The sequence below is a fragment of the Antechinus flavipes genome, chromosome 1, assembly GCF_016432865.1.
Source record: "Antechinus flavipes isolate AdamAnt ecotype Samford, QLD, Australia chromosome 1, AdamAnt_v2, whole genome shotgun sequence".
Lineage (NCBI taxonomy): Eukaryota > Metazoa > Chordata > Mammalia > Dasyuromorphia > Dasyuridae > Antechinus > Antechinus flavipes.
The window spans coordinates 264,333,922-264,406,010 of record NC_067398.1 but is presented as its reverse complement, the minus strand read 5'-3'; positions in this window follow the sequence as shown (position 1 = coordinate 264,406,010).

Below are 72,089 nucleotides of genomic sequence, written 5' to 3'. Positions count from 1 at the left end.
ACATACACCTATATGCATACATAAATACATATACACACATAAATACATGTTCATTTACACATACATAGACATGCATCTAAAACAATATTAATATGGCTGAGATAATAATGTAAATTTCTTTCTTGACTGAATCTTTAAGTGTGACTATCAATGATTACTTGCCCTGCTTTTTTTTTTTCCAAATAGGTTCTACTCCTGACCTTTGTTATTAGTGTTTGTGTGTATTTCTTATTTCCTATCCCTGCTAAGTCTTCTCCTTGGCTTGCCTGCTATTACTTAATCTCACTTCACTCATGGATACCTCCCTTATTTTGGCTCCCAATTTTTTCCCTCTCTCTGTATCTCACTCCTATTAATCTAAATGCCCTTCTATACCCCATGTTATTCTATTCCCTCTCCCTTATTTCTTTATAGATTTTATAGGGTACTACATATATGTAGTATATATGGCATATATGTGTATTGTGTGTGTATGCATATGCATGCATGTATGTATTGTTCCCTATTTAAGCCATTTCAGAACTATAAGCCCTTCTCCCTCATCTAATGCCTCTATCGTTTCTTCCTTTCTCTCTCTCTCTCTTTCTGTGTATGTGTGTGTGTATATATATATGTCATATATATCCTATACCTCATTTGTATAACATAATTACTATTTTTACCTTTTTTAGACAGTTTTGCTTTTATAGCATCAGATCACACTCAGCTCTGCATTGATCTTTCTTTTGAACTACTCAATTACTGATGTTAATCTTAGAAGTAGAGTTTACATTTTTTTAAATTTATAAGACATAAAACAAACTCTTGAAATTAACCTTTGATATGGGCTCTTTTATATTAAATTTTCTCTTGAGTTCAGGTTTGGTTGAGAGAAAACTCTGAAAATTTGTGAGTTTGTTGAATGTCCATTTTTTTCCATTTAATATTATAGTTAGTTTTGCTGGATATGATATTTTTGGCTGTAGATCTAATTTCTTTGATTTATGATATATAGTATTCCATGACCTGTGGTCTTTTATTGTAGCTGCTAATAAATCTTATACAATTCTAATTGTAGCTCCATCATATTTGAATTTTTGTTTGTTTGATTGATTTTGTTTTTTGTAAAATTTTCTCTTTGATCTGGAGGTTGGAACTTTTCTTAAAAAACAAACAGTATTTGTCTGAAATTAAGAACAAATAATGGGGATAACCTAGAAACCTTTCAAATAAGATCAGGGATGACCAAGAATATTCATTCTTGCCATTATTATTTGATGTTGTTGAAAATACTACCTATGACAATAAGACAAGAACAAGAAATTGCTAAAGAAATTTTGCACTATATGCAGTTATCCTAAATCAAATTTCTCTTTCTATCTCTTCCTGTTGGATTTGTTGGCAATATATAGAAAGGCCGATGGTTTGTTTGTTTATTTTATATCTTGCAATTTTGCTAAAGTTTTTAATTATTTTGATTAGTTTGTTTTTAGTATATTCTCTAAAGTTTTCTAAGTATATCATCATATGAGCTAGATTTGAGTTCATATCTGATCTCAGTTGCTTACTACCTGTGTGACCCTGGACAAGTCACTTAATCTTGTTTGACTCTCTTCCTTATCTATAAAATGAGCTGGAGAAGGAAATGGGAAACCATTCTAGCACCTTTACCAAGAAAACCCCAAATCTAGTCACAAAGAGTTGGACATGACTAAAATAACTAAACAACAACAGCAATTCATTATCTACATTTCTTCAATTTCTTGTTCTTGTCTTATTGTTATAGGTAGTATTTCCAACAACATCAAATAATAACAATAAATTTAAATAGAGAACTATGGATTGCTTATGGATAGACTTAGCCAACATAATAAAAATAACAATACTACCTAAATTAATTTATTTAGTGCCACATCAATCAAATCACCAGCAATTTTTCTTTATAGAGCTCAAAAAATAGCAAAAGTCATATGGAAGAAGTATAGGTCAAAAATATCAAGGAAATCAAAGAAAAAAAAAAAGAATTAGACTTTGAGGTACCAAATCTCAAACTATGTTACAAAGATTATTATCAAAACACGTTGATACTGATAAGAAATGGAAAATGGATATCCTTGGTTCATCCCTGATCTTATTTGAAAAGCTTCTAGGTTATCCCCATTATTTGCTTTTGATTTCAGACAAATATGGTTAGGTATACATTATACACAAGCAAATTATCCCAGTAACCTAAAGGTTGATAATTGAAAAGTCATAACTATTGGGGAAAGAATTCACTAATTGGCAAAAAAAATGTTGGGAAAACTGGAAAGTAGTCTGGTAGAAACTTGGTATAGACAAATACTGTATACCATATAAGCTCAAAATGGTTATATGATTCAGACAAAAAAAGATGACATAAGCAAATTAGGGTTATAGGGAAAAACTATCTATGAATAGGAGAAGAGTTCATGGCCAAACAAGAAATAGAAAGGATCATGTGAAGTAAAAATAGATAATTTGATTAAACTAAATTAAAAAGTTTTTGAAATAAGAAAACCTATGTAGTCAAAATTAAAAAGAAAGCAGAAAATTGGGGGAAATATTTTACAGCACTTCTTTGACAAAGGTCTTATTTCTCGTGTGTGTGTGTGTGTGTGTGTGTGTGTGTGTGTGTGTGTGTGTAAAAGAGACAAATTTATTTTAAAAAGTCATTATTCATTTGATGAATGGTCAAAGGATATGAACCAGCAGTTTTCAGAGGAAAAAATCAAAGTTATCAATAGTCATATACAAACATGTTCTAAAAAAACTAATAATTTGAGAAATCCAAATTAAAATAACTTTGAAGTACCACCTCATTCTTATCAGAATGATTAACTTGACAGGCAAGGAAAATGACAAATGCTGGAGGGGGCTGTTGGAAAATAGGTACACTTGTGTTCTGTGGGTAGAGCTGTGTCTCTGGAGAGAAATCTGGAATTATGTCCAAAGCACTATGAAATTGTGTATACCTTTTTACTGCTACTAGATGTATATTCCAAAGAGAGATTTTCCCAAAAAGACCCATATTTGCAAACATATTTATAGAAATTTTTCTTAATAGTAGTAAAAAATTGGAAACTTAGGGATTGTATATCAGAAATGGGAGATGGTTGGACAAATTATATGAATATGATGAAACATTATTGTGGTATATGAAATAATAGAGAGAGTGGTTTCAGAAAAACCTAGGGAGATTTTTATAAACTACTACAAAGTGAAGTAAGCAGACCATGAGAAAAACATACATAGTGATAGCAATATTGTAAGGTTAATAAACTGTGAAAGACTTAGCAACACTGGTCATGGATTATGATTAAAAATGTTACCTATTTCTAAATAGAGAACTGATGAACTTTGAGTACATATGGAAGCATATTTTTCTTTATATTTCTTAATGTGAAATTGTTTTACAATACTTAATAATTAATAGGTTTTGCGTTTTTTGCTTTCTTAATGGGTGAAGGAGGGGTAGAAGGAAGGAAAGAATTTGAAATTAAAAATTAATATTGAAAATAAAATTTAAAATTAAAAAATGAAAATCAGGATTAGGTTTATAATTTTCAAATTGTAAGCTTCCATAGAGCTAATCTGTACCCCTTATAATTAATAGAGGAGCAAGCTATGGCCAAGAGAGAATAAATAGCTTGTCCAAGCTTGTTCAACAACAGAGAGGGAACTGAAAATAAGGACTCCAGTTTCCTATTTTTTCTACTACTTCTAACTGTTCCATGATTTTAATGCATAGTATCTGAGCATTCATCTATATTAGCAAAACTGAGTAATTGCCACATGAAAAGACCTACATGTGAGGGAGAAGTGGAATTAAAAGTTCTCTCAAATTGTTCCAGTCTGAAATGAAGAGTGTTCCAATTCATTACTTTTTCAGTTTCTGCAAATAGTCCTATTGTGGTGCCTCTGGCTGTCTTGTCTATCCAAAGATGAACAGGCTGTTATTTTGCCTTTTGTGGAGCAGCTGAGATGATCTGAGTCTTCCCTTTCTCTGATGGCCCTAGGGAGAACTGGACTAGATAGTGGCCATCAGACATTAAACCTCCTACTGATGACTCTTGAAAAGTATTAAGTATCCTACTCATGGGCTGGCATCTTCACTGTAGCAAATCAAAGAGCAAAGTGGTGGTTCTCATGCCCCACTGCAAAATATTAAAGAAAAGAAAAAAGCTATAGAAAAATCCTCTGTTTAAAGGGAACATTCTAAAAATGAAATAGTGTGCTTAGAAGATTATGTATTTAATACTCAGGTTTCCTTGTCCCTCAAGCTTCGTTTTGTATCTGACTTTCCATGATGACGATTTATGAGAATCCTGGGAGAGGAACTACTTTGAACTTCCCTGTAGCATACACTGTGGCAGGCTATTAATCCAACAGACTGTGGGGCTTTTAGGGTAAAATACTTCTCTAATATTTTTTTCTTCTCTTGCTATAGCTTTTCCCAAAGGGGAACAAATGATGGTGGCTTGCCAAAAAAGCATGGTATATTGTCTTGAATAAGACTGTCTTTCTCCACACTTTACACTTATTGAATAAAGGGAGGTGATATATTTTCAACTCGCCCCTCTCGCCAAAGTCTGACTCCAGAACTCCAGTGACCATTAAGTAACTTCTTTCTTGTGTAATCGATTACCTGCCCCCCCCTACTGATTATCCCAGGGAAAAGAATATCCACTTTATCTTATTTTGTGTGTCACAGAGACTCCATCCTCCTGAATAAATAGCCTACCTAAGTAGTAAAGAGATTTAAGGGGGAATTCCTGGGAAGATATGGTTAGTGAGCTCTACAATTTAACAGGCTAAATAGTGATGAGATAGGCAGGAAATTGTAACCCCAAGCTTATTTCTTCTTAGCTATGTTACCCTGACCAAGTCACTTGACTTCTTTAAATGAAAGAAACTTCAAGTATCACCTAATTCCACACTATAATTTTACACTTGAGGAAACTGAAGCCCAGAGAGTGTCAAGGGACTAACCCTAAGGTCACAGAACTAGTAGACGTCAGAGATAGGAATTAAAATAAGGTCTTTTGTGATGTTTCTAAAATGTATTTCTATGCTTTTAAATCTTCTTAATTTTATTTTCTAAATGGAAAAGATGACATTTTATGAACGTTAGAGAAAAGATATGGAAAAAGGGAAAGAAGAGAGAAGGATATGGAAAGAGAAGGAAGTAGAGAAGGAAAAGAAGAAGAATTGAAGATGAGCAGTGAGGATAAATCAAGGTGAAAATAGAAAGTATAAGAACATAAACTCTTTGAAGGCAGGAACTGTTTTTCATTTTGTTTTTGTAACTCTAGTATTTAGCATAGTTGACTAGTACACAAAAGGTGCGATATGCTTGTTGAATTGTTGGAGACAGGAGAAAAAGAAAGATGAGAAGGAGATAGGAAGAGAGAGAGAGAGAGAGAGAGAGAGAGAGAGAGAGGAGAGAGAGAGAGAGAGAGAGAGAGAGAGAGAGAGAGAAATAGAGACAGAGAGAAATAGAGAGACAGAGTCAGAGAGACAGAAATGAATACACACAGAAAGACAAAGACACACACAACAGAGAAAGAAACAGAGGCAGAGATAGAGACACAGAGAAAGAAAAAAAGACAAACACATTGAGAGAGATAGAGAGGGAGAGGGAGACAGAGACAAACAAACACAAAGAAAGAGAGACAGACACACACAAAGAGAGACAGAGACACAGAGAAATTGAGACGGAGAGAAACTGACAGACAGAAAGAGATAGAAAAACAGAGAGAGAGAGAGAAAGAGAGAGAGAGAGAGAGAGAGAGAGAGAGAGAGAGAGAGAGAGAGAAACAGAGACAGTGAAAAAAACACAGACACACAGAGACACAGAGACACATACACAGACAGACAGAGGAAGGAAAGAGACAGAGACAGAGCCACAGACAGAGAGATACACATAGAGATATAGCAGAGAAACACAGAGACAGACTGAGAAAGAGAGGAGACACAGAGACAGAGAGGGGGAGGGACAGAGGGAGAAAATCTTTATCAATGTTGTTTTAAATTTCAGATATCCTTGACAACATCATTTATAGACCAACCAATAACAAATGATTATAACTGGAATATTTATTATTCATAAGCCACTGTGGTAGGCAGAATGGCATAGTCAATAAAGAGCTGGTTTCAGAGTCAGGCAGAGATAGATTCAAGTCCCCCTTTGATGCACATAGCTCTTGTCCATATGGGCAAGTCACTTAAATTTTTAGTGCTTCAGTCAACTCTTTGAGACTATATATAGGTTACAGAACAGGTGCAAACTTATATTGGTAGTGTTTCTTCCCTTGGGAGTTTCTTATTATACCAATTATACCAATTAAATTACAGGTCTAGTTCCTCCTCTACCTCCCTCCCAAAACCAAACCAAATGAAAGCAAAACACTATATTAGCCTTTGTGGGATCTAGTTTACTATCTAATAAGGTAGGGTGATTAAAGAAATTAATAAATAATAAAAGACAGAAAGTGCTAAGTATCCTAAGTGGATACTTAGGATCAAGTGCTAGAGGACATCAGAGAAAGGAGAAATGTTAAGAGACATTTCACCTGGTGGAGGTGGGGGTGGAAGGGTGAGCAGATGAGAGGGAGGGAGGAAATCTCATATGACCTAAGTCAAGGTAATCTTTATTTTCCACTTTTTTATAGAACAGACTAAATAGTTGATCAAATAGTTTAGCCAAATGAGTTTATCAGCTAAGCTTCATTTACATATTTGGATTTGTTTTCATGGCAACAGAGTGTCATCATAATTGAATGAGGTGAGAAAAATAAATGTGAGAGAAGTTCAGACGCCATCAAAAGGTATTATCTATCTTTACATATGATTGTTGCCAATCTTGTGGTTTTTCTTTTCAAATTATCTTGCATTTACTTATTAGTACATTTACTATTCATGTATCATGTATTGGTGTGTAAGATTTAAATATATCATGCATTGTAGTTAGCAGTATACACATTTCCCCACCTAGAATATAAGCGTCTTGTGGTCAAGAGATATTCCATTTTTGACTTTGTATTCTCTAGTGCTTCACACATATTAGAAACTAAATAAATAATAAATACTAGATAAATTATTTATTGTGTTTAGTTGAATTGCCCACATGCTATGCTGCAAATGTCATGACATTCGAACAGACGTCTCTTCTATTACATTGTGCTCTATAAACATGAATATGAAGACTTGTACTTAAAAAAGCAAAGAAGCATTTGATTCCAAATAAAATCTTTTAAAACTGGTTTTATTGATATCTTTTTATACCACAGCCATTAAACTTCCCACACAAACACACCAGAAAACAATTTCTTAAGGAAAAAAAAATCAGAAAGAAAAACAGGTAGGTAAAACCAATCCGCATAGTAACTAGGTCTGTTGGTATGTGCAACATCTGGCATTGATAGCATCGCCTCCTATCCTATACTAAGAGGAGGGGGAGGTATGTTACATCCTCTGGCAGTATGGTAAGAGAATGAATGTTGAATCTGTCAACAGAAGATCTGGGTTTGGAATTCAGTTCTGACATTGCCTATATGATTTTAGGCAAAACACTTTTTGGGGCTTAAATTTCTTCACATGTAAAGCAAAGGGGTTGGATACAATGATCTTTAAAGTTCTGCCAACTCTAAATCTGTCCTCTCAAAAAAATCCCTAACTGTATTCTTAAAAAAGGTCCCTCTTGGTATAGCATCAATGAACTAACTAGTCTAAGAAATAGCCCAAATCTCTTTTTCACAATTGTTCTACACGGGAAAAACCTATAGCTGAGCTCTCCCAACAGTCATATTTAATCAAACCAGTGATTGATAAGGCAGATAGGAGTGTCAAAATTTTTGCTGGGATTTTTTAGCAAAAAATAAATATTTTGTAGATGATTTTCACTGCAAGCCCCTATGTTAGGGGAAAATAAAATTTTCCATTTGTTTATGAGAAGATAGGGAAAAAGGAGATGGATCAAAACCATGAATGATCCCCAAATGTCACTTTACTCAATAGCTTTCATCTCCCCTTATCCTTCTGTCAAACATTTTCAAGGACTAGCGATAAGAACAGACATTTTCAGGTTGTATCTCTGTTTACACTATGGTAGGGGAACTGAACAAGCAGAAATGGTAAAACTTGTTGCGGGGTGGTGAGAATGCTGGGAGACAGGAACAGATGATGAAGAAGAAAGAAGCAGACTGTCAACTTTATTTGTTGTGGAAAGACACTTTCTTAGATGGAGGCAGAACTCCTTGTACATACAGTTAATGCAAATGTTCTTGTTAAAAAATAAAACTCATCCAATTTAAAAGACAAAGTTCTAAACAGAGGAGAACATATTATTTGTAGGAATTCCGGGGAAGAAATTTGGATTTTAACTAGACTCTTTCTATTATTATAAAGAAGCTATAGCCAATTGTGCAGAGTAATTTAGCTGAATGTCCAGCAAGCCTCTAATAAAGTTCCAAATGACTTGAGCTCAGAATCACAAAGGGGGAATGTAGGAATTAATAAAGGCCTGCTTTTAAACCCCCAGTGAACAGGAAGCCAAAAGGCATATTCTGCCTCTGTTGGAGGACAGTGCTGAATGAGCTCTCAGGGAAAATGTCCAGACTTGGTGAATACTGAACTATATCAAGTGATTGATTGGCTCATTATAGGAAGGGCAAGGAAAGAGTCTTTATATAGGATTAAAGGACCAGCTATAAGGTTTCACGGGTATGTCACAAATGAACTTCACTTTGCAATGAGTCAAATAATTTTAATGGTCTACTATAAGTATAAATATACCTCATTTTATTGTACTTTATTGTGTTTCACAGAAAATTGTGTGGGGTTTTGTTTTTGTTTTTATTTTTTACAAATTGAAGGTTTGTGACAACCATGCATTGAGTAAATTTATTGGCACCATTTTCCAACAGCACATGCTCACATAATGTCTCTGTGTCACATTTTAGTAATTCTTGCAATATTTCAAGCCTTTTCATTATTATTATATCTTTTATTGTGATCTATAAAAAGGGTTTTTGATGTTACTATTGTAATTATTTTGGGCTACCATGAATATAAGACAGTGAACTTATAGGAAAAAAAAATGTTGCATGTATTTTGATTCTGACCAACTGTTGCCCTGTCTCTCCTCAGGTCTCCCTATTCCCTGAGATACAAAAAATATTGAAATTATGATAATTAATACTGCTACAATGGCTTCTAAGTGTTCAAGTAAAAGGAAGAATCAATCTATGTGGCATACTTCATTGTTGTTTCAATGATACTCGAACCTTCAGGAGCTACCAGTCTAATCAGTCAGCAGCTATCAATATCAAGGCAAGACCCTCCACCAGAAAAAAGATTAAGACTTGCCAAAGGCTCAGGTATTGTTTAGCATTTTTATCAATAAAGTATTTTTAATAGAGGTATATGGTTTGTTTTTTAATAGACTATAGTCAAGTGTAAACATAACTTATATGCATTGGGAAACCAGAAAATTCATGTGACTCACTTTACTGTGATATTATTTATTTTATTAAATATTTTATTAAAGTGGCCTGAAACTGAGCCAGCAATATCCTCAAGGTACACCAATGGCTAGACTTTTAAAAAGTGATTGTTCACTCTGAGATACCACTACACACCTGTCAGATTGGCTAGAATGACAGGGAAAGATAATGGGGAATGTTGGAGGGGATGTGGGAAAACAGGGACCCTCTGTTGGTGGAATTGTGAACACATCCAGCCATTCTGGAGAGCAATTTGGAACTATGCTCAAAAAGTTATCAAACTGTGCATACCCTTTGATCCAGCAGTGTTTCTACTGGGCTTATACCCCAAAGAAATACTAAAGAAGGGAAAGGGACCTGTATGTGCCAAAATGTTTGTGGCAGCCTTGTTTGTAGTGGCTAGAAGCTGGAAAATGAATGGATGCCCATCAATTGGAGAATGGTTGGGTAAATTGTGGTATATGAATGTTATGGAATATTATTGTTCTGTAAGGAATGACCAGCAGGATGAATACAGAGAGGACTGGCGAGACCTACATGAACTGATGCTGAATGAAATGAGCAGAGCCAGGAGATCATTATATACCTCAACAACGATATTGTTTGAGGATGTATTCTGATGGAAGTGGATTTCTTCGATAAAGAGAGCTTTAATTGATCAAAGATGGACAGAAGCAGCTACACCCAGAGAAAGAACACTGGGAAATGAATATAAACTGCTTGCATTTTTGTTTTTCTTCCTGGGTTATTTATACCTTCTGAATCCAATTCTCCATGTGCAACAAGAGAACTGTTCGGTTCTGCACACATATATTGTATCTAGGATATACTGTAACCTATTCAACATGTAAAGGACTGCTTGCCATCTGGGGGAAGGGGTGGAGGGAGGGAGGGGGAAAATCAGAACAGAAGTGAATGCAAGGGATAATGCTGTAAAAAATTACCCTGGCATGCGTTCTATCAATAAAAAGTTATTTTTTTAAAAAAAGTGATTGTTCCTCATCTGTACTAAGGGAGATACAAGTAAGTAGCACAGTGGATCCAGTGCTGGGTCTGAAGTCATGAAAACTTAGCTTTTTGAGTGCAAATCTGACCTACACACTTACTAAAAGTGTGCCTCTGGGCAAATCAATTAACTCTGTTTGTCTCAATTCCCTCATTTGTAAAATGAACTTTCTTTGTGTCATGCTTCATTTCTCTAATACTTTTAACTTTACTTCTCATCTTCTGGTAGTATAGAGAAACCACTTCCAGATCACAGAATTTAGGACACCCATAAATTTGCTAAACTATCCCCTAATTGATAGCTATTCATTTTGTTTCTAGTTCTTTGCCAACTCCCAAAAGTACTGCTATAAAAATTTGGTGTATAAATATATGGAGCCTTTTTTTCCCCTTAGAGTATATGGAATTTCTGAGTTAAAGTGTATGGACATTTTAGCCACATCAATTGCGTAATTCCAGATTTCTCTCCAGAATGATTAGGTCAATTCACATTGATGAATTTGCATTCTAGATGGACTGAGTCATTGACACACAGACATTTATCTGAGTGAACTGCATTCTTTCTTTATGAAGGAACCTTAGGAGTTTTGCCAAATGTCCATGCCTCATGTCACAAAGAACAGCACTTCAGACTTCAATTACTTTGATTTTATCAATATGGATACTTCCATTCAATATTAATCATAAGAGGATAAAGACTTGGCCTATGATTTCATAAACTCCTATTGAAACAAAGGTGCTAGGACAGTTAAGTGGTATAATAGGTAACGTACCAGGTGTAGAGTAAAGAAGACTTGAGTTCAAATCTGCCCTCAGACACTAGCTGTGTCAGTTAACTCTGTTTACCTCAGTTTCCTCATCAGTACAATGATCTGGAAAAGGAAATGGAAACCAATCTAGCATTTTTTGCCAAGAAAGGTAACTTCTTTTCAAATTATAACTTTAGAGAATTATGTAGATCATTTGAGAGATTAAATAACTTGTTCAGGGTCTCACAGTCAGTATATGATAAGAGTAGGACTTGAACTGAAGCTTTTATGGTTTCTAGGTCAGCTCTATTCATTGTGCCAAGTTACCAAAGTGCTATTGATCACAACTTTTTTTTCCTAATTTGGGAGGTAGTTTTTCAGAATTGCCAATATTGCTGTTGCAATCTGATGTTACATTGCCTTGCAGCCACCTTACAATGTGCCCTTGCAAATTTAGCTAAGGCTGGTCCTTGAAAATAAATTGACTGGGCCAATAAGAACATTATGTTTCTTTATCTCTTACTGTGATCAACACATTGTCTTCCAGGTTGCCAAGATAAAACTTCATTTTGTCTCTAAAAACTGAAATTCTTCTTTAAGATATATAAATTTAAATATATGAAATAAAATGTACAGGATTATAAGGGAAACCTTATATGTATATATAGTTTAAATAATTATACACATATGTAATATACACATACACAAGGCAATATAAACACATATAATATACATATATACACAAACATGATTACCTGCTTATCCATACATATACACATATTACACACATACATATACACATACACACATGTTCATGGACTTTAGGTTAAAAATCCCAGTTATAGATGAATACAATAACCCAGAAAACTCATTTACAACTCATTTTGGTGCCCAAGAGAAGTAACAATTGCCATTACTGAAATAAATGATTGATCTACCCAGCAGTTGAGACACTGAAATAAAACCATACATAAGAGCATGAATAGATAGATATTGTAGAGGTAAGAGCACCTGACTTAGCCCAACTTGAAAGGCAGAAAACTCATAACATTAAGGGGAAATGGAATAAGAAATACTGAGTTTATTCCAAAAAAATTTGAATGGAAAATGCCATCTGCATCCAGAGAGAGAACTATGAAGACTGAATGCAGATCAAAGCATACTATTTTCACCTTCTTTTCTTTTCATTTCTTTTGGTTTTTTTATATTTTTTTGTCTTTTGTTCTGATTTTTATTCTTTAGTATGACTCATGGAAACTGGTTAAATTGAATATACACACAATTTTCAGATAAAGAAATTAAAACCAGTTCTAATCATATGAAAAAATATTCTAAATCACTATTGATTAGAGCAATGCAAATTAAGACAACTCTGAGGTACCACTTACACAACTCTCAGATTGGTTCAGATGATAGGAAAAGATAATGATAAATGTTGGAGGGGATGTGGGAAAACTGGCTCACTAGTATATTGTTGGTGGAGTTGTGAACTGATCCAACCATTCTAGAGAGCAATTTGGAATTATGCCCAAAGGGCTAGCAAACTGTGCATACCTTTTGATCCAGCCATATCTCTAATAGGTCTGTATCACAAAGAGATCATAAAAAAGAAAATAGGATCCACATGTGCAAAAATGTTTGTATCAGTTCTTTTTGTAGTGGTAAGGACCTGGAAACCAAGTGGATGCCCATCAGTTGGGGAATGGCTGAATATGTTATGTATATGAATATTATGGAATATTATTTTTCTACAAGAAACAATCAGCAGGATGATTTCAGCAAGGCCTGGAGAGATTTACATGAACTGGTGCTAAGTAAAATGAGTAGAACCAAGAGAACATGGTACATAGCAACAGTAATATTATGTGATCAAGTCTGATGTATGTGACTCTTTTCAACAATGATGTGACTCAGTACAATTCCAATAGATTTATGATGGAGAGAGCCATCTACATCTAGGAAGGGGACTATAGAGATTAATGTAGATCACAACATAATATTTTCACTTTTGTTGTTGTTTGCTTGCTTTTTTCTCATTTTTTTCCTTTTTTTAATCTGTTTTTTTCTTATGCAGCATGATAAATGTGGAAGTATGTATAGAAGAATTGCACATGTTATATATGTGCATATATATGTATACATATACATATATATGCATATATATAAGATTACTGACTATCTAAGTGAGGGAGCTGAGGAGAAGGAAGGGAGAAAAATTTGGTACACATGATTTTGCAAGGGTGAATGCTGAAAACTATCTGTATATATTTTGAAAAAGATTTGATCGAAAATGTTGATGTCTCTACTGTAAATGGAAAGAATGTCTAGACTAGTAAAATTATGGGTCCTTTTGAAGTATTGAGATATCAAAGTTGTCACAAAGAATCAAAAAAATGAAAAAACAACAATAATGTGCCTACTATGTGGTAGGCATTGTACTAAGTAAGGGAAATTTGAAGACAAAAATGAAACAGCTCCTGAGCATCAAGAATTTGGTAGAGACTACCTATTGGGGAGACAAAGTACGAACAAATAAATATACCTACAAAGCTTATGCAAAATAAAGACAAGGTAAAAAAAAAAATCAGGGGAAGAAAAGATAGAGTCTAATGATCCCTTCAACATAGGAACATTCTAATCAATCAGGAAACCCACCAATCAACATGAATTTAAATATCTGTGGTATTCCAGGCATTGTTTCAGGGGATGAAGGTCCAAAGGGCAGACAAGGCAAAACCAAACAAGCCATGCAAAGGGCCTTAAGAGTTTAATTTCTATTGGTCAAAATGAGATGTCTACATTTATATGTACACTACAATTATAATGGGATTTGCTTATAATTTTAATAGAATGAGAGACAATGTGGGATAGTTAAGCAATATCAGTTCACTAAAAGGTAGCTACCTAAGAAAATCGACTGGAGATAGCTTGAGGAGGAAGTCACTTGCAGCCAGGAAGATTAGGAAAGGCAGCATATAGAAATTGCCATTTGAACAAGTTTTGGAGGAAGCTAGGAATTTTGAGAGATGGAAGTAATGAAAGTGAAGATGAAATGTTGAATAGTGATGGACAGTTTGTCTGGACCATAATGTTCATGAAGAGAAGGGGTGTGTAATAAGTCTGAAAAGTAGACTGCAGTTAGATGGTGAAGGTCTTGTATAAATTGAACTATAGTTTGTCTCTTCATTTTCTAGTTTTTAATGTTTGTCTCTCCAGAATTGTAGCAGAATACCTTGTACTTACCTCTTGATAAATGTTTTGGATTTCATTATATAGTTATTATTTTATGTCTATGGTATTTAAAGGATAACTCTTATGATTTCATCGGTATAAAAAACTCCCAAGTAAGGCAACTTTTACCAATTCAGGTTGGTCCTTTCTTTTCAACTTGTTATTTTAGGGTGCTAACCTCCAGAGCACTGAAATATTAGGTGATTTTCCCAGGATCATACAACTAGTATCTATCAGAGGAGAGACCTGAACTCATGGCTTCAGGACTGGCTTTCATTTTGCTATTGTCTTCTACAGGTAAATCCCATTACAATACATTTCATGTGACCACCATCTAAATAACTTAGTTGTGGGAAATTTTTCTTATAATTATTTCATGGCTGAATTTCTTTTCAGAAGAAATTGGAAAGTAAATAAGCCCACTGAGCTGCAGTGTGGTTGAGGAAATGGGAGAAAAGATGCTATGGATTCCATTAAAAAAAATAGGAGGAATCATGCACAAATTTTGACCATTCAGGGGTCCTCAAACTTTTTAAATAGGGGGCTAGTTCATTGTCCCTCAGACTGTTGGAGGGCCGGACTATAGTAAAAACAAAAATGATGAAATTGTTAATGTTTTGAATAAACTTTTGATTTTTAAGGATCGTGTCTTAAATTTTGAAAGACAGATTGTGGATTTAGTAATAGGAAAGTTAAAAAGGATAATGATGACGGGCACTGGGATTGATAGGCTATAGATAGGAAGCATGGCCTCTGATCCAAAGATTCCACTGGAGAATATATTAATCCTTCTGAGATCAGGGTTATAAGGGAAGAGAATAGGAACAGAATGAAAAGGCTATTTTTTTATTACTGATTAATTTGGAAGGATGGAGAGGTTTAGCAACTAATGAGTTATTAGGATGATAACGAGGATAGAGTCTAATGGAGTTGATATCTACAACATTCCATTGACTAGGAAAGTTCTCAGAAGATGTACTCTTGTAAAGTAAAGTAAATCAAATACTACCATTCTATGGAGGTATTATTAAACCTATATGGTGATATCCAAGATCAGGGCAGTAATAGTCCTTCTTCTTCATAAAACTTAGGGGCCTTTCCACTTGCCACATGACTATTTTGAGCCACTGATGCCTTTGTAATCTTATTGGAAGTTCCCTTGAGTATGCATCTCCCTCAATTTCCTCTGAGCTTTAGGATGTTGTAAGTACAAGGTCTGGAAGGGAACTATAATCTATAATTCTGATTCATGGTGGCTTGGAAAGAGGAAAGGCACCAAATACATAAAGGGCTAAATATTGATATCCAGGTATCTATTATATCAGCTGGCCTTGGCAGATCCATGGAAGAATATTCCAGCTTCCATTTGGGGTTTTGTATGGAAGAATATGAAGGGAAGGAGTATCATTTCTTCAGTGGGATGGGTAGAAAATCCCTTTCCTGACTTACAGTTGTGGTAGATAATCATGGTAAGTGCACTGTGGGAATGGATATTGTGCTTGGAAGTCAGTACATATATGGATATTTATGGCAACTTCTAGCCATTACTTTCATAAATCTAGATAATCACCAAATCTATAATCTAAGAATCTTTTTCAAATACTAAGCCATGGACTCTTCTGTCATTTCTTTAAAGACTAACTGTTTATTAGATGAAGAAAAGAATAGTATAAGGGAACGAGAAATTCAATTTGGAATTCAAAGATCTTGTTTCAAATCCTGGTTCTGAACACTGACTAGCTGTATGAACCTAGATCATTAACTTAACCTTGTGAGGTCTCAATTTTTTTGTCTGCAAAATGTAAATACTACAATAAACATCCTTGTACAATGTGTCTCGTGAAAGTATTACTGTAAGGAACTGGAAACACCTCTCATATTGGCTAAGGTGAACAGAAAAAGATAATGCCAAATGTCAGAGGGGATGTGGGAAAACTGGAACAGTAATACATTGTTGGTGGAGTTGTGAATGGATTCAACCATTTGGAAGAGCAATTTGGAACTATGCCTAATGGGCTAGCAAATTATGTATACTCTACTGGACTGGCACCCCAAAGAGATTATAAAGGAGGGAAAGGGACCCACATGTACCAAAATGTTTGTGGCAGCCCTATTTGCAGTGTCAAAAAACTGGAAACTGAGTTGATGCCCATCAGTTAGAGAATGGCTGAATAAGTTATGGTATATGAATATTATGGAATATTATTGTTCTATAAGAAAAGATCAGCAGGATGATTTCAGAAAGACCTGGAGAGATTTACATGAACTGATACTAAGTGAAGGGAGTAAAACCAAGAGAACATTGTACACAGCAACAGCAAAATCACGCGATGATCAATTCTGATGGACTTGGCTCTTCCAACAATGAAGTGATTCAGTCCAATTCCAATAGATTTGTGATGGAGAGAACCATCTAAATCCAGAAAGAGGACTGTGGGGACTGAGTATAAATCCCAATATAGTATCTTCACCTCTTTTTGTTACTGTTTGCTTGATTTTTGTTTTCTTTCTAATTTTTTTTCTTTTTGATCTGATTTTTCTTGTGCAGCATGATAGTTGCGGAAAAATCTTGTGAGAATTGGGAAGGAGTGGGGATAAGGTAGAGGGAAAAATTTGTAACACAAGTTTTTGCAATGGTGAATGTTGAAAACTATCTATGCGTATATTTTGAAAATAAAAAGCTGAAAAAGTATTGCTGGAAAAATGCTGTATAAACTAAAATTTCATTTTAGTACTACAAACACCACAGCACCTAGCCTCTTCTTCCTTATTTATCTTTCTAAAGATCCCATGAAACAGGTGCTACACATATTTTTGTTAACCCTGTTTTGCAAAAGAGGAAATGAGAAATGGATTCCTGTGGGTTACATATTAATTTTGAAAAATCACAATATTTATATTAAATTTTTAATTTTGGTGTTAAACATTGTCCAGTTACATTTTGATTTGATTTGGCAGCTTTGGGGAATTTTGTGGGCCAAATGTAATCAGCAATTCATGACACTGATACTTTTAATGTAAAGTGAGTTATCCAAGGTAGCATGGGAAATGACAAAACTAAGATTTAAACCCAAGCCTAATAATGTCTAATAACAGATTTGTAAGCCTTCTTGTCTATAGCATTATTTAGAGACAATGGGACTAGAAAGAGAACTGATTCAAGAGTCAAGGGACTTGGGGGTCAAATCCTTCCTCTGATATTTAAAGTGGCCATGAGTAACTTATTCAGTCTCTCTCAGGCATAGTTTTCTCATCTGTGAAATAAGGGGACTATACTAAATAAACCTGTAATATCACTTCCAGTTCTGGATTTATGATCCCAGATCCTATGATCTCCTGACACCAGTATACCATATTTAGTGATGGACACACCACAAACAATGGTGGGGAACAAAACAAGCATTGTGCATTAATTTCTATATTCCCGAGGTCCCAGCCCTTTCCCCTGCTTTCCAGCTGGGTCCCAGTAATACCACTACAGATTTTCTACATAAGGATTATTGGAAGAGCTAATTTCTGATGCTTTTGTTCTATTTAAAATTTGGCATATGGGTGCCCAATAAACAAAAACTTTGCCATCTACTGTTGCCTTGATGGTATGTTCTATTGTTAATGCTCTTTTAGCCATGTGGCTTTTTTGAATCACCTGAGTAGAGCAATATAGGCTGTGAAATGGGACAGGGAGGTGGAGTTTATAAATAGTTCCCTCTGGCATATTTTGTCAAAGTGGCATCTTGTGGCAATGATTACATCCAATTATCCTACCTCCTCTTCCTCAGCTTCCTCAACAAGCTGTAAATAGCTTTAGCAACCCAAACAGCCAAACAATCCAGGGACTGTTCTTGTGAATGTAGATACACCATCTGTTTTTTCTAATCATGCTTAATATGTCAGCAATTGGAAATTCTGAAGCTAGAGTTGGTTGTGTTTCCTATCTTCCCTTCCCCAAAATAATGGAAAAATAGTGTGAAAGACTAACTCAAACAAGAACTGGAAAATGTTAGATTAAAGATGGTATCTCTATACTGAGCTAAATATTTATATTCACTAACATGGCATTCTCATTCCTGCCTCTATGTGTTTACTCATCTTGTATCAGATAAGTCTGGATAGGTATGTTGGAGCCAGACCATGGAGAAGCTTAAATGTCTTAGGAGCTTATACATTATTGAATAAGCAATAGGGAGCCACAGAAGATTTCTGAGAAAAGGAGTGACACAATCAGAGCAGTATACTGGAAACAATTACTGAGGCAGTGATTTGGAGGATGGATTACATTGGCAATACATAAGAAGACAAAATAGAAGATTAGGTGAGAAAGAAAGGATGAAGTTTATGAGATATTTCTCATTTATTCTAGTGGTTATTGATCTCCGTTTCTGAATTCTTATCATTCCATTTAGGTGCATGCTCTCTCTCTCTCTCTGTCTCTCTCTCTTTTTCTCTCTGTCTCTCTCTGTCTCTCTCTCTTTTCTCTCTGTCTCTCTCTCTCTCTCTCTCTCTCTCTCTCTCTCTCTCTCTCTCTCTCTTTGTCTCTCTCTGTCTTTCTCTCTTTCTCTCTCTTTCTCTCTCTCTGTCTCTCTCTCAATCTCTCTCTCTCTCTCTCTCTTTCTCTCTGTGTGTGAACTAAAGGAGTCATTAGAAGTTATCTAATCCTATTCTCATTTTATAATTGAGAAAAAAGAAGCACAGAAAAATAATTTACTAACATTCCTACTAATTAATGGCAGACCTGGTACTTAAGATCACAGATTTTGAGTTGAAAGGGACTTCAAAAACTATCTAGTCCATTTCATTTTACAAAGGAGAAGACTAATAACAAGGTACCTTCAAGCCTATTGAGATGGCTTTGTTTTAATTTTAATGTCTTTCTTATCAATCTTGTTTTCCCGAATGAAGAAATCCTCCTCTCCAAAATCAGGAGTCTTCAATATCACATGATTCATAGATACCAGTAGTCTTTCTTGTTCTCCTCTCTCTCCATCAGTCCCACTATTTTTGCTGCCTTAGGAGACCTTTTGAAAACCTGGAAATTATAGAGAACCTATGGGTTCAACACTGGAATAGGGGAAGAAACTGAAAAGTAGGACAGTTAGTCAGTCAATAAGCATTTATCAAATGTACCAATATTTATGCTAAACTCTAGTGATACAAAGACAGACAAAAACAACATTGACTTTCAAGGAATTTATATTCTAATGAGATTGGGATGCAATATGTAAATAGTAAGATGTTTTCTATCAAAACCTAAAATTTTCTATTAATTTTATTATTGTACCAATTAGAGATTCATTTAGATTAACAATAGTTCTCTAAAAATGCAAATACTCTGGGTATATATTAGGGCCTATCAGTTACCCCTCACCCCAACCCCATTCAAAATGGGTAAATCAAATTGCTTGCGAACTACCCAGAATTCACTGCACTGAGCCAGTGGAAATTTTGATGGATAGTGGTTTTGAAGATTAGAACAATTTTGGTTTGGGGGACATTTGGGAATGGATGGGACCTAGGCACTACCTAGGCCCATGCTTAAAGCAGCATTACACATATCCTTACTCCTATACTCCCCAAATAAAAGGCAAAATGGTATAATTGATAGAGAGATGGTCTTGGAGTCCTCTGTTCAATTCTTACTTTGGAATACTAGGAGTATGTAACTTTCAGTGTCCTAGGCACTTGTCTGAAACTATAAATTGCAGTGTAGGTGCTGATCCACCTTAGTAGAGGAAGTTCCTCATGGAGAGCTCCCTATAAAAAACAAACACAAATGAACTGATGCATAAAACACAAAATTCATTGGTAGCAAGCTGAATAGCTTTATTTATTTGCTTCATGTACAGCAGAATTCTCCTATCTAGGTGACTTCTGTTTTGGTTCTCCTTTTTCTACTCTATCAGTTGGAACTCTCAGGTATTTGCCAATATCATAATTCCAACCCTTTGTTCCTACTGTTACAATTCTTTCTTCCTTGCATATTGATTGAGACTCCTTGGTACCTTAACCTGGTTTGTTGCTATCATCACTATTCATTCCTATTTTGTGTCTCATGTTGCAAAATGGAAACCATTTATTCTGATTTTCTCCGCTATCACTGTATGGTTTCTTAGTTGCCTTTGTTAGAGGGATTTCATATTTGATTGGCTTCTTGTATGCCTAGACTCCATCTTCTGAAAGGGAGATATATTTTTTCCTGATTAGATGGCAAAAAGACAGTTTCTAGTTAAGGAAACTTGGGGTATAGGAGAGGAGTACTAAGGGTTAGATAGCCAAAGATAAACCTTACTGCTTCAAAGCTTTGTTCAAGATTACTCTAAATCTAGGAAAGAAGAAAGAAAAACTCTTTCTTCTGCTGCTCTTTCTTTCCTGTACCAAAATGATCCGTTTGCTCCAAGACCCAGATCATGTGCTAGTAATATCAGCTACATATAGATTAAATAAACTTTTGTAGAATAGCCTGGAAACTGGCTATTTACAATATTTTTTCAATGGGAAAATTAACACCAGTTTATAAACAAACTTTTAACATAAATTAGGGATTATTTCTGTTTCTTCCAGACCACCCTTATCCCACTGTCAGATAATTTCTTGCTCATGTCTTAATAATCTCTCTTCTACATGTATACAACAGTTAATTTGAGGTAGCAATTAAGCTGAACAGAATTACGCTTTAAATACTATAAACCATTTAATGAAATTACTTTCTTCTGCCAAATAGAATTAAACCCTAAAGTACTAAAAATGCTCCAAGTGCAGACTTTTTTTTCTATTGCATACAAATGGGAGTTTAGAAAGATAGGTAATTGTCATTGTTGAAGGGGAACTTGATGCTCTCTGACACACTGTGTACTTAAACCAGTTCCCTTTCCAACTTTATATATCTTTATCTTCATATTTTTTATTGATTTGTCAATTTCTACCAACTCCCCTCATTTAGTTCAGTCTGTCTTAGCTGTTCACCATTTTTTTCCCGAAAAAATAGACACTGTCCTTTCAGTATTTGAAAACACACACACCATACACACTCTTTCTTTGATATGAACTATATATATGCACATGCATATATATGTATATGCATATATAATATATTACACGTTTACACACACATGTATACACATGTGTGAAAATAGGCATATATGTATCATTTATCTATCTCTAAATCCATGTATATATGTATGTACATGTGTATGTGTATGTCTGTGTTTATGAAGCTCCCAGAAAGATTTATGGAGTGGTAAGGAAGGAGTTGTTTGGTACATTCATAGTCAATCAGATCTGGTAAATCAATCCTGTGGTCAATGGAATAACCCATGTCAGATTGATCCTTTTCTGTTTCTATCTCTGTCAGAAAATAGGAAATTCCAGAGGAGTTCCCCAAAGAATCAGATGGATTAGGAATGCACAAAGCATAGAGTCAAAGGTCTTTATTATAGTACATTTTGCCTAAGAGGAAGGAGAACTTAAATAGATGCCACTGAATTTCAACTAATAGAGGGGGTAAATATAACTGAGTCCCATCCATAGGAAGGATCATTTGCTAGGGTTTTAGGTCTTCAGATTAGAGCAACAGGAGAGGAGGGTCAGTTTTGATTTATTTTGGAGAGACTGCCCTGAGTCCAAGCACAACCAAATTAATTGCTTCCCCTAGTTGAAACTTCATTTCATCTAGCAAAACATCATCCTTAAACCAAGGCAATGAGGCAAAGAAAGCCCTAAGTTTTATGTGGGGGAGGAGATTGAGTTCTCTTGTAAGGGCATCTGATTGGTTTCCCATATCTGATGTCATATTCTAGGAGATCTTGGTATTGGTTAGGGGAGGCCTGGAAGATATAAATAAAAGAAATGCAAAATGACAAGTAAGAAATTTCTAGAAATAGTGAAGAGAGGGAATATCCAGAACAGTTTACTGGAATGGAATCTTAGAGATTTCAGAGAATAGCTACCCTCTCTCTGAACACCATGCCCCCCCCCCCAATTATTTGCTTTGTTTTGAGTTTTAGCTATTTTACCCTTAGGGGAAGTATTGTGTGTTGAATGGAGAGCTAGTTTTGGATCCAGGAAGATCCAGGTTTTGGCCTTTGACACATTCCGCTATGTGATTCTGAACAAATCATGAATTTTCTTTAGTCAACATTCTAGGACTATAAATTGCAGAGAAAATGCTGGCTTGCATTAATAGATGGAATTTCTTCACCAAGGAATACATTCTCTATTCCTATCATACCCTGACATCCCATTTATTTCTTGTCTCTATCATCTTTCTCCAAAATTCCATTCAGTTCTAACCTTTATTAAGCATCTACTGAATGAAGCCATCATTCCTTTACTCAAGAACCTCGAAATTTAGAAGGGAATTTATTGTACATGATGAGAAATAGAATTTTATAAAAATACAAAAAAATAATCACATGGAATGGGAATTCACGGGGGGAAAAGATTATTTCTGACTGAAAAGATCAGTGCATGGAGGAGATGGCAGTTTTAAGGTTGAATAAGATTTCACTAGAACTTGAAAGTAAGGAAAGGCACATCAAGTCTAGGGATTGGCAAAAAAAAAAAGGAATAGAGGGAAAAAATCTGGAAAATATATGGGGGATGATAGTAATAACTTGAAATTTTGAGCAGTTAGAAGTTTGCAAAATACTTCACAAATATATCTCATTTTATCCAATGCTGGGAGGTAGCTGTCACCCACATTTTACAGATGAGAACGCTGAGACAGATAGAGATTAAGTGACTTGATCAGACTCACACAGAGAATCTGAGTTTGACTTTATGTAGAATATATGATGGGCAATAGTATTAAATAAGGTTGGAAAGGAAGAGTTGTAGAAAATTAAATATTTCAACTTAATGTATTTGTAATGTTACCTTAATGTTACTTTAGGCTTAGTCCCATCTACACTATATCTGAGATTAATTGTTTCTGCTATTCTTTAGAGGCTTTTAAATATCAGGCTCTTCTATTTCAGAGATAGTATGGCTTTAAGAAGATGAATTGACTTTGATCTTGTATGCCTAATTCAATCACTATAGTCTATTTGATTTCTCCTCATGTTTATTGAGAAAGTGTTTGGAACTCCATTTGAAATTCCACAAGGCTCCTACAACGTCCCTTGTTTCTGCCTTCTCTGAGGAAGTCCTTGCCAAGGTCAAACCTAAATCTGTTTAGCTGTGTAACCACCCAGCTCAAATTTAGGATTTGGATCTTTGTAATGTTCTTGGCTATTGATACTTTTTTTGGACTTAGCTGTTTTTCAGATCACGCTCAGAGACCGAAGTAGGTACTTGGGAGAAGAGTAAAAGTTTTCTGATGGCGTTTTTTCTAAGCTGTTCTTCTTTTTCATGGGTAAAATAGGTCCTAAACTCTGTTTGTGTATATATTTTTCTTCATAAATAGAAGCCAAACCGTTTGCAAGGAGCAAGGCAGGCAGATATGTCCCTGGGCCAACATAGCAATTAACTTAGGGCTATTCAAATGCCACACGTCAAGTGAATTCTGACTTAGGCTAAGCTGAAAAGACCCATCCATGCAGGTAGCACGTTGATGAAAATATGTGGGCCTGAAATCAAATCTTTCAGCTATGTGAACTCAAGCAAACATTTTCTTTCTTTCGATCTCCATTTCTTTAACTAAATAATAATAATGACCTTGAAGATCTCTTGCAGAGCAAAGGGATAATGATCAAATAGATAATAGATCTATGATCAACTTGAAGGTACTTAAACTCAGAGGATTTTACTTTCAATATTGTTTCTAAGATAACAAGATGACGTTGAACAGCAGAAAAAGATACATTTACTCTCAGTTAAGGTTTTGTTCATCTTGCTTAGATCAAAATCATATAAAATTAAGATAACCAGTCTTGATTTTTATATATCTCTGGGCAGCTAGGTAGCACCATAGTACACAGAATTCTGGGTCTAGAGTCTAGAATACATCTTCCTGAGTTCAAACCTAGCCTCAAACATTTACTATCTATATGACCCTGGGCAGGTCACTTGACTTTGCCTCAGTTTACTCATCTGGAAAATGAGCTGAAGAAGAAAATAATAAGCTACTCCAGTATCTTTGCTAAACAAACAAAAACAAACCCAAATGGGGTCACAAAGAGTTGGACATGACTGTAAATAATTGAATAACAAAAGTGGATCTCTAAGCCTGAGCAGGATCCATCAGACTGGGCACAAATAAATGAATCTGTTTGACAATGAGCACATTTGGGTCTCCTTGTACAGGTGTCCCTTATATTCCTCTATAGCCAGCAAAGTCTGGGCTGAAAATTCCAACCCTTTGAAAAACCAGACAAATTCTCTTTCTGAGCTAGTATGATTGCATAGAGATGAATTTGAGTTTAATCTTGCATGCCTAACTAACTCACTCTGGCTTTTCTGAATTCTCTTGCTTATATTAGTGAGATAGTATTTGAAGCTTATTCTGACTGACAGGCAGTTTTATCATTATTTTTAAAGCAGGGACCTGCCACAAATAATTCATGTAGACTCAAAAGAAGAGATAACGAACCACTTGTTGGCATCTTGCTATTTTGGCTGGTTGCCGGGTTTAGCATTTCTCTGGGCTTGAGAATTCATTTAGTGAAAGATTGGGGCCTGCTGGACATCTAAGAAGTAAAAGCATCCTCCTGGATCTCTTCCTCTAAACTATATACCTTCACATATAGAGTCACAGATTTATAGCTGTAAAAGAGCTAGTAACCACCAAGTCCAATACAGTTTTACTGATGAGGAGGTTGAAGCCAGACAGGGTTAAGTAAATGTCCAAATTCACATAGGTGGGATAGGTTGGAGAGGGCATTTGAAACCAGTTCATATTACTCCAAAGTCAGTGTGCTCTTTCACACTATTGCACATTTTCATACTACTGGTCTAATTTGTTGGTCATTCACATCTTCTGATGTCTTTATTATTCCTTCCTAACTGCCAGTATTGTTATTTTGTTAATTTGGGCATTTCACCTTTTCTTTTCTTTCTATCTATAAAAAGAGGGAGTTGGACTATCCAATTATTCCTTTCACATCTCAAGAGTTAGGGCAACGGCATCCCCATAATTTGCAAAAGCCACATAAATGTTTTTGTACCTGCCTTTGTGCCAGAGAAGTTTGAATTTTTTCTTTTGCTTTTATGGGATATTTTCGATTAACTTATTGTAAAATTTGGGCTAAATATTTGGTCACAGGCTATGTATTGTCTGCTGGTCTTTATATGTTGGGTGTGGCTTCCATAAAACTCCCCCAAAATTCATATTTAATTTCTTTCTATCTTTTTTTTATTAAAGCTTTTTAATTTACAAAACATGTGCATGGGTAATTTTTTAACACTGATCCTTGCAAACCTTCTCTTCCAAATTTTCCCCTTCCCCCTTCCCCTAAATGGCAGGTAGTCCAATACATTAAATATGTTAAAAATCACATTTAATTTCTCATGCCAGACAGTGATATATTGAAACTTTAATGGGAAAAGGCCCCTTTTCTTATCATTCCATGATCCTATGATCTCAGAGTTTACATTGTATAAAGACAATACCTGTTGGTTTACACCAAGATCACCATTTTAGGAAGGAACTCACACATGCTTCATTTTATTCTTGCCTTGACTTTCTCCTAATTTTTCTTCTCATGCAGCTCCATTTTTTTGTGCCCATTGTGTTATCTTCTCCCATTATAATGACTCTTGAAAGTGATGGATGCAGCTTCTAGGAGAAATATAGCAGTAATATTGAAGCCCCCAGACCTTAAGAGTGCTATTGTTCTAATCTGTTTGCTAATGTTCTTAAAATCTCCTGGCTTTAGGAATACTATGATATAGTCCTAGAAACTGTCAGATAACAATCTGTTGGTCAGTGATAACAGGATTTCTGAGACAAATGGTGAAGTGCATATCAGACTATTCCTCAGTTCTATTTCTGGGCCATAAAACTACCATATCAGTGACATGAAGAACCAGATCTCTTTGTCTTTTCCTACAAATTTGTCTTCTTACTCTTTTTTTTTTTTTTTTTTGCTAAAAGCTTTTGGAACTCAGCCCACTTCAACTGGCATTGTAATTATAATAGACTTTGTCCCTTAACTTGAAGAAAGGTTCAATGTTAGAATCCTAGTGTTAACTTATGTAATTGATATAATGCTTGTGTTTATGCCTTTACTCATTGGAATTCAGAAGTATGGGAGATTCACAAAGTTAACTGTGTAACTCTGTGAATTCACACCTCCCTTGAGTTATCACCTTGTTTCAAGTCGAGTTAACACTAGGATTCCAACAGTTCAATCCTGCAAACTTTTGAGAACATCATCCTTTTGGGGTCTCTTCTGAACCCCAATAAAAGCAAGAACTGTTTTTGCTTAATTGTATCTCTGATATTTAGCACAGTGCCTGACACATAGTTAATGCTTCATAATTACAGTATCTCTATCTAGATTCTGATTCATAACAACATAACCTACCATTTATATATTTTAAATTTATAAAGCATTGTACAAATATTGCATATCTTCACAACCATTCTGAGAGGTAGGGGATATTATTAACACTAGTAACAATGTTAAATAATATTATTAATATAATAAAATTAATATTATTTACAGATCAGAAAGCCAGATCTTATCCTGGATCATTCAGTCATTAAATCTGAGAGTGGATTCGAACTCAGCTCTTGCTGACTTCATGTCCAGAGCTTTATCAGCTCCCTCAACTAGCTGTGTAAGTTCAAATCCATCTGTTCATGGAGGTGTGAAGAGCCTTGGACATGGGTTGAGGAGATTACTTTGTTGATATATTTGACTTTAGATAGAATGATGAAAGGCTTCAATGGCATTCCAAAGGTGGATTAATTGAAAGAATTTCAGGATATTTAAGCTAGGGTAGAGAAGAGTTAAGGGAGATTTGATATCTGTCTACAAAGGATTCCTAAAATCCAAGTTTTGAGCTATCAAAAAGTTAAAATTTACCCTAAAACTTTTGGGACAACCTGTATTGTAAAGGTTGTTACATGTAACAACATTTTCTTGATCCCTAAAGACAAAATTAATAGAAACTAGTTGAAAAGACAGAAAATAGATTAAAGGTGTTATATACAATGTGCCTTATACACATGATTTCATTTGATCTTGATAGTAACATGGTCAGGTTGGTACCATAGTTATTATTATTATCCCTATTTTTCAGATGAGAAAAATGAGGCTGAGAGAGATTGTCATTTCCCTAGAATCACATAGTTAGAAAGTATCAGAGGGAGAATATGGATTCAGATTGCTCCTGACTTTTAATTCTGAAAAACTTAACAAATCTGGTGCTACTGATCTATCTCATAGAGTTGTTATGCATGTAAAATTAAATTATATACATATGTGCATATAAACAAATGATTCAATAATGAATCAATAAATGTCTGTATATGGTGGTCTGTAGCAATGAAGTATTATATAAATATGAGATATAACTATTACATTTGATTTCTACATTATCAGCTGTCTTACATTTTCACCTTTTCAATCCTCTTTTGTCTGTTCTCCTCTTTTTTAAATTGCATATTCTCTCTATATAATAACTTGAGATAGCTTTTGCAGACATAAGCATTTAAGAGTCAAATAAATAAATCTCTTTAAAAACTGTCAAATTTATCAGCAATTATTTTTCCAATTATCTCAACCCACTGCAAATATTACAATACTTGAAAGCAGAAATCTTTCCTTTTGTTACATTGTCTTTTGAATGAGGAATTTTACTATTTCTGGGAGAATGAAGGAAAATCAGTGTTTCAGTAGAAAAAAAATGGAAACAAATGAACTATTCTTCATGCCCCAAAATTACATTAATGACCTCAGAGGGTACAGGGTGAGTGCTTTTTGTTGTGCAGCCAGAGTGGGATGGATGGCAGTGATGCATTTATAGTTTCAGTATTTCCCTTTGCAGTAGACATCATATGTGTATAAGATTATTGATCAAGATTGGACAGCCATGGAGTCAATTAATCCACCAAACAAATATATTTCTTGGATCACTACAGATATTAAAAGTTCAGTGAGGCTATATAAAGATGAATAAAATACAGTCTCTGCCTTCAAGGAACTTTTAATCTAAATGAGGAATTAGGTCACATACCCACACAAAAAAAGATAATATCTGTATAAGGTAACATTTAAATAAGGGATAGGAGAATTAACAGTGTAGCTGTTCACAAGATTATGTGATAATCAACTGTGATGAACTTTGATTTTCTGAACGATGCAGTGATTCAAGGCAGTTCCAATAGACTTGGAATAGAAAATGCTATTTGTATCCAGAGAGAGAACTATGGAGACTGAATGTGGATTGAAGCATAGTATTTTCACTATTTTTATTTGTTTCTTTCTTTCTCAGACTTTTTTTCCTTTTGGCCTGACTTTTCTTGCACAACATGACAAATATAGAAATATATTTAAAAAGATTGTACATGTGTAATCTATATCAGATTGCTTGCTGACTTGGGGAGGGAGGATATAATGAAGGGAGGGAGAAAAAAATGGAACACAGTCTTACAAAAATGAATGTTGAAAACTATCTTTACATGTATTTGGAGAAATAAAATACCATTGAGAAAAAAATAATTTAGTTGTTTGGAAGAAGGATGAGGGTGGTCAAGAAGGTTTGAAACAAATGAAGACTCAAAACTAAGGCTCCAAACCAGGAAACTAGCATTCTAAGCTTTTTAAACTTTTTTTTTTGGTAACACAGACCTTTTTGGCAGTCGGTTAAAATCTATTGAACATTTCTTAGAATAATGTTTTTGGATGAATTATATGTATATATAATTATAAGGCAAATCAATATATTGAAATACAGTTCTCACAATTTTACAAAATAAAATATTCATAAACTCCAGGGTAAGAACTCTTGATTTAAACCAGATGTTAACAAACTAAGCGCAAATTTGGCTTTATTTTTTTAAAGTGTGGTAGCTATACAAAAGCTGACAGGATTTGGCTGGTACCACAATGTATACTTTATTGCCAGATATCAAAAGACACTCTTGTCTGCCTTTTCATCTTCTCCTTTGTTGCAGTCTCTGATAAAGAAGTGACCTTTCTTGCCAAAACTAACTATGTATTTGTATTCTTTTTTCTTTTCTTTTCTCTTTTTTCCTTTTTTTTTTTTTTTTTTGCTGAGGCAATTGGGGTTAAGTGACCTGCCCAGAGTCACACAGCTAGGAAGTGTTAAGTGTCCAAGGCCAGATTTGAACTCAGGTCCTTCTGACTTCAGGGGTGGTGCTCAATCCACTGCACCATCTAGCTGCCCTTCTACTTGCATCCTAATTTCATCTTCTCCTGTCTCCTGAATCTCCTAGACCTCTCAATCTCACTTTTGCTCATCTTCATTCTCTTCTTAGGACCTTGTTCTTTCCTGTCACCTACATACATATCCAGGTCTTCCTCATCCTTAAAAATACATTGCATTAACCCTGATATCCTTTCCTGATATTTTCCTAGTTCTCTTCTCCCTTTCATAGTCATAAAATTAGAAAAAAAAGCCCACCAACAAAGACTTCTTTCTTGTCCTCACCTTCCACTCAATTCTCAATTCTTTTTGTTTTGACTTCTGACATCAATGCTTGTTTAAAACGTTTCTCCCTAAATCAGGAATTTTAAATCTTTTGTGTGTGTGTGTATGTGTGTGTGTGTGTGTGTGTGTGTGTGTGTGTGTGTGTGTGAGAGAGAGAGAGAGAGAGAGAGAGAGAGAGAGAGAGACCCCATAGGCAGTCTGTTGAAGTCTAGCAGCTCCTTCTTAAAATAATACTTTTAAATGCATAAAATAAAATACATAGGATTATTAAGGAAACCAATTGAACTATAGCATAAAATAATTTTAAACAAATTCACAGAAAATGCCTGTTCTAAGGTTGCTAAGAATTTTTTAATCAATAAATCTAGTGACTTTTCTTCAGTTTCATTCTACTTGAAGTGTCCCTAGCTTTTGATACTATTGGATACTTCTTCAGGATGCTATTGCCTCCTTAGGTTATTGGGTCTTTTCCTACAGGCATGAATGACAATTCCTTCTCAGTCTTGCTTGCTGGATCATCCTCCTTCCATAGTGCTCACTAAGTGGGCTCTGATCTGGGATCTCTTCTCAATCTGTACTCTCTCCATCAATGGACTGGTTCAATGATCAGATCTAGGCAACTATGGGACACAATCCCACATTAACCATTGTAGTTGGGTAATAAAAATAATAATATTTATGTAGTGTTTACCATATGCCAGGTACAGTGCTGAATGCTTTACGATTATTATCTCATTTTGATCCTTTGTAAGTACCATGGGGGATAAATACTATTTTAATGCCCATTTTTTCGATAAAGCAACTAAAGTAAACAGATTAAATGAATTGCTCGGAGTTACAGTGTTAGGGAATTTGAACTCAGATCTCCCTGAGTCTAGACCCAGCATTTTATCCACTGAACCACCTAGCTGCCTCATAATCTAGCTGGTTATCTGCGTCTCAAAATTCAACCTTCAAATGACCCATCAAAAGAAAACTTTGGGTCTAATTATAATGAAATTACTACCACTAGTTAGATGGCCCTGAATATCCCAAAAAGCATATCTTAAAACGATTCATTGTTTCTCCCCAAAACTATCCTTCTAAACATTTTTGTTTTTGTGGGTACCATTCACATTTCAAGCACCCAGATTTATGAATTGGAGTCATCTTTAATTCTTCTCTTTGTTTCATTCCCTCTAATCCAAAATTGACAATAGCTGTCAATTTTACCACATAGGCTCTTAAAATGTTTACTGAATGATTGATTTTATATTCACTATCTTCTTTACCTGTCCCCTTCTATCAATATCAAAACCATTATGATGGACCCTCACAATATCTCATATGGACAGGTGTAATATCTTCTACTGTACTATAGAATAAAGATTCTTTTAAAAAATTTATTAAAGCTTTTTAACTTTCAAAACATATGTATGGATAATTTTCCAACATTAACCCTTGCAAAACCTTGTGTTCCAATTTCCCCTTTCCCGCATCCTGTCCCCTAGATGGCAAGTAATTCAATATATGTTAAACATGGTAAAAATATGTTTTGAATACAATATATGCATACATATTTATACAATTATCTTGCTGCACAAGTTAAATCAAATCAAAAGGGAAAAAATGAGAAAGAAAATAAAATGCAAGCAACCAATAACAAAAAGAGTGAGAATTCTATGTTGAGATCCACACTCAGCTCTCAGTCCTCTTTTTGAGTGTAGATGGCTCTCTTCATCACTGAACAATTGAAATTGGTTTAAATCATCTCATTGTTGAAGAGAGCCATCTCCATTAGAATTGATCATTGATCATTGTTGCCATCTCCTGCTTCTGCTCATTTCGTTAGCATCAGTTCATATAAGTTTCTCCAGACTTTCTGAAATCATTTTGCTGATTGTTTTTTATAGAACAATAATATTCCATAACATTCACATACCATAACTTAATTCAGCCATTTCCCAACTGATGGGCATCCACTCAGTTTCCAGTTACTTGCCACTATGAAAAGAGCTGCCACAAACAATTTTGTACATGTGGTTCCCTTTCCCTTCTTTGAGATCTCTTTGGGATATAAGACTGCTGGATCAAAGGATGTGCACAGTTTGATAATTTTTTTTAGCATAGTTCCAAATTGCTCTCCAGAATGGTTGGATCCCTTCATAGTTCCACCAACAATGTATCCCAGTTTTCCCACATCCCCTTCAACATTTGTCATTATGTTTTTCTATTATCTTTGCCATTCTGAACGGTGTGTAGTGATAACTCATTTGTCTTAATTTGAATTTTTCTGATCAATAGTCATTTAGAGCATCTTTTTTATGATTAAAAATGTTTTTAATTTCTTCATCTGAAAATTGTCTATTCATATTCTTTGACCATTTATCAATTGGGGAATGGCTTGAATTTTTATAAATTTGAGTCAATTCTCTAGGTATTTTAGAAATGAGGCCTTTATCAGAACTTTTCAATGTAAAAATCTTTTCTCAGTTTATTGCTTCCCTTCTAATCTTGTCTGAATTAGTTTTGTTTGTACAAAATCTTTTAAATTTAATATAATCAAAATTATCTATTTTGTGATCAATAATGATCTCTAATTCTTTTTTGGTCACAAATTCCTTCCTCTTCCACTGATCTGAGATGTAAACTATCCTATGTTCTTCTCATTTATTTATAATATCATTCTTTATGTCTAAATCATGAACGCATTTTGACCTTATCTTAGTAAATAGTGTTACATGTGGATCAATGCCTAGTTTCTGCCATACTAATTTCCAATTTTCCTAGCAGTTTTTGTCAAATAGTGAGTTCTTATTCCAAAAGCTGGGTTTGTCAAATATTAGATTACTATAGTCATTGACTCTTTTGTCCTGTGAACCTAACTTATTCCATTGATCAACTATTCTATTTCTTAGCCAGTACCAAATGGTTTTGATGACTGCTGCTTTGTAATATAGTTTTAGATCTGGCAACTAGGTCACCCTCACTGGCATTTTTTTCATTAATTCCCTTGAAATTCTTAACCTTTTGTTCTTCCAGATGAACTTTGTTATTATTTTTTCTAGAATTGTAAAATAATTTCTTGGGAATTTGATTGGTATGGCACTAAATAAATAGATTAATTTTGGTAGTATTTTCACTTTTATTATATTAATTTGACTTACCCATGAGTATTTGATATTTTTCGAGTTGATTAGATTTGATTTCATTTGTGTGGAAAATGTTTTGTAGTTGTATTCAGATAGTTCCTGACTTTGCCTTGTCAGATAAACTCCTAAATATTTTATATTATCAATAGTTATTTTAAATGGAATTTCTCCTATCTTTTGTTGTTGGATTTTGTGAATAATATATACATTTGCCTGATAATTTCTGTGGGTTAATTTTATATACTTAAATTTATATCCTTATATCCTTATAATGTTGTGAATTATTTCTAGCAATTTTTTAGTTGATTCTCTAGGGTTCTCTAAATATACCATCATATCATCTGTAAAGAGTGATAATTTGGTTTCCTTATTACCTAGTCTAATTCCTTTAATTTCCTTTTCTTTTCTTATTGTCAAACTAACATTTTAAAAACAATATTGAATGATAGTAGTGATAGTGGACAACCTTATTTCACCCCTGATCTTATTGGGAATGGTTCTAGTTTGTCTCCATGATAGTTTTAAATAGATGCTACTGATATTTCTAAGGAAAACTCCATTTATTCCTATACTACCTAGTGTTTTTAAAAGGAATGGGTGTTAAATTTTATCATATGCTTTTTCTGCATCTATTGAGATCATCATATGATTTTTGTTAGTTTGGTTATTGATATAATCCATTATGCTAATAATTTTCCTAATATTGAACCAGACCTGCATTCCTGGCATAAATCCTACTTGGTCATAGGGGATGACTTTCTGTAATCTTTTTGCTCATATTTTATTTAAGGTTTTTGCATCAATATTCATTAGGGAAATTGGTCTATAATTTTCTTTCTCTGTTTTCACTTTACCTGTTTTCAGTATCAGCACCATATCTGTGTCATAAAAGGAATTTAGTAGGACTCCTTTCCCTATTTTTTCAAATAGTTTGCAAAGTATTGGAATTAATTGTTCTTTAAATGTTTGGTAGAATTCACATATGAAATCCATCTGACTCTGGAGATTTTTTTCTTCGGGAGTTGATTAATACCTTGTTCTATTTCTTTTTCTAAATTGGGAATATTTAGGTAATTTATTTCCTCTTGTTAATCTGGGCAATCTATATTTTTATAGTTATTCCTTCATTTTACTTAGATTATCAAATTCAATGATATATAGTTGGGCAATATAATATAATTATTGCTATAATTTCTCTTCATTGGTGGAAAGTTCTCCCTTTTAATTAACAATTTGATTTTCTTCTTTCCTTTTTATAATGAAATTAACTAAAGGTTTATCTATTTTTCTTTGTTTTCATAAAACCAACTCAGTTTTATTTATTAATTCAATGATTTTCTTATTTTCAACTTTATTAATCTCCTCTTTTATTTTCAGAATTTCAAATTTGGCATTTAATTGGGGCTTTTAATTTGTTATTTTTTCTAGCTTTTTTAGTTGCAAGACCAATTTATTGATCTTTTCTTTTTCTATTTTATAAGTAAGCATCTAGAGATATAAAATTTCCCCTAATGACTGCTTTGGCTTCGTTCCACAAATTTTGGTATGTTGTTTCATTGTTGTCATTCTTTTGGATAAAATTTTTGATTGTATCTATGATTTGTTGTTTCATCTATTCATTCTTTATGATTAGATTATTTTAGTTTCCAATTAATTTTTGGTCTATAGATATAAAATTTCCCCTAATGACTGCTTTGGCTTCGTTCCACAAATTTTGGTATGTTGTTTCATTGTTGTCATTCTTTTGGATGAAATTTTGATTGTATCTATGATTTGTTGTTTCATCTATTCATTCTTTAGGATTAGATTATTTTTGTTTCCAATTAATTTTTGGTCTATTTTCCCCTGGTCTTTTATTGTATGTAATTTTTATTGCATCATGATCTGAGAAAAATGCATTTACTATTTCTGCCTTTCTGCATTGATTTTGAAATTTTTATGTCCTAATACATGGTCAATGTTTGTATGGGTTCCATGTATTGCTGAGAAAAAGGTACATTCCTTTCTGTCTCCAGTCAATTTTCTACAACAGTCTATTATCCCTAATTTTTTTTTTAGAATTCTATTTATCTCCTTAACTTCTTTCTTATATATTTTGTGCTTTGATTTATCTCATTCTGAGAGAGCAAGGTTGAGATCCCCCCACTAGTATAGTTTTGCTGTCTAATTCTTCTTGCAGCTCTTTTAATTTCTCCTCTAGGAATTTGGATGCTATACCACTTGATGCATATATGTATTACTTCATTATCTATGGTATCTTTAAGTAGGATGTAGTTTCCTTCTTTATCTCTTTTATTAGATCTATTTTTGTTTTTGTTTGACCTGAGATCAGGATTGCTACCTTTGTTTTTTTTTTTTTTTGTTTTGTTTTTTTGTTTTGTTTTGTTTAGTTTTTACCTCAGCTGAAGCATAATAGATTCTTATCCAGCCTTTTACCTTTACTCTAAATGTATCACTCTGCTTTAAATGAGCTTCTTGTAAATAACAAATTGTAGAATTCTGACTTTTTTATCCAGTCTGCTATCTGCTTCTGTTTTATAGGAGAGTTCATCCCATTCAAATTCACAAGTAAAATTACCACTCTGTATTTCCTGCCATCTTGTTTACACCCAGTTATGCTTTTCTTCCCTTTCCTCCTTTCCTTCCTCCCCAGTACTTTGCCATAGATCACTCCCTCACTCAAATAACCCTCCTCCTTTTCAGATCCTTCCCTTTCTCATACCTTTTCCCTTCTACTTCTGTTCTCCCTCCTACTTCTGTTCTCCCTTCTATTAGCCTCCCCTTTCTTTCCCACTTCCTCTACTACTTCCCTATAAAGTGAGATAAACTTCTCTGTGAAGCTAAATGTGTCTGATATTTTCTCTTTGAGCCAAATCTGATGAGAGTAAGATTTACACAATGTTCATCTCCCTGCCTTCTTTCTCTCAATTGCAATAGGTTTTTTTTTGCCTTCTCATGAAATGTAATTTTCTCCAATTTAACTCCATTTTTCTCTTCTTTCAGTAGAATCACTATTCCTCCTCTAATTTCTTTTTTAAATCATCACAATAAAATCAAATTATGCCTGCACCTTCTAAGTATGTCCATAATAGAGATACAGATCTCAAGAGTTAAACATATCATCTTTCTATATAGGGATATAAGCTTGATAATTTTTAAAATAAAGTTTTTTTTTTTATGTTTTTCTTGAGTTCTGTATTTGAAGATCAAATTTTCTATTCAGTTCTTGTCTTTTCATCAGAAATAGGTGAAATTTACCTGTTTCATTTAATGTCCATCTTTTCCCCTGAAAGATATGCTCAGTTTTGCTGGATAATTGATTCTTGGCTGAAATCCAAATTCCTTTGTCTTTCAGAATATCAGATTCCATGCCCTTTGATCTTTTAAAGTGGAAGCTGCTAGGTCCTGAGTAATCCTGATTATGACTCCTTGGTTTTTGAATTATTTCCTTCTGGCTGCTTGCAATATTTTCTCTTTGATTTGATAATTCTGAAATTTAGCTATAATGTTCCTTGGAGTTTTCATTTTGCTTTGTCTTTCAGGAGGTGATCAGTGAATTCTTTCAATGGTTAATTTCCCCTCTGCTTCTAGAATATCCAGGCATTTTCCTTGATGATTTCCAGAAAGATGATGTTTAAGCTCTTCTTTTTTCATCATGATTTTCAGGAAATCTAATAATTGTTAGATTGTTTCTCCTGGATTTATTTCTAGATTTGTTTTCCAATGAGGTATTTTATATTTTCTTTTCTTTTTTGTTTTATTTGACTGATTCTTGAAGTCTTGTAGATACATTCACTTCCATTTTTCAACTCTAATTTTTAGTGATTTATTGTCTTCAGTTAGCTTTTTAATCTCCTTTTGCATTTGGCTAATTGAACTTGTATAGGAAGTTTTGTTCATTGCCTTTTTTCAATTTCAGAGATTTTGTTTTTCAATGAATTGGTTTCTTTTTCATATCTATTTTGTAAGGAGTTATATGCTTTTTTTCCCCATTTAATCAAATCTATTTTTAAGGAGTTTTCTTCAGATAATTTCTGGTTTTCCTTTTCCATACCCTCTTGCAAAGATCTCATTTCTTTTCCCCATTTTTCTTCTAACTCTCTTTTAAGATTCTTTTTGTATTCTTCCAAGAGAGCCTTGTGTAATGGGGACCAATTCATATCACCCTTGGGGCTTCATCTGGAGTTGATTTGTCTTTAGGATCCTCAGGATTTATAGTCTATTATTCTCTTTTTCCATAAAAGCTGTCTATGGTCAGAGTTCTTTTTGCTTTTTTTGCCCATTAAAAAAAAATTTAAGGTCTGCTCTTAAGGCAAAGGGGTGACAGCCCCTTTAGTTTGCTCTGGGAAGTTTTGCTGACTAACTTCCATGTTGGTTAAGCGTGGCCAAGTCTTGCATTCTTTTGTGAGTACAGCGGATTACAATTTGCCTTTTGTATTTGTTTTTGGATGTCTCACAGCAAATCTGCTGAACTACCAGCTTCCAACCAGGCCCACAGTAGCCTAAGAGCCTCACAGTAGATTTCCCCAGTGTGGACACACTTGCCCCAGGCTCCTTGAGCTGCAGTCTCTCCCTGCCTGATTAAAACAGACCTTTTCTGAAGTCCTTCCAAAGTATCTTCTGGAAATTTGTTGTACTCCAAATATTTGTGGGTTCTGTCACTCCAAAACCAGTTCAGAGGCTTAATCTGTTGTTAATTTGAGGAAAGCTGGGGGAGGTCACATAGAGACATGTCTGCTCTCTGCCATCTTGGCTCCCTCCCCCTAAGTATTTTTTTATATGAGATTATAGCTATTATCTTTACCCTAACATAGAGAATATACCTGCTATTTGATCCTAAAATGGAGAAAATAGTCTTCTGGGTAAACATCATTGAGTCTGGTAGAGCTTGGGCCAAATGCTCTTCACACAACATCCTATTCTTAGAGAGTCTATTTAAGCCACAGATTCTATGAAAGGATATTAACTAAAAGCTCTAAATGAAGTCCAAAGACCTGGCACTGGCTATTCCATCCTGATAGATAGGAGGATTTTATGACTGCTTTAGGTTTACTTTTCTCTCTACACACATCTTTCAAATATCTACAAAAGCAAACCAATCCATAGCACTGTGTCAGACTATGGGAAACCTTAGAACTCAGTATAAAGACTACAGATGAAGAAGAATTCAAAAGGTAGAGAAAGGGAGAGAAGGCATTTCTGGCAAGAATAAAGCACAGAGGCATGTGTTGGGGCCAATGAAGAGACTAGTCTTCCTAGAATAGAATCAACCTATTGAAAAATTCTTAGGAGAAAAGTTTTATTATTTTTCAGGGATCAAACCCATTGCCTTCAATTTAGTGCAATTCAATTCACTGAGAGGCTGAGAGATTTATCCAAAATCACACAGTCAGTATGTTTCACTAAGGGACTTGAATCCAAAGATCCTGATTTCAAGGCCAGATATCTAGCCATTATATGCCCTCAAGAACTTAGTTGCTGATAAATCTAACATTAGTCAAATTATATCCTCTCTCATCCCTTGTCAGAGGTCATACAAATTACATATAATCTCAAATCTAAGTATAACAAGTAGTGACAAAGAAAAGATAATCCTACTCACCTTATCTCAGTGATTTCCTTGTGTTGTTAGCTGGTTTTCAAAATCCAACCTGCTAATGGCCCTTTAAAGGAATGCTCCCCCAGACAGGTTACCCTATTTCAGGAGTGACAGATGCTGAATTCATCCTGCTGTTTACCTCTCACTGTGCCACTCTCCTTCTCCCATCACCAGACACTCACACTCACACCTGGACTTTAATTAGCCAATTTTCTTCCTTGTTTAGCTTTTTAAGAAGTACTCTTTGCCTCAGGCTACCTGCTGAGTTCCAGACTTCCCTGAATCATTTCCTGGATTTGCATTGATTTGGCTTTTTCAAATTGAGCTCTGGAAAGTCGCATTTCAAAGGATGGTGCCCCCTTGCAACTTGTTGCCCTGAACACAGAAAGCATAAAGCTGTTATTTAAATTATAGAATTCTAAAGAAAGGACCTAATATATTTTTTTCCTTTTTCAGTTTCCTTTATGGGTTTCCATGCAAACATTTGAACATATGAGACTGTGTCTAGTTGTGATCACCACATTTTCCTGGAGAAAAGACATAGAAAGGTGAAGAGGAATTCAAAAGGTAGAGAAAGGGACATAATGTGCATATTAGAATGATGAGACACCATGTGAGAACTGGCTGAAGGAATGGAAAATGTTTAGCCTGGACAAGAAAGGAATTAGTAGGGCCATGATAACTGATAACAAGTATTTGAAGTGTTGTAAAGAAGAATTAGTCAATTGACCCTAGAAAGGAAAGCAATGAAGGAATGAAAGAGCAATGAATGGAATTTAAATGATATAATGGACAAAGCCTTGATCTGTAGTCAGGAAGATCTGAATTCAAATCCTTCCTCAGACATTTCACAAGTTCTACTGATGAGGTCTAACTTTTGGGATTCCTAGTCAGGGAACCAAATGATGAGATTAGGGTTTCTGGTGGTCAGGGAGTTAAATGATGAGGTTAGTGGCAGGTTCAGGGTTCAGGGAATTAAATGAAGAGGTTTGGCTCCCCTAAATCCCCTTTAGTATTCGTGCAAGGTGGGGAGTTTTGGGGACCCCTTTCTCGTGGCATAGAGATCCTTTGTAAAGGAATTTATGAACCCTAAAAGCTAGACTGATAAGAAGAAGTTTATTATTGGCATTGGGAAGTCAGCCTTTGCTATGTGTGAATAGAAAGGCTGAATTCCTTAGTGGCAAGTTCCCAACAGGGGAGTAAAGTAATGGAGAAGTCCTGGAAGAGAAGTCAAGTTTCTAGGAGAGAAATCCTGACAGAGATGTATAAAGTCTTGTTAGGGAAATAGGTGAAGATAAAGACAGGGTAATGCTGAAAGAGAATATTTCAGCAGGCAGAAGTTTTCTTGGCATAGCATGGAATAGCATAGCATGGCATAGCATAGCATAGTATGGCAAGGCATATTAGGTCCTCACAAGGAGTGAGATTGGCTTCTTTTATAATAGAAGCCTTGGCTATAAGCCAAGGGCAGTTCTTGATGGGGGCTGGGTTTCAGCTTGAGCTGGAATTGAATAGAAAATCTTCGAATTGAATGAGTGTTTCTCCAATTCAATGAGTTAGAATCTCCAACTCCAGATTCAGCTAGCCTCACTTAGGTAACAGAATGAAGTTGTTTGTCCTGAGGCCAGAGGCCAGAATTCAAGGAGACTTTCTTCATCAAGGATTTTTAGCATGACTCCCTTGTCACTATAACTTGTTGGGCAAGTCACTTACTTTCTTTTAGCCTCAGTTTTTTTCACCTGCAAATAATAATAATAACACCTATCTATTAGGGATGCTGTAAAGATTAAATAAAATAACATATGTAGAGTGTTTTGCAAACTTTAAAATGTTTTATAAATTAAAATTTGCAAGAGGCAGATTTTGGTTTGATCTATCAAGAGACTTCCTAATAATTAGAACTATTCAAGGGAAATTTTAGGAAATAGGTTTTGCTCTTTATTAGATGTCTTCGAATCAAATGAACATTTTTTTGTGTGATTTCAATGAATGGATCCTCATGAATCATGTTGACTAAGATGGCCCCAGTATCCCTTGTCCTCCTTAGCTGTTAGTATCATACCTTTGTAGATCATTTTTAATATACTCTTTATATTTTTGTGTATGTATCTAGCTATTTACATATTGACTCTCCCATTAGAAAGTGAATTCTAATTCACTTAGAGGAAAAAATAGCATTTTTTACTTTAAAAAAAAAACTTCAGTGTTTAGAGCAATGTATACTATATGCAAAGTACTTAATAAATGCTTGTTGATAACTTAATGTAATGATGAAACAGTGAAGTAGGATTTTTGTAGAGATTTTCTTTCCTTGAAGAAATAGTTTCCTTATATTTAAATACTCAGTTTCCTCATCTGTTTTATGAAAGGATTGGATGAAGTGACCTTTCAATTCTAAATCTATGATTCTATCTCTGGATAAATGATAGGCATAGATATATATTGATAGATAGCTAGAAAGATAAGTAGAAAAGTAGGTAGATATAAAGATAATACATTTAGGAAGCACAATATTTCATGCACTTTAGTAAATGTTGGGAATACAAAATTGCAAAAAAAAAAATCCCTGATCTCAAGGAGATAAACACTTAAAAACAGTAGAAGAGTAGGGAGACAGGGGAAGGCAAGGGGGAGAAGAAAAAATGGATTAGTCTATTGATGTTTTCTCAACTGGAGGTTTGGAGAGGTTTGGAGAGAGGTTTATAGAAAGATGCTATTGTCAGGGCAGACAGAAGCATTACCTGAATGAAAAGACTTCTGGTAAAGGTGAAGAGGTGGTGTGGGAGTGATCAATTAAAAATTGAGCAGTACCTGCTTTTAAAAAAAAATGACACACATTCATAAATAATAGTTCAATATAGTTCAGCAGTGTAGTAAAAACATCATGGATCAGAAAATTAGGAAACCAAGGTGGTACAATGGAAATAGCTTTGAATTTAAAATCAGAAGACTCTGCTTAGCTAATGGTTTATCTGTTTTAAAAACAGTCACTAGGCAGAATCAAGAGAACAATGTACACAGTAACAAGATTATGTGATGATCAACTGTGATGGACTTGGCTTTTTTCAACAATGAGGTGATTAAGGCAATTCCAATAGACTTAGGATGGAAAGTGTCATCCATATCTAGAGAGAGAACTGTGAAGACTCAATAAGGATCAAAGATTTGTATGTTCTCCTTTTGTTATAACACAGATGTTCCTTGTGGATTGGGAATGAAATAAATTGGAGGCAAGAGGGAAGAGGACAGAGGTAAGAGAACAGCAACTGCCACTGCCTCTCAGTCTCCTTGTATCATCATCATCCTCTCACATGAAGAGATTCATTCTATAGGTCTGTGTTAGACCTCCAGAAGCCACTGGCAGGCTCCTTTCTACCTTTTCAGTTTTTTGACACTTTAATCTCCTCCATGTTCTTTGTCCTACAGAAATAGTGGTCCTCTTGTTCCTCATACACAGCATTCAATTCAAAGTGACTTTTACTGGCTATCACTTAGGTTAAATGACTTGTCCTGGGTCACACATCTGGAAAATGTCTGAAGCCACATTTGAACTCAGTTCTTCCTGAATCCAAATCTAGCACTCTGTACCACTTAGCTGCCAAAAATAAATAAACAAATACATAAATGTGTTAATTTAAAAATTAAATTAGAAAATGTATAACAAAAATACAAAGTTGCACACATATATTTATGAACAGTGTAATTAAATACAAGGTTGTTTGAGAAGGCGAACACCAGCATTTGGAGGGAACTCAGAAGAATCTTAAGGGAAGAGAGGAAATCTATGAGATGGAGGTAAGGAAGGGATACTTCTATTTCTTCTGTGCATCTTCCAACTTGGCTAGTGAATTCCCCAAGAAAAAAACTTTCTAGGACCAAATAGATTCAAAAGTGAATTCTTTTAAACACTTAAAGAACAATTAAATCTAGTGTTATATAAATTACATGTAAAAATAGATAGAGGAGTCCTACTAAATTCCTTATATGACACAGATATGGTGTTCATATTTAAATCAGGAAAAGAAAAAGAAAACTATTGACCAATTTCTTTTATAAATACTGATGTAAAGAGAAAATACTAGCAATGAGATTACAGTAAAATATGACAAAAATCATACTCCATGACTAGATGAGATTTATACCAGGAATGCCAGTCTGGTGAAATATTAAGAAAATTATGAGCATAACTGACCACGTCAATAGCAAAACCAACAAAAATTATATAATTACATCAATAGATGTAGAAAAAGTTTTTGACAAGATGCAATTTTCATTTCTATTTTAAAATACTAGAAAGCATAGGAATAAATGGAGCTTTCCATAAAATAATAAATGGTATTTATTTGGAACCATCAACAAGCAAGGTAATGGTGATAAACTTAGCATGAATCAAGGATACCCTTTATCACCACTATTAACCAATATTGTACTAAAAATATAACAGAAGAAAAAGAAATTTAGAATAGGCAATGAGGAAACAAAACTATCACTCTGATGATATGATGGAATATTTGAAGAATTCTGGAGAATCTACTAAAAAACTAGTTGAAATAATTAACTTTAACAAAGTTGTAGCATGTAAACATCCTCCCCCACATACAAATCATCAGTATTCCTATATAATACCAAGTCCAGCAGCAAAAGATAGAAAAATTTCATTAAAAATAACCATAAATAATAAATTGTTGTTATTCATGGGTGATGTCTTGATTTGTGAGAAAATTGGATTTAAGTGAGGCAGAATTGCACAGTCATCAACATCCCTACATCCTCCTGGACTTTAATGATCAGTGGCAAGACTAAAATCAAGATGACTGATGACAGCCCAAGAACACAGTGGATAATCTTGGCATCTACAATGTCTGATCAAGCTCTAAGTGTTTCACAGTACCTGCTTCACCTGCCTTCATGGCCATTGGAACAAATTGTTCTTATCCACTCATTCTATGAGGAAAATCTTCATGTAAGAGTTAGGTGAAGATAAACATCAAAGGTAGACAATATAAAATACTTGGGAGTCTACCTCCAAGATAAACCTAGCAATGATATGAACACAATTATAAAACACTTTTCACATTTATAAAATCACATTTAAACAATTGGAAAATTGTTAATTGCTCATGAGTAGGCCAAGTCAATACAATAAAAAATGACAATTCTACCTAAATTAATTTAGTTACGCAGTGCCATACCAATCAAACCAATGGAAAATTCTTTTCTAGAGCTAGAAAAAAATAACAACAAAATCACCTGGAAGAACAAAACATCAAGAATATCAAAGGAATTGATAGAAAAAAAAAAGTGAAGTAAGATAGTCTGGTCATACCATATCTCAAACTGAATTATAAAGTGCTAATCATCAAAACAATCTAATGTTGCCTAAGAGATAGAGCATTGAAACAGTGGAATAGATTAAGTATATAATACACAGTAGTAAATAAACATAGTAATCTAGTGTTTGATAAATACAAGGATCTCAGCTTTTGGGATAAGAACTCATTATTTAACAGAAACTGCTTGTGAAATCTGGAAAGAAGTTTGGTGCAAACAATATAAACCAATATTTCACACTTATATACCCAGATAAACTCAAAATGAGTACATGTTTTAAACATAACAAATGATACTATAAGGAGATTAGGGGAGCATAGAATACTTTACCATCAGATACATAAATAAGGGAAGAATTTATGACCAAGCAAGAGATGCGGTATATGACTATGATGCAATAATATTGTGCTATATAAAACTATGAGAAGGGTGCTTTCAGAAAAACCTGAAAAGACTTACATGATTTGGTACAAATTTAAATGAACAGAAACAGGAGAACATTGTACACAGTAACAGCAGTACTGTGTTTGATCACATGTGAACAACTTAGGTATTCTCAGCAATAAAAAAAAAATCCAAGACAATTCTATAGAATGTAGGATGAAAAGTGCCGTCTACCTCTAGAGAAAGAACTGATGGAGTCCAAATGCAGATTGAAGTGTGCTGTTTCTTACTTGGGTTTTTTGGTCTGTGCTTTCTTTCACAATATGAATATGGAAATATAGTTTATATGATTGCACATGTAAAACATCGAATTGCTTACTGTGTCAAAGTGAGGTAGAGGGGAAGGAGAGAGGATAGGAAAAAATTTGAAACTTAAAATAAAAATAATGAATGTTGAAAATTGTTTTTACATGTAATTAGAAAAAAATGAAATATAAAGAAGCTAAAAAAAAATCCTTAAAAATAATTCAAGGTCATGTTTATTCCACTATGAAAAATATGGGCAGCACCTTAGTGAAGGAAATTATATTGCATCAAATTCTATCAAGTTATCAAGTACAAAACAATGTTCAGCATCACATAAAGAGAATTAATGCACTAAAAGGAAAGATCCAGAGCAACACTCTGAGGTTAGCACTATGTCTATCCCTTTCCTCTGATTTTGGAGACATTCCACTCCTTGGGAACAGGAGAGAGAGGAAAAAAACTCAAAACAAGAAAAGACATAGTAGTCTGGGGAGGGAAGCTTTCCATTAAATCATAGTGACATAAGTTTGGAGGAGGGAAGAACTGCCTATGGGGCCTATGAAGAAGTGCTTCCTGGAGCTGTGTGGGAGGTGATTACAGATAATAGAACAATTAGAATTTTCTTAGGCTGTTAAGGATGTCTATAAAGCTAATCCAAAAAGGATTTTCTATTAACTAGGTGGCATTTCTCAATCCTTTCCCTAGAAAAACCAAATATTAATCATGATGGACTGTCTGCAGGCTTATGTGGCTTAGTGAATAGAAAGAATACTAACCTTGAGGTTAGGAAGCTCTCAGTTTAAATCCAGCCTCAGAACTGATTTGTATGATTCTGAACAAATCACTTACTGTTTATCTGCCTTAGTTTCCTCATTTGTAAAATGAGGGTAATAAGAAGACCTACTTTCCAGGGTCACTGTGAAGATACAATAAGATAATATTTGTAAAAGATATATTTATAAATTAACTTTTATTGTTATTAAGAAATTCACCATTTTCAAAATATATCCTTCAAAATATATCCCTTATTGAGGGATTGTTGCTCATAAATAGTTTTAGTTTTTCTCTGGCAGACCTGGGTACCAGGCCCCTTGCTGAACTTGGAATAGAGCAAAACAGGTTTTGGATTCATGGGATAGTTCACAATATTAATTCTTCCATTAAAAGGGAGGTATATCCAAACACCTTATTCAGAATACCTTGGGAAGAACTCTTAAGTCTGGCAGGAGGACTGGGATGGGGGGAAGGATTCTGGGAAAAAAGCAGAGTAGTCAGAAAATTTCAAACTCTCCAGATTTCCCACAGAAATGGAACAAAATTGCACTTCAGGGCAAACATAAACTTGGGAAAAACAAATAAGATTTGGAGAAGAACAACTAAAGAAATTCCCAAGAAATGCTGATACTAATATTTCTCATTTTTAAAAAAAAGTGAGGCAAAGAAGGACCCAACCATAGAAATTTACTATGGGAATAGGCAATATTGGGATTTGTCTTCTGAGGAGGATAGTGACGTTAAAAAAAAAAAAAGGCTCATCTACCTCAATAAGTAATGTTAAATAATTGCCTACCCAGAAAGAATTTATAGAACTCAAAAAAGACTTTGAAAATCAAATTAGAAAAATTGAGGAAAAAGTAAAAAAAAAAAAAAAATCAAGAAAATCAAACAAGTGAACTAGAAAAAAAGATCCAGAGTCTTAAAAAAAAGAAAATGATTCTTTGAAAATTAGAATTGGATGAGGGGAAGTCAGTGAAGCTATAAGAGACCAATAGAAAGAATGAAAAAAATAGAACAGATTGTGAAACATTTTATAAGAAAAACACATATATGAAAAACAGATCAAGAAGAGAAAATGTTAAAATTATTGAACTTCCAGAAAGCTGTACCCAAAAATCCCTCTCAAAAACAAAAACCTTGATACAATAATGAAAAAAATAATCAAAGACAATTGTCCTGAAGGGATACAGGAGGGAAAAGTAGAAATAGAAAAAAATTCATCAATTACCACCTCAAAGAGATCCTACAAAGACATCATATCAAAGGGAAACTTTTACAAGAAACAAAACAAAACAAAAGACAATTAAAATATGCTGGAGCTGCAATTAGAATTTTACAGGATTTATCAGCAACTTCAATAAAAAGACCACAAGTTCTAGAATGTATAACATTAATTAAAAGAACTAAGCCTGCAATTCTAAAATATCATATCCAGAAAAATAAAATATAATACTGAATGTGGAAAAAAGGCTATTCATTTAATTTGCAAATTTTAAGGATTTTGCCTCAACCAAATCTGAATTCAATAGAAAGTTTAATATATAAGAATCAACAATAAATACTAATTTTAGGGAACTTAACAAAGACAAATTGTTTATATTTTATAAATGAAAATGTAAATATGTCTAAGATTGATATCAGTAGTTAAAAAAAAGATTGGGGCAGCGCTGAGTGTGATCTGACTCTAAAAACAAAACTGTTCAGGAAAAGATAAAAATAATAATTATGCTATATGGTGCAGAGGAAGAAATGATACAGGGGCATTAAATTGGAGAGTAGGGCTGGTAGTTCTGAAAATCTACCCCCACCAGAAATGGGTTAAGTAAGGAACAATATATACATGCTTACATAAATATACATATGAATATGCATATATATGTATATTTTGGAGGGGGCTATACCTTTCGTGGTATGTGGGTGGGTGTGTCTGTGTGTGTGTGTATGTGTGTGTGTACCATGAAGAGTATAGCACCCTCCAAAATCTATAAAGAAACAAGAGAGAAGGGAATAGGATAAGGTGGGGTATAGAAGGGTGTTTAGATGAATGGGAATGGGATAAGATATGCAGATTAAATGAGAATGAGATAAAGATGGAGGGAAAGAGTAGGAGAAGATAAGAGAGGGATCCATGGATGAGGGAAGGTTAAGAAATAGCAAAGCATGTTAAGGAGCAGAATTAAAGCAGAAGAATGAGCAGGGATAGGAAAGAAGAGATAAACACAGACACAAAGACAAGACCCAGGAGTAGAATTTATTAGGGGAAAAAAATATGGCTCATAATCATCTATCTCAGAGAAAGTCAAACTTAAAAATTTGATCAAGTGAGAAATCTACATTAAATATCTGCCATATTAATATTGTTTTAGATGTGTGTCCATATATGTAAATGCACATGTATATATATACATATATATATATATGCATGTATATATATCTATGTGTGTGTGGTACGTGTGTGTATAATATATTTGATATATTATATAATATATATAATATATTTGAGCCTAACTAGCCTGAATTTAGGTGTGAATTTAGGTGAGAATTTAAAAACTTCTTAGGTGAGAGAGATGAAAGGGGAAAAAAAGAATAAAATAAAAACTGCATAATGGAGAATAAAAGGATAACATACAAGAAAGCATGCTTTCTTGACATGGAAATTTGTTGTTACATATGTTGATATGCTTCTAGATACATGATAATTTTTGTTTTGTTTTTCTTCTCTTTTTCTGCCCTTTTTTTCTTCATTTTTTTTTTTCTTATTTGATATTTAGTTTTAATAAATAAATAAATTAAAAGGGAGACCTGGAGAGAAATATGACAAAGAACAAAAATGAGGTTGAAGACCAGTATTAAGGGATGGTTGGGGAAACTGATGGAAACTGTATTCCAGGCCTGGGAACCTTCTGAGAACCCTCAGCTCTTTTCAAGTAGCTATTATTATTTGTCTCAACTCTTTCAATAGGTATTTCCTGACCTTTCTTAAGTCCTGATGAGGTCTAGATATGGAGTACCTAAATCAAATTACGGTTTAATTGAGGCCTAGTGGCAGATTTGGGGTACAGGGAGTCAAACAGAGCTGCAACCCCTTTGGGTTCAGCGCAAAGATACTGAGTTAAATAAAGTCTAGTAGCAGCGTGAGAGTTCCCTAAAAAAGAATTTATAGGCCCGAAAAGCTAGATTGATAAAAGAGGTTTATTATGGGGTTTGGAAGTAAGGTTAAAGTATAGTTAAGGAAATAGGTGAAGGTAGACATAAAAGGACACCAGAAACAGGGTCCCAATGGACAGAGTTGTCCTGACATGCCAGGCGTAAGGCAAAGAGAAGATCCCAGCTTGGCTCTTTTATAAGGAGAGATTTAGCTAGAGGGGCCTGTGAGTAGAGTCCCAAGTTGGCTCAGATGTGGGTGGGGTTGAGACAGGCTCAGCTCTTCTATTAGAATTCAAAGGGACCAGGATTTGTGAATCAAAAGGTCAACTAGGAAGGGTTGGGAATCAGAAAGAAAGGAATCTTAAAGAGACCACATCGGCATCAGTTTCACTGACTTTAGTGCCCTTACCAAGCCATTATCCATTTATTTTGTTTATATCCTGTACTAATTTATCTATGAACACATATTCCCCTAGCAGAAAGCAAAATCATTTGGGGGAAGGGACTTTCTCAAGCTTATTTTTATATTCCTTGTAGCTAAAGTGCTAGGCCCTTTAAATTCTTAATAAATACTTGTTTGATGATATAGTTATCCCAACCCAAACTGGTATTCAATTCAATTTCAAGAAAGATAGATTAGGGAAGTTTAACATAGACTAATTATACTGTTCCATTATCTATTTAACATCTGAATTTATTCTATATTTATAGGATTGGGAGCTGGAAGAGACTTTGGCCAATATCTAGTCTAATTTGTTTTATTAATGAGAAAACTGAAACCCAGAGAAATTATTTGCCCAAAGTTTTTAACTTTTTTGATTCCAAATCTAGTGTTCCTTTTGTCATATTTTGCATTGGTTATAAATATTTATTCTTTCTTCCTCAATTTTTAATTCTTATAGACCTCATATATAGCTTGAGTCTGGAAGGGAAAAGAGGAAGTGAGTTGCTAAAGGATAGAGAGTCCTTTAGTTAAGGTGATCCTGGGTCTTACCTTGACAGTATGGAATAGTGGGAAATGTGTTGGACTTGGAATCAGAGGACTGATTTGAGTCCTGTTTCAGACATTTATTGTGTGACATTGGAAAAGCGGTCATTTAAGCAGGGAGTTGTGACAGAGTCCAGGGTGGGGGTACAGAAGGTAAGGGTTAGTTTTAAATTGTAAGAAAATGAGTCTCAGGGAAGTTGTTACTTTTTCAAAGTCATATAGCTAACTACTGGCAGAATTGGACTAGAATCTGTGTCTTTTGGTTCCTTAGCCAATGCATCATTAGTTTTTGGATCACAAAATTAAGCCAGAGAGTTATGAAACCATAGAAACAGGGCTAGAATTGAAGTCAGAGATTCTAGGTTCAAATCCTCTGCTATTTACTACTTCTGTCACCTTGGTCAAGTCAATTTTTCTAGGCTACAGTTTTTTAAAATAGTATTTTATTTTTCCAAATACATGCAAAGATAGTTTTCAATATTCACCTTTGCATAATCTTGTTTTCCAAACTTTCCTCTTTTTCTCCCCATTCCCTCTACACAGCAAGCAATCCAATATAGTTAAACATGTACATTCCTTCTAAACATATTTCTATATTCATTATGCTGCACAAGAAAAATCAGATCAGAAGGGAAAAAAATGAGAAAAAAAAAAAACAACAAGTAAACAACAGCAATAAAGGTGAAAATACAGTACTTTGGTCCACATTCTTTCTCTACAATTCTCTCTGTGAATGTGGATGGCACTTTCCATCACAAGTCTATAGGAACAGACCTTAGTTTTCTTATCTGTAAGATGAAAGATTTAGTCTACATGATCTTTCCAGCTTTAAATCTTTGAGTCTATGAGAAACCCATCTTTTTTATATATAAGGAGACTGAAGTCTAATTTCCCACATCCAGCCAGAGTAGCGTCCTACAGGTGAGAGAAGTAGCAAATAACAAAGGTGGGATAAGAATTCAAATCCTTTGATTTCAAATCTGTTTTTCTTTTCCTTGCACCAGGAGTTCTGTGGCCTCAGCATAGTAATGTGGAGGAGATGAAATGTTCCCCGAGTTCTTTATGGGTGTTGCTGTCTACTCAATCCTACTCACTTCTTTCTGGGACCAGCTGGTGCCCTAGTCTTTAATGGATGAGAGTGGAAGTTTCCAAATGAGCTGCCTGACTAGAAAGTCCTTATTCCTTCCTAGGGGGTTATTCCCTATGGTGCCTGCACTGGGGTTTAAACAGAAGGAGAACAATGAGATTGAATCAACAGCTACTCAGTCATTGGAAAGAAGATGAAGCTAATGATACTCTGTCCACTTTGATGGCCGCACTGATTCAGGGTGAAAACTTTGGTCTCAAAAGAAATGAGACTGTGGTTAAACAAAAATCTTCAATAAAACCATACCCTTACCTCATCTGAATCCCCTTCCCCCAATCCTGGAATCATTTCACTAAACCTGGACCATTATATAGGAGTAGGAAAATGTGGTTGCAGCTGTCTCTGTGATATATTTTAAGGGGGTTTAAGAGATCCTTCTCTCCATACACACACATCTTTAATATTTGTAAAGCATTTGCTTTAAGGTGTTCTAGGCCATTTTTGTTATTCAGTCTTTTTAATTGTCTGACTCTTCACGACCCTATTTGAGGCTTTTTGGGCAAAGAGTGACTGGCCATTTCTTTTTTCATTTTATATTTTGTATTTTATATTTTATATTTTATAGATGAGAAAACTAAGGTCAACAGGGTGAAGTTTCTTCCCTAGAGTCACATAGATAGTAAGTGTCTGAGGATGGATTTGAACTTAGGAAGGTGAGTCTTCCTGACCCCAAGTGTATTACACTACTTAACTTCCCCATTCTAGATCTCCCCACTATGTATTTCTTGAATTCATACTATTGATATTTATGTTGCTTTTGATGTTGCAAAGCACTTATCATGATTGGATGTCCCCAAAATCTTAATTCACTTTAAAGCTACTAAATCTTTAAAACATTAATAATCTTAAAGTTTTAGAAACTTAAAACTTTTGGAACACCCTGTACATTATTCCATTTTATACTCACACCCATCCTATAAAGAAGATGTTAGAGATATTACCCCCTTTTTACATATAAGGAAACTGCATGCCAGAGAGACTAAATTACAGACTCACAGTTATAGAGTAAGACCCAGAGGTAGGCTCTGAAATGAAGTCTCTCTTGGTTAGGTTACATAATTCTTTCCAAATCCTGTACTATCTCTCTCAGATACTATGATATTAAAAAATTCTACCCTATGAAAGGCATTTCGATTACCTATTAGATAAATTCTGAGATATGAAGACCTTAATTTGAATACTAGCTAATCCTTTATCCCCCCTCCCCTCAGCCTCAATTTGCTCATCTGGGGATAATAATAGCATTTGCCTTACAGGACTGTTTTGAGTATAAAATGAAATAATATGTGTTAAGCATTTTATCAACCTTAAAGTATTATAAAAATGTTTATTCTTTAGGTCAGGTATGAAAAAATTCAGTAACATTTTGTTGTTGTTGTTTTTTTAACCACAAGGCAGTTTTTTCCATCCAATGACCTGAGAGCTTACTGTTTCTGCTCTTTTTATAACGTCATTCTTTCTAGTAACAGTCAATAGGATGAGCAACCAGACCTATGATGGCTATGGGGTCATCTGCATATTCTGCATGCACTTTGCTAAAGTCAGGGAGGTGGCAGCCTCAATAACATGAGGTCCCAGAAACTGCTTGGTGTGCAGGCCTCTTGAGCATATGTCTGACTTCTCTGTGAGATTCGTCCTAAACCCCTTTCCCAGAGACTGACATTTACTAGGTCAGAAATGTTCCTGGACGTCTGCCCACTGTAAAGCTGTCTTTAGCAAAGTATCCATGTTACCTGTGCCATGGTCAAACTCTCTAAGTTTTCAGTAGGTGAATAAAAAAAATTTACAGAGTGACAGCAAATCAGAGACAACACTGGAAATGTTAGAGATTCCTGGATTTATAGCTTCTTCCTCTGCCAGCAGTATCTATTTTTATTGGCCTCTGTATTGAGGCATATGCTGGAGTTTACTTTTGTCTGGAGTGAAAAATGAAAAGGCAAATGTTTGGGGCTATTTGCAGCTCCATCCATCATTACAATGTGAACTCACATACCCAGACACCATAAGGACCCCGGCTGACAGCATGTAAAGAGCTCTTCCAATTTCAACAGTGTAGATGTCATATTGTAATGCAATGGAACCATTTACCTAACATTTTAAAGACCATCCTCTTAGTAGTTTAGCTGGCAGTGCCTACAGGAAAGGTGAAATCTGAAAAAGTGTTTCTGTTTGTACCTTGTTTCCTTCTCTGTAAAATGAGATAGTTGGACCAGAAAATCTCCAGAGTTGCTTTCTAGGATCAATTCAATTCACAAATTATAGATTTAAAGTTGAAAGGGACGACTTTGAGGTCACCTGGTTCATCTGAATTCTTGAGTAGTAAAGTAACTTATCCAAAGTGACTCAGACTATAAATGGAAGAACTAGTACTCAAATCTGGATCCTTTGAGAATAAATCCAGTGTTCTTTCCATTTTATCCTGCAATACATAAACATTTATTAAGTATTTACTACACATAAGGCATTTTGCTAGATGTCAGGCAAACAAACTCTAAATACCCTCTGTACTTAGAGGCTTGTATTCTACTTATGTGATATAGCATGTAATAATAGCTAGCATTTATTTATTAAAAAAAACTTTTAGGTTTACAAAGCATTTTACAATAATTGTCTCATTTGGGTCTCACAACAATGCTGGGAAGTAGGTATTCCCTCCCTCCCTTCCCCCCCCCCCCTCTATATATGTGTATATATATATATATATATATATATATATATATATATATATATATATTTAGAGATGAGGAAACTGAGGCAGACAGAGCATTATGGGATTTGCCCAAGGTCACATAGCTAATAAGTGTCTGATGTTTGATTTGAGCTCAGCATCCCACTGGGCTTGGGATCAGGAATACTCATCTTCAGATCTGGCCTTAGTCACTTACAAATTTTGTGACCCTATTTACCTCAGTTCCTCATTTGTAAAATGAGCTAGAGAAAGAAATGGCAGACCACTCTAGTATCTTTGCCAAGAAAATCCCCAATGAGATCATGAAGAATTGGCCATAGATGACCTGACTAAAGTACTTCCTGACCTTGAATCAAATCCTCTACTATATCCCGGATTCTTTAATTGTGGTTGGTAAGCTCAAATGGAGTATCAAAATGAATGTGGGGGTCACAAAATTATGATTTATTGTCAGAAAATGTCTGATTTGTGTAGATGTTTTATATACTTATATATCTGGAATCATGTAAAGCTTTCTCTGGCAAAAAGGGGTTATGAGTGGAAAATGTTTAAGAAGCTCTGTAGTATATCATCTAACTGTTCCCAAAATGTAAGAGTACACTCATGTGTATCTATTTTAGACAACAAGGTGTTAACAGAGGGGTAAAAGTTATATATCTTTTCAGGAGCTATTCCCCATGCTAAGATGTTTTTGTTTTTGTTTCGTTATGAGGGTTTGTTTTTTTTTTTTTTTTTTTGCAATTCTGAATTTGTTAATAGAAACTTTACTAGTAGTTACTTTACCTCAAAAAAAGACACTTTAACTCAAGTTCTTTCTTAGCTTTTCCCTCTGATGTAGTGGATGATGAACTGTATTTGAAAGCAGGAAACTCTGGATTTAAAGCACACCCCCTTACCTAGCTGTTATTAGTCTCTCAAAGCCATATGGCTAAGGGCAAGTTATTTAATGTCTCTAAGCTTCAGTTGCCTCATCAATAAAATAGGGATTTCACTACTTACCAGGATTGTTATGAGGCTTAAATGAGATAACATACACAATGTACTTTGCTAGTTTGAAAACACTAGTTAAATGTCAGTTAATATTATTTCTATTTAATACAAAGTTAAATGTTCCAAGTATTGCCAAAGGACAAGGCTGTGAATACTTTCTTTAAAGAAAAGAATCCTTTTATATAATGTAAGGGGTGGGTTGAGGAAGAGGGTGGGCTGGTGAACATGTCCAGTGTGTTTTATTGATGTCCCCTCCACATGAATTTTGGAGTATGAACATATATTTGACCACTTTTTCTTGTCCACTAATTGCATGGAAAAAAGAAGTCTTTGATTGGCTGTGGAGCTGTATACATTCTAAAGGTACTTATCAGTTAAAGTGAGTTTCTTGGAGTACTATTATCCTGGCTGGTGGGCTGACATTGTTGTGTCTATTCCTTTCAGATTTTCAGTGAAGGAGAGTTGAGATAAACACAGTTTTGTATGCTTTTGAAAACAGGAAAATCAGCCATCAAAAGTTTGGAAACTGGAGTTCATGTTGGAATTTGACAGAAGCCACACAATGTGAAATGTCAATTAATCTACTTGATCCAGTCCAGAAATAGCAGAGATACTCATTTATTGGCCATGCTTCATTTTGAGTGAGTTTAGTTACTTGATTGCTATGCAAAGACTGTGTTAAATGTGAGCCCACTCTCCTTAGGAACCACTCTCCTTGGAAGAAGGTGCCTTCAGTTTTGGGGAGGAAATGCTTATAAGTTTTGACCTTGCTATAGACCAATAAATACTTTTGTAAAACTTATTGACATTAATTGGTTAAATGAAACTGGACACTAATTACTGGTCATTGGCAGTAGGAGGAAACATGTCAAAATGGGACCTTGGACCAGTAATATTAGAGAATAATCATCCCTTCTCTTGGGCTACCCTAGAAGCTTGAAAGGTAAGAAATAGTTGGTCTCACTGTAAGAGAATAATTCCAGAGTCTTATTATTAATCTTTTTTATTTTTTATTTATTTATTTTTTTTGTAGCCGTTGCATTAGGTCAGCTATTCAAACAACCCTCCCTTCTCTCACATTTTTTTTTTTTTTTAGAATTCCTTTCCTATGGCTGCCACCTAAATTCCTGCATTTTTCTTTTCGTCTCCTTTGCTGACTTTGATTCCAAACATGTTCAGATAGAGAATTTGACAAACACATGAAATTAGCATGAAACCCTGCCACCGTTAAAAACCCATCATTGTTTTGTGCTGTTATGAAAATTTTTATTTTTCCTAGCCCTTCTGTATGGCATATATCTGTTTTATGATTCAAGCCCCATGAGAACTTTGCACTATAAAAATGTGTCTTTTCTGAAAGTGAAGCCTCAGTTGCATGGAGAAACTTCATTCACTTAAGTACATCAAGAACTGTGCTCTCATTGGCTAGTTCCACATCACAAATATAATAACTCCTATTTTTGAGGCCCTTCAAGGTTTTTAAAGGACTTTTCTCACAACCCATGGAAAATAAATGCTATAAAATAGCTGATCACCCCCTCTTTTATAAATTCAAGAAACTATAACACTAATTCCAGAATCCATTGGTATGGAACTTTCTACTCATTGATAGAAATCAATGACCTAAGCCTGCATGAGAGATAATGTAGTTGGCAAGAAAGGGGAGGTTCAATCTCTCAGTGCCTAAAGAGTTTGCCACTCTGCTCTCCTTGTAGATAAAAAGTTGTTGTTTTTGTTTGTTCTTTGTTCTTGAAGAAGACTATGAAATCAGAGAGGTGCTGCCATGAATTGCAAGTGAATTGGATTTAAGTGAGGAAGGGCTATGCAAAGCTACCAGCCTCACTTTCCCCTTAAGAGCCATCTGAGTCTAGTGGCCAGATATAGATCAGAACAACTGGAGAGGTACTAGGCTAGAAGTATATGCATCTGCTCCCTTAAACATTATTAATATAGGGGATAATGTTTTGAGGTTCAGACTAATTTTTCACTTTTTTATTAATTAAGGGGAGCAGGACCCCAAGCTTTATGGCCAAGCCTTGACTCTTCCCATCAAATACCAGTTCCAAATGAACACATGTAGTGGGTAACAAATATTGATGCAAATTGATTTCAAAACAAAAATCAGAAAAAAACATATATAAGAATATATGTACAGATACACACACATATACATATAAACACACACATATGACATCATAGAATGAAAGCATTCTCCCACTGGGAGGGAGGTTCAACCAAGAGAGAGTCCTAGTTTTCACTTAAGGGGAAGTTCCTCAAAGCCTTTGATATATCAAGCTGGGATAAGGGACATGATAGAGACTGCCAGTCTCTAGCGTATCAGTTTTTTCCCTGTGTTTTTTCCTTCAAGTGAGGTTTGCCACATAGAAGTGACCACAGAAGTCCAAAAAGACTCAAGTTACTCCAGAACACACACACAACAAATCTCTACCACTTAGTCCCCCAAGGCTCCTGGAGGAGCCGGTGATTTTTTTTCTACCAATGAAGAGAGAGCCTCATACCACTGGGTCTGGGGACTAGAGTTACCAAACATTTTATGTACTAAGTGCCAGGAAATATGCCAATCACTGAGAATATGAAGAAAGTTATTGTCCTCAAGGAACTTACGTATTATCGGGGTAAGTCAAGCTGTAACCATCCCCCAGAACCAGGGGGTCCTGGCTCCTTACCAGCTTCCTTGGTATGAGTGGAGCTTCTCTGGGTACCAATTTTACTTTATTTCATGGAGGCATGACTTCTGGCCAAGGTGGCTGCCCTCCTGTACATGCTCTTATGGCTTCTTAACAACTCAAATCTAACTTGGAGTGCCTGGTTTCAAGTTCTTTGCCAGACATGCAGAGCATAATCCCCTCTCCAGCCATTATAAAGTCTAACTCCAAGCCTCTAGCCAACTTCATACAAAATGCCTCATCATGAAAACAAAGAATCTTTCTCTGTGTTAGTTAAAAATACCACAGAGAGTTTGGATTTATGTTGATTAACAGTTTCATCACGTTTATTAGCTTAAGAAATGAAGTATACATTTAGAACAAAGGTTAACTGCTTCTCAAACCTAGAGGGAAGCATGGGGTTTAAGTCAATAAATAACTCACAATTCATCAGACTTGCCCTCTGGAGACAGAAGGGGAAAGGAAATGTGTGTTATTGCCATCTTTCCTCACCTTCTCCACTCCAATCAACAATTCAAGTTTCATCCTCCAGCTTTTGTACCTTGAGCCAGTTCTGTCCAGTCCTGAGTCATCATTGTTAACTCCAGATAGCTGGACATCATCTATGTGATCTTCATGGCTCCTCATTCATATTCTTTGCTTGCCATGTTTCCCTACTACCTCCTTTCTTCTTGTTTTCCAAATTCTCTTAACCATAAACTATTTTCCCAATAATAAGGAGAGAGGAGGGGGCAAAACTTGGGATTGTAGGTTAACTCCCTTGGCCAGTAACAAGTACTTACTTCTCTCAAATTAGTGCCCTCTTTGGCTTTGATCAAAAGACTTAATTAAGATCTCACAACCAAAACATACTAGAAGAGGATTCTAATTCTCCTGGTTCCAACTCTAGAAAGTTTTCCACTTTGCCTCCTTCCTGACTGCCCCTGGGTTCTTATCCTGACTCTCTCAATAACTTGTTGAATAGCTTTAATCATGTGACAATCGCCTTGGTCTTCAGTTTCCTCATCTGAAAAATGAGAGTATTATATGACTTCTAAAGTCTTCTTGAGCTTTATCATGCTTTGTTTCTGTGTGGTACTTTGCAGGTATCTGTTGTATACATTTTATAACATTATCTCTTTCATTTGAATGTAAACTCCCTGAGGGTAGGGATTGTTTTTGTCTTTGAATCTAATGATTTTATCATCCCAGAATCTTGGGAGACATAGAATCCAACAGCAGGGACCAGGAGCTTGTATATTTAAGAAAGATCCCTTGTCTACAAATGGATCCTGACTTTAAAATCCCCGCCCACAACCCTTCCCATGCAACACACATCCTAGTGTGAGAAAGCCACAAAGAAGAGAGGCACTTAAGCCTCAATCTGTGGACAGGTGGTTGTAACAGCTAATTACTTGAGTATTATGGATTCTGCCTAGTCTCAGTCACTCAGAGTCATTTTTCTCAAGACTGTAGAAGAGCTGAAATAACATCTGGGTGTTATTATTTAGATGGAGCTCTGTATTAGTAAGTAGTACTCCTGGGAAAGAGAAAAGCATACTCCTACACTCTCCTCCTTTTATTCTGGAAAGTCTGTTGCCAGTATTTTTTAGATGGTATTGACAAAAGATTGAGCTGTCAGTTTCTTCCCTTTTTTTCTCAAGAAAGTTTCTAGGGCAGAGTGGGACAGGAGTCTCCAGATGAATGATTAACATTTCAAAATCTTTTTTAGGATGTGTTGAGTAAATTTAAGATTTATTTTGCAAAATATAATCTGCCAAAGGGCAAACAGGCTTCCTTTGGCTCCTGTTGATCCCAGAAAAATAGAGAGCCCTCCAGCCTTCAGGAACCTTTTGTTCCAGCCGGTGAATTAAAGCCAGTGGGGACTTTTTGAGTGAGAAAGAGATAGAAGGACACATGAAATCCAGGAATTATTTCTATTTAGTGACTTTTAGGGTGAACCGAAGGATGGTGGTGGATAGAGTACTGGACATGGAGAGAGGAAGACAGCCCTCAGACACTTACTAGCTGTATGTTCCTGGGAAAGCCACTTAACTGTTTGCTTCAGTTTCTTCATTTGTAAAATGAACTGAAGAAGGAAACAGCAAACCACTCCAGTATCTTTGCAAAGAAAATCCCAAATGTGGTCATAAAGAATTGGACACAACTAAAAATGATTTAACATCAACCAGGGCTAGTCAGATGTCTTGAAATATAGTTTCAAGAAAATTCAGGATCCTGAAATTTTAATTCTTTTGAGAATGTGATCTCTGAAATGAATGAAAATTTCTTTTTGGGGTCTCAAGCAAGACCTGAGGAGTTAGGGAGGACAGTGCCTTTTGCCTTCTCAGAGAAAGTCTATATGGGTAAGAAAACTGGGTAGCTTGGGCTAGTTACTCTTCCTATAAAGGTATCAGGATAATCTTTTAGAGGAATGAGGAAAGATAACTTTTCTTTCTACACTGTTTCACCATTTTCACAAAATCACAGTATCTAAGAGATGGAGTCAATAAACTAGCATTTTTTAAAGCCTATACTATATTTCAGATACCATGTTAGGGACTAAGAATACAGAGGGAAAAAAATGAAACAGTCATTGAGCTCAAGGAGATTACATTCTATTGAAGGAAATGGCATGTTCACATAGAAGTGTGTTGGAGGCACTATTAGTTTCTAGGGAATAAAAAAAAAGTCTCCCATAAGTGTTGGTGTTTTAGCTGAGTTTTGAAGGATTATAGAGAACCACTAAATCAATCAACTGGCATTTATTAAGCATCTATTAAGTTCCAGGCACAATTCTAGATGATAAAGTTCCAAAAACAAAACTGAGACGGTCCCTGCCTCAAAGAATCTACGCTATTGGAGAAAACAACATGTACACATACTTTACTAGCACTCATATAGCACTTATAGGTTTGCAAAGCACTTTATATATGCAATCTTTTTTGATACAAAAATTTCACAACCCCCTAAGGTTGGTGCTTTTGTCATGTTCTTCTTACAGATAAAGAAACTGAGGCTGAGAGAGGTAAAAGGACTTGCCCAGAGTATACAGCTAATAAATGTCTGAGCTAGGCTTTAATGACAGATTTCCCTGACTCCAGGCTAGCACTCAATTCACAAACTGAGTCTACAATATAAATATATAGTAAATAAGAGCTAATTTCAAGGGCACTGATAACTTGAAGAATATATAAAGACTTCATAATCTAGTTAGCACTTGAGCTGCATTTTGAAGGAGGCTGGGCATTCTACAAGACATAGTGGAAATGGGCAGGTGTGTTTTAGGAATATTACTGTGGCACTCTGTGTGGAGTATTGGGAAGGGAAAAGACTAGAAGCAGAGGGACCAATTAAGGTAGGAAACTATCACAATAGTCCAGGCAAAAGGTGATGAAGGTCTAGACTAGTGTGGCAGAAGTGAAGGGAAGAGGATGGATAACAGATATATTGCAGATGTAGAATCTTGGCTTGAAAACTGATTGGATATGTAGAAAGTGAGAGAAGGTGAAGAGTTGAGGTTGTAAATCTGGGTTACTGTTGGAATAGTGGTGCCCCTGATAGAAATAGATAAATTCAAAAGAAAGATGGGTTTTTAGGAAAAGATTGTGAATTCTATTTGGACAGGTCACACCAAGGATGCCTAGTAGACATCCAGCTGGAAATAGAAAGTTGCTGGTTTGGGATCAGAGCTCTGGATGGAAAGTAGAATTGCATATATAGATTTTAGGAATCATTTACTTGGAGCTGATAGTAATTGAACCCATGGGAGCTGATAAGATGAGGCATGGACAGGGGGAGGGGGGAGAAAGGGAGGGAGAGACAGGGAGAGAGAAGAGAAAGGGAGAGGGGGGAAGAAAAAAGGGGGAGAAGGAGAGAGGAGAGACAAAGAGAGAGAGAGAGAGAGAGAGAGAGAGAGACACAGAGAGAGAGACACACAGAGAGAGAGACACAGAGAGAGAGAGAGAGAGAGACACAGAGAGAGAGAGACAGAGAGAGAGAGAGAGAGAGAGACAGAGAGAGAGAGACAGAGAGAGAGAGACAGAGAGAAAGAGAGAGAGAGAAAGAGAGAAGGAAGGAGAGAAGGAGGAAGAGAGAATGCTCATGGGGACTTGGAAAGAGCCTTTAAAGTACAGCCACAGTTGGGGGTAGGAAATAGATGATGATAGTAAATGAGATTGAAAAACAGATAAATTGAAGAAGAATCAAGAGAGATTAGTGTGATAAAGACTCAGAGAAGGGAGAGTGGAGTTAGTGAGCAATGTTAGAGAAGTCAGGGAGAATGATGACTCACCCTCTCTTTTGATTCCTGTAGTGAAATGCAATTGTCGATTATCGATTGTAAATTTAGAGCTTTTTGGACCTTTAGGCCCAACCCTATCTTTTAGAGGAAACTGAAGTCCAGAGGAACTTTGGCAAAACCATAAACCTATCAAAACCAGAGATAGGTTCCAGTCATATAACATTAGCTATTAAAAAAAATTCTTTCTCTTTAAAAAGACAACTAGATCTGAAGTCAGAAGACTTGGGTTCAAATCCCATCTCTGGCATTTATTACTTGTATGACCTTGAGCAAGTGCTTTAACTTTCACGGCCACAGGTTCCTCATCTACAAAGTGAGGCTGGTTTTCCAGTTTATCATTAAGGTCTCTGCTATTTCTAAATTTCTATGATAACATTAATGAGTATGAATCTACTTAGCTTTCTGAGTTCCATGTCACAGCACAGTTATAACGGAGTTACTTACTGAAGGCATTGAGGCATGGAGCACACTCTGTGCAGATTTGTTCCTGCTGAGTTGAATCAAGAAAGCAGCTAATGATGGAGTGACACATCATGTTTGAGTATAAAGAGGCAGAGAGCAACTTGGCTTTAGGAGCCCAGAAAGAGGTGAAAACTCACTAGGATTTTATGCTGCATGCTGAAATTCAAAGGTTTGGAAGCTACTCAGTTTTATAGCCAATAAAGATCCTAGTAGCATCAATATTTCTTTTTTTTTTATTAAAGCTCTTTATTTTCAAAACATATACTTAGATAATTTTCAGCATTCACCCTTGCAAAATCTTGTGTTCCAAATTTTTTCCCTCCCTTCCCCCATCCCCTCCTCTAGATGGCAAGCAATTCAACATATGTTAAACATGCGCAATTCTTCTGTACATATTTCCACAATTATCATGCTGCATAAGAAAAATTAGATCAAAAAGGAAAAAAAAATGAGAAAGAAAACAAAATGCAAGCAAACATAATAAAAAGTGAAAATACTATGTTGGGATCCACACTCAGTCTCCACAGTCCTCTCTCTGGATGCAGATGGCTCTTTCCATCACGAGACTATTGGAAGTGGCCTGAATTACCTCATTGTTGAAAAGAGTCACATCCATTAGAATTGATCATCATATAAGCTTGTTGTTGCCATGAACAATGATGTCCTGGTTCTGCTCATTTCACTTAGCATCAGTTCATGTATGTCTCTCCGGCTGGTCATTTCTTATAGAACAATTACATTTCATAACATTCATATATCGTAACTTATTCAGCCATTCCCTAAATGATGGGCATCCACTAAGTTTCCGGTTTCTTGCCACTACAAAAAGGGCTGCCACAAACATTTTTGTACATGTGGGTCTCTTTCTCTCTCTTATATTCTCTTTGAGATGTAAGTCCACTAGAGACACTGCTGGATCAAAGGGTATGTGCAGCTTGAAGCCCTTCGGGCATAGTTCCAAATTGTTTTTCAGAATGGTTGGATCAGTTCATACCCCACCAACAATCTATTAGTGTCCCAGTTTTCCCACATTCCCTTTAACATTTGCCATTATCTTTTCCTGTCATCTTAGCCAATCTGAGAAGTGTGTAGTGATACTTCAGAGCTGTCTTACTTTGCATTTCTCTGATCAGTAGTGATTTAGAGCATCTTTCCATAAGCATCAATATTTTTAACTCACAGAATGGGCACCTAGTAGCTGCTGGAAAAATGCTGGTAGAATTGCTTGGAATGGGATGAGTTAATAATAGCATAAATCATGTTCAAATATTGTATATTGTGGACTTATCAGGCTGACCCTAAACTTCAACCCTAGGACTTTGACCCCAGGCCTGCTAGGATGTCCAAATAATCCATCTGTGTGGTAATATCAGCTCTTTTTATCACTGCCCACTCCACTTTTATCTTCCTTAGTGTCTGAAATTTTACTTATTAGAGATTTCTCTTTTTTACTTCTTGAAGGTTTTGAGTTGCTTCTTAATATATTAATATCCATGGGAAAGGATCCATTTAGTACAAACCCTTCTATTTTATAGATATAAAATTGAGTCCAAGAGTATTTTTTCCATTGAATCTAGTTCTTATCAGCTCTCTCTAGGCAGAAATTAGTTGAAAGCCAGTTGAGAGCACTACTGATATGTATCGGAGTGGAAGCTGGAGATAATGAGAGTGTCTGAATGGTGGTGAATTGTGAGGATTCTTGTGTAATGTTCTGGTTAGTTTTCTGGAGGGCCTTGGGACCAGGCTTGGTCTCAGCAGAATCATAGCCATGAGAATAGTCAGGGATAAAGTCCAAAGTCTTTATCATCTCCTTCACAGTCTGTCTCCTTCACCTGGGGTTAGGCTAGTTTTCTGGAGGTCCTCCGGAATGGGTCTTGGTTTCAGTGGAGGGAGGCAGGAGAACCACCAGGATGGTGGTCAAGTCTTTTCCCTCAAAGTGCAGGAGGCAGGAGAGCCACCACAAGGCTGATCAAAGATGGGATGTCTGTGGCTGACTTTGTCCTCAGTTTAAATACTCTATTACAATTACATCAACTGTAGAACTATTACATCACCATGCTAAGTACTAAGTATATGTAAACTAGATAACCATTGTCTTATCAATTCCACTGGGTTAACACCTTGTTGTAGGATTAAATCAATCATATTGAACTAGAGAACTCACATGCTAAACTAGATAACCATTGTCATATCAATTCTACTGAATTAACACCTTGTTGTAAGAATCCTTGTTTCAAGTACATTTCTCCAGAGTTCTGGCTCATTATATCCTTGGAGCAGGTAGTTTGGTCTGCTGGCAAGAGTTTGAAACTGGAGACCTTTGGTTGGAATTTTGGCTCTAATACCTATTGTCTGTAACTATAAGCAAACCATTTTTCTTCTTGAGGCCATCTTGTCCAAACTTTTCATTTAATAAATGGGAAAAATAAGGCCTATGTTGATTAAGTGACCCAGTCACTTGATAATATTCTCTTCCAGTGTTACCCTCTCTTTATCCTCACCTATTTCCTTAATGAGACTTTATGCCTCTATGTGCTGCCAGAAGGGGGTTCCCCAAAACTCCCTACCCTTGTGCTGAACCCCAAAGGGGTACAAGGGAGCCAAATCTCTCCATTAGGTTCCCTGAACCCCAAACCTGCCACTAGACCTTATCATTTAACTCCCTGACCACTAGAAACCTTAATCTCATTTTGGTGCCCTAAATCCAGACCTTATCATTTGGTTCCCTACTAAAGGGAACCCCAAAACTTAAACCTCATTAAAGGGAGAGACAAATTTACTCCAGAGTTTTGATGAAGGTAGTCTATGATGAGAAGGAGGAGGATGGTGATGATGGTGGTGGAGGTAGTGGTGATGATGATGATGATGATAAATGCAATGTTTTCCAAGAGAAAGGGACAGTTCAGATAGTACAATATCCTTATTTTACAATCAAGATAACTAAGGACTGTAATGCCGGAGAAACTGAGAAAGACAGAGGTTAGAGAACAATTTAATAGTTTATTAAATGGAGAGATTTACTGGGACCAAATGGATCCATGGTTGGTCCCAGGGATGAATGAGACTATCGTCTCAAAGAATCCAGCCCTGAGTATCGGGACAGCAAGATTTTTATAGGGTAACAAGAATAATGACATAATGTGGGAGGTACCTGGATGGGGATAACCTAATGGGGGGAGGCACCTAGGATGACACAATGGAGGGAGGTACTAGAGAAGTTACTGATATTCTAATGATGTCTAAAATGGATATACCTTTATCCTGTCAAACATTAAGAAGGAATGATTATAGCCTAAAGATATAAAACCTTTATCTCATCAAACATTAAGAGGGAAAGATTATAACCTGAGGCAGAGTAACTAAATAGGACAATTGGAGAAACTGGGTGAGGACATTAAAAGGGAATTGTGGCATAACAGGACCAGAGAAGTTCTTTTATTCAGAAATGACTTGCCCAATATAATCCAGCTGGTAAGTGAGTGCGCAAAGGTTTGAACTTAGATCTTTTGATTAAATCCTTCAATGTTTCCAGTAAATGTCACCTCAATTGACAAGGTAATGTGTTTTTTTTTTTTCAAGCCAATATGATAGGCTTGTTTCTTGCTTGAACTGAGAGTCCATGCTCACAGCATTTTATTTTTTGTAGTTTTCTTAATCTTAGGTGACATGAACCACATCCCTCTGAGGTTCATTTAACAGCCTAAAATAACAGCTTGGTGATCAATATTTGAATTTTTTTGTAAGTACCAGAGAAGACAAGAGGATGTGTCCACTGCTCTTGTGGGCATTGGGTTTCCTTTTGCTCACTTTTTATTTACCCTTTATACTTTCTCTGCTGTTGGTTTGCTTTAATTTTTTAACTTGATCCTAATATAATCCTTACATTCCCCTTATTACAAATGCCCTTTGATATAAAATGAGGCTAAAACTGATGAGGTGGGAGACTGGGCTCAGAGAAAGAAAAAAAGAAAGAGAGAGAAAGAGACAGAGAGGGGGAGGGGGGCAGGTCCATGTGATAAGAGTTCATGAATCTGAGTATCTGTGGCAAAAATAGGAAAGTTTACTTCTTTTTTCACTAAGAGAAGAATTCTCTGAGTGGACAAAAACCCCTAATTCAATCAGGAGGTTTTGTAAAGAGGTTTGTTGATGCTACTTAGTTTTATGGGCAGACTCTGGCCTAGGGCTAACGACAATTTGAGTTGAAATCAGACCAGAATCTTTGATTTGAATAGAGAATTTTTCAATTGAATGAGAAGTCCTAGACTAATCTTCAAAATGGGGGTGTGCTGGTCTAACAGAATGAAACTACTTGTCTTGATTCCCTGGGGAGGTCTTTTGCAAAGGGAAGGGTTCAAGGAGAATATCTCCTTGAAGGACTTTCTACCTCTTGCCCTCCCCCTCTTCCCGAATCAGAGAGAGAGAGAGAAAGAGATTCGGGGCTCCCCTTGTCAAAATCTTGGACAAATCTCTTTGTCCAAGGGACAATCTTTTCAGGATAAGATTCATGAGAAGCCATTGAAATCTGCGTGACAGAATGACCCTCTTTAAAGATCATCTCTATGACACATCTCCCCTCTCTGTCTTTGCAGTGGCAGTTCCCAATGACTAGGATACATTCCTTCCACCTTTTAGACATCTTTGATATAGACAACACAAGCTTCTTGAGTCTAAGCTTCAAGACATAATTCAAGGGCCATATTTATTCATTCATTTATTTTTTTTTTTTGCAAGGCAATTGGGGTTAAATGACTTGCCCAGAGTCACACAGCTACTAAGTATTAAGTATTAAGTGTTTGAGGCTGCAATTGAACTCAGGTCCTCCTGACTCTAGGAATGGTGCTCTATCTGAAGTGGGTTGTGGTCTCTTTAAGAAACTGTATTTCCTATTGATCTGTGATTCCTTTCAGATTCTCAGTCCATTCCTGCCTGAGGCATACCCTTCCCAGACAAGTTGTCTTTCTAGGATGCCAGAGCCTTTGATTCAATTGCAAATCCTGGTCAAAAAGCATCATTTTGAATTCCAATAGGAGATCTGGGCTTGTCCCAGCCCCCATTCTGACTTGTTTGGGCCACCCAGCCCTCACTGGTTCTGATCTGCTCAGGCTTCCCAACCCCCACTAAGATACCCAATATAATAAGCTTCTATCAACTAAAGTCTTTGCAGATGGACCTCGGTGGCTCACTCAACTGCCAGGACTTTTTGTCCACTGAGGACTGCATTCTCAGAGCAAAATTCCATTTTCCATAGATCTGCTATTATAGAAGTCAGTCTCTGGTTAAACTGATTTCTATCTAACAATAAATTTCCATTTTGCAACTAATATTCGGGAATGAGTGAATTCTTTCACTCCAAAAACCTGCGGCCAATTTAAAGGGGATTCTTAATAACTCTCTTATAACCACTAACCTCTAGACCACCAGGAATCTAGACCATTCAAAAACAGCATCATATCTATTGTGCTATCTAGCTACCCCTATTGAGTACTGTCTTTTCCATAAATCATTTATTGTTTTCCTTAAAGTCTAGCACTGCCCTCTCAAACTACTCTGTATTAAACTTTTTTCTGTTTATTGTGCTGATCAAATGAGATAATAGTTGTAAAATGCTTAACACAATACCTGATGTATAGTAAGCACTATATAAATATTAGCTATTATTATTATTAATTTGTATTTATTGTATATTGTATATACGCCCTTGTTGTCTCTCTTGATAGAAAGTGTCTTTTGAATAGAGATTGTCCTATTCTTTATGCCTGTCCCAGTGCCTAGCCCATAGCAATTGCTTAAGAAATGTTTCTTGAGATTGATCTGTGCATGCATATAAGTGCATGTATATGTGATATTTATTGTATGTACCTAATGTCACTAGGTGATATGTAGAGTCAGGAAGACCTCACTTCAAATCTAGCTTCAGACACTTACTAGCTGTGTAACCCTGAGAAAATCACTTAAACTGTCTGCTTCAGTTTCTTCAATTGGAGGACAATAGCATTATTTATTTCTCATGATTGTTGTGAGGATCTGAGATCATATTTCTTTTTTAAAAATTTTATTAAAGCTTTTTGTTAACAAAACATATGCATGGATAATTTTTCAACATTGACTCTTGCAAAACCTATTCCAAATTTTCCCCTCCTTGTCCTACCACTTCCCCTAGATGGCAGGTAGTCCAATATATGTTAAATATGTTAAAATATATGTTAAATCCAATATATGTTTACATAGTTACAAGATATGTAACATCCATACATGTTACAAGATAACATATTGCTGCACAAGAAAAAATGGATCAAGAAGGAAAAAACAAATTGAGAAAAAAAAAACAAAATGCAAGCAAACAACGATAGAAAGAGTGAAAATGTTATGTTATAGTTCACACTCAGTCTTCTCTCTGGGTGTAGATGGCTCTCTTCATCACTGAACAAGTGGAACTTGTTTGCATCATCTCATTGTTGAAAGAGCCACATGCATCAGAATTCATCATTGTATAGTCTTGTTGTTGCCATGTATAGTGATCTCCTGGTTCTGCTCATTTCACTTAACATCAGTTTATGTAAGTCTCTCCAGGCCTCTCGAAAATCATCCTGCTGGTCATTTACAGAACAGTAATATTCCATAACATTCATATACCAAAATTTATTTATCCATTCTCCAGTTGATGGGCATTCATTCAGTTTCCAGTTTCTTGCCACTACAAAAAAGGCTGTCAAAAACATTTTTGCACATGTGGTCCATTTCTCTCCTTTAAGATCTCTTTGGGATATAACTGAGATCACATTTATAAAACACAGTGCCTGCCACATTGTAGGTACCATATGTATTATAATTATTATTATTATTAAAATCAGGAGATTAGGAACTAGAGTTTAGTATGATTTTGATGATTCATACAGGACATGCAAATTCTCTTCCTGAGTGAAACCATCTGGTGCCTTGCAAATTGTGTATATATGTGTGTGTGTGTGTGTGTATTTTCCAGAAACAAAAATTCAAGGGATAAGGGTGAGACATTTTCTAAAAAGAAAAAATATAAAGTTAATGGCCTGAAATGTTGAAGTCCCAGTTATAGGGTTACTTTATATATTCAGGACTGGGAGACGTTGATAGGTTCTAGTTACCCAGAAACTAGATGATAGCCATTTAATTGGTTGTTCTTCCTTTTGGGGGGAGTTAGTCTATTTCATCTGTAAAATTTATTTAAGGTTCTTCCCAGTTCTAATCTTCTACAATTACAGCTTCTGATGATTATTAATCCACCTCACATTTGAGCTTCATGAATCAGGAAAAGTTCAGTTTATAACAGATACTAAAGCACTGAGCACAAAGACCATGTATAAGAGTAGACCTTGGGATTCCACTGGTTGAAAAAATTTCTCCCACCAATGTTGATCAACACTTTATAATTTTATAATTTTAGACAGTTACCTGAAGCACTGATAAATTAAGTGATTTGCCTAGGGACACAGCCAATATGGGCCAGAGGTGCTATTTGAACTCAAATCTTCCTGGCTTCAAAGAGGGCATTTAGGAGGTTCAGTGGATAGAGTGTTATGCCTGGAGTCAGGAAGATAAGTTCAAATAGCACCTCTGACAAGCACTATCTATGTAACTCTGGGCAAGTCACTTAACCTCGTTTGCCTCAGTTTCCTAATCTATAAAATAGAGAAAAAAAATGGCAAACTATTGCAGTATCTCTGTCAAGAAAACCCCTAAAAGGAATCATAAAGACTCAGACACAATTGAAAATGACTGAACAAGAGTAGCATTCTGGCTTCAAGACTGACTCACAGAATTCTTATATGTGTCCCTGTTTTCCCTGATAGAGCACAAGCTTCTTGTGAATCACTATTGTCTCATTCTTTGTCTTTGTACTCTCATAGATAGTGAATAGAAGATGGCTTTGGGGTCAGGAGATATGTTCGCAAATCCCTTACCTGCATGATCTCACTTTAGGTCTCAGTTCCTTCATCTGTAGAAAAATGATTTTGGATTGGATGATTTGAGTTCCCTCACAGCTCTAACTCTACGATACTGATATGATGTACATTCTCTGCCATTAGGTTTTTGCTGAGCCAGTATAAGAAAGCAGCCAGTGAATGCAATGAAACATTCTATTTAAGTGAAAAGGTTCTATGAACCTCTTGAATCGAACAGCCTGAAGTAATAATAAAGCCTGCTGGCATATGAAACTGTAGCTAAACACTGAAGTTGAGAGGTTTGGTAGCTATGAATTTTATGTCCAATAAAGCTTCAACAGTATCAAATACATTTCTAGTTGCAGAATCCACAAAAGCAGTGTGGAAACACTGAGGATAAAACTGGAAGACTTGTTGAAATGCCATTGTCAAGGACTTAGGGAAAGCAAGGTTCATTTTTACTCACACATTTTGCATGGCCTCAAATGAAGGTTCTTGGATGATCTGTTTATGAGAAAGAAAGCTTTTCTGTTTGCATTAAACACTATATAGCTAAAAACCTCAATATCTAATACCTATCTGAAGCTTCAGTTGTACACAGTTGACAACCTGTGGGGGCGTGGAGTGGGGTGGGATAAATCTTGTTTTTTCCTGTCAATGAACTTCGAAGCTTAACCTACCTGGATATTGTTCAGGAAGCTTTCTTAACTTCATTGATACCTCTCTCCATATCTTGATACCCAATTTTTCCTCATTTCTCTTTGTTACTTATCTTTTAAAATCACTATTGTTGCCATCATCAAGCATTCGTTATATGGATAAAGCATTTATGAAGCATATATTATGGCAAAATATTATGCTAAAGGCTAAGAATACAAATACAAGCAAAAAGCAAGACATTCCCTGACCTAGAGTGTAATGCCAGAAAAACTAAGGCAAGATAGAGATTAGAGAGTTTTTAATATTTTATTTGGATTTTTGAGAGGGAGAGATTGTGCTGGGGGCTCATGATACCCCCAGGGCTGATGTCCATAGCATCCAGCAGTGAATGTGAGTTATCAATGATATATTTATACACAGTAGTTAAACAAAGGCAGTAGTGGAGTCCAAACTCTGGTGATCAACAATCTCCAGGCAAGAATCTTCCGTCCAGTTCTGACAGGGTTGGGGGTAGGACCATAAATTCTTACAAACTGGGAGTTAAAGAGGTGTCCAGCTTAGAGCCAGGAAGTATGGACTCCCTCTTATCTTGAGTTTACACATCGACAATTTATAACTTTAGAGTATGTAGCCCTGAGTTATGAACCAGAGTGGGGGGGGCGGGGTTTACAACTAAAGGGATTGAGACAGAACAATTAGGGAAACTGAGGCAGGACAATTTAGGAAAATTGAGGCAGGACTATTATACCACAGTTCTTTTTTATTGTCGTGACTCAGTTTCTCCAATTATCCTGACTCAGGATAATTGCTTCTCAAAGCTCACTCCTGCAAAATCTCCCCTCCCTCTTTATCAGAATATTTGATAAGGATAAAAGATCTTGTTTTAGAATATCAGAATGTTTCTCCCCATCCCAAGCTACAGGAATGTCAGATACTGTCTTATCAAAATGCCTTTCCCAATCTCTGGGATGCCTCCCCCCATTCCTCCCCTCACCTTGTCAGAACTGGATTGTCAGAGTCCCGTTCCCACTCTTAGCACTCTGACTCTGCCCTCACTTCAGTCTACCCCTTGAGTCTGAGCCATGTGTATATAAATTATTGAGAACTCTCATTGTTTGCTGGATTCTTGGAGACGATAATCTCATTCAGCCCTAGGACCAAACCATGGATCCATTTGGTCCCAGGAAATCTCTTCATTTAATAAATTATTAAATACTCTCAAATCTTTATCTTGCCTCAGTTTCTCTGGCATTACAGGACAATAAAAGGGAACTGTGACAACATGAGGAGTTTCCATTTCAATGAAGGAAGATATCATATAGAAGGGATCCTAAGCCAGGGCCAGAAAGAGTTCAGGAAAACTTAAGCTGAGCTAGGTTTAAAGTAAGCGTGGTTGTCATAGATTCTTCCTCCAGTAGAAGTTTGGGAATGACCAATCAGAGGAGAAAATTATAGAGGTTGAGGCATTTCAGGGTGACATAGCTGCTAGGGTTTTATTAAGATTTAATTCATTGATCCTCTGCCAAGTCTTGAGAATATAAAGAAGG